The following is a 72089-nucleotide window of genomic DNA, read 5'->3' as shown; positions in this document are numbered from 1 at the left end:
TCTGTGAAATCATCTCTGTGGCTGGAGTCACCGAGCCCGCTGAGCTGAGCTGAGCTGAGCTGTGCGCGCCTGGATCAACAGTGAGGGCTTTGACTGAAGGTTTGCACGGCGACGACTCGACTGTCATTTAACCTGCCTCTGCCGGCTCTTCCTGTTTTCTGCAGTTTTTAAACTCGCTTTTACGCGTAAAAAATGACGGTTGCTTAACTCTAAAATTTCACCCAGCGAGCCAACAGCTGTAATAACAAAATAAGGTACGAGACGGAGGGCCCCACAGGCCCGAGGGCCCCTGAATACTAAAGTAGCCAATAACTACTCGTTTTTGATTTCACGTTTTTAATTTGAGTCACAAACTGGCTCCGTTTGATTTTGGTATAATTTTTAGATTTCCTATAATCTCTCATTCACACGCACTAAATGCTTAATTTCACAGAGGCACAGCAGGATAAATAGAATAATTATTTACACCACATCTCCTTCCTTTCACTCGCTCACTCGCTCACATTTCTCTGCTTTTATTCGCCTGAACAACATTTTACTGAGACAGGCCAAAAAAAATGATACTGCAGGATAATCCCAACTCCCCGGAGGATTAAGCCAAAGTATAATACAGCTCTGTCAACCCGTGGCTAGATTTGTTTATGTTATGATTTATTGGATTCAGCTTTTTTTTCTTCTTCTTCTTTTTTTTTTTTCCCACTGACAAATTTATTGAGTTCTTGACAGATGGCCTGACAGAGCCCGGTGTGACAGCCAGCTGACATACAAGTCTGAAATGTGAGCCTGAAAATTGTTTAGCTGCGTTTGTGTAGTTCTTTAAAATATGAAGAAAAGCTGATCTGAAATTTAATTTAAAATCTAATCTAATAATTTGGTCATAATCCCAAACTGCTATGCATGATATACTGCTTAAACATACAGATGCAATGATGCAAATAGTTCTACCTGCAGTTAGAATCATTACTGATATAATCTAAAGAAAGCAAGGCCATATATACTTTTTATTGAAAACCATAATGCATGTAATTTGGTAGATTTAATAATAGAAAAGTTGCCTAAAAGCAAGAAATTAGAACACAGACGGTTTTGGAAATCTAAGAATCATATAATCATTTTAAAGGTGTATTAACAGTTTGCTTGTGCTGTCTTTTGTGTAAATAATTCATCAAACTGCTTTAATTAACATGCAGTCGAGGTAGGGATGGGCAATATGGCCTTAAAATAATATCCAGATATTTTTGTGTTTTTGGCTGTATCGAGAGACACAATATATATCTCAGTTAGGGGGGTCTCGATATTCATGATAACCGCGATATTAAAAAAAGAAAAATTGATTGTGTTAATGATGCACGCGTGATATGATCCTGTGAGTAATCCAGGAAAACATGCTAGGCTTCATGCATCTTTTGTTCGTGAGGTCATGTGGTTGCTTATTCACGAGTAATTGAGTGTAATTTTTCTTTTCGTTGACTTTTTTACACTTTCTCTCCACCTCCCTACTCATATTTCATGGGTAATTAATTTGTCAAAAAAGAGACAAAACAAGTAAAAAATGTAGAGATAGATTTGATTGCAGGCATGTTTTCCCGTTATTTATATAGATATATTGATAATACTGTGTCATGAATTTCTAAATGATAATTGTGTGGTGAAAAACTGATATGGCGAGAACTCAAATCTCGATATTTTTAGAATCTCGTCAAAAACACTTAATAAATTCTAGGACTGGGCGACAAAATGAAATATCACATTATTTTTGATCAAATCCTTTGATATCAATATTGTGACGATATTGTAGGAAAGACTATTGGTTGTTCCACAAAATATTAAAGGGGCACTATGTAACAATTTGCTGCAAGTTGCATGTACCAATCATTGATTTATTGGCCGCATGTGAGGAGATTTTAACGTGACGTGAAAAATGAGACCTTCCCCGTCTCTCTCCGTTGCCTGTAAGTCTGTGGACGACTTGCCGAATGCTGCTGGACTGTGGATTTCTTTGTAAAGGACTCGGCTCGGATTTTCCATGACAGTCCAGAGGATGTGACTTTATGCATGTTCTCAAGTGCCTCGTCTCAGTGCCTCTCTCAAGAGAGCAGGAGCAGCTAACATTAGTTTAGAAATGGAGCCGGCTAACATAAAGTAACGACCGGCTTCCAGCACAACACAGTAGATCCACAGAGCTCCTTTAACACCGTGAGATCCTCTGATAAGTAATCATCGGTAACGTGGGCAGAGTGACTGAGCGGGTAAAGGCAAGTATCAGAACAAGTAGAACAGTGTGGTGGGTTCAGAAAATGACATCACTTAACTGTTATGCAACCTTTACAAAACCAGGAAAAGAAAACACTTATGTCATATCACGATATAATGATATCCAAAAATCTAAGACAATATGCAGTCTCAATTCATCGATCGTGATGTTATATCATTATACTGCCCCGCCCTGAGCTGTAGTATTAACTTACAAAAACTACTGTTTAAAGTACGCCACCCCCTGTTTGCTAACTTTATTTACATTATTTAGTGTAATAATTAAGACTCTTACTAAGTAATATGACACTTTAATTATAACAAAAAAGAAAACAGAATAATATCCATAACAAGTGAATTCAAATCTCTGAAAAGTCAAACAAGCTAGAAGACATTTTTGTTGAATTCATTCAGATTTCTGTCCATTCCGTCCCTCCGTATCATCATTCGTCACTCTGTCCTCAGAAACAGCGCGGTGTGGTTTTAGTGACGCAGCAGCTCCTCTGATGACACTGATCCAGGATGAAGTCAGATTTATGCACCTGGTCCTCTGACTCAGTCTAAACACACATATCACCTAACAGTTACATCCAATGCCGATATTACCTGAAGCCCCTCAAAGCAGCTATCTGAATTACAACACCGCCCCCTGCTGGACAAAACTAACCAGTACAACTTACTCTGCTCCTCCTAACTATTCTAATTTACAGACACGCTGATCTAAACTATTGTAAACAGGTGGAGAAAGGAGAATTACATGCGACTCACATAAACAACGTGTTATTGTTTGTCAAACATTCAATGTAGTACAAAATACTGGGTTTGTGTTCTTACTGTTGTATTTCATGTCTCTGTGGTCAGACAACTTCATGTTAGTTTTAGGTCAGTTTCATCATTCATATCAGACTTAATTTAGTTTAATCCCTCTGAGGAAAAATATTGTTATTTTAAATAGTGTTATTTTATGACAAATATTTACATTCAGAATTTCAGCTCATCTGTATTTCATATATTAATTTTCCAGTTTAATTCCTCTGTAATTGTGTTTTTTAGATGAGAATAATACAGAACATTAATATAAACACTATGTCTGATATTTCTACCCCTGGTTTATGATTTTAAAAAAAGAATGATATATAGAAACTCATCCAATGTTGTCTCATTAAAAGAAAGTATAAGTAAGAAGTCTATATGAAAAGCGAGGATTTTCTCTCAAACCTATTAATCGAAGCACTTTTACTTTAAAATGCCAAATGATGTTACTTTACCATAAAGTGAATATATTAAATATAACTTGAAAACATGTTCCTTAACAATTATTTGTATTTTGACTTTTTGTGAGTTTTGTCCGCTCTTCTTTTATACTGTTGATGTGACATATTAATGTTTATCGTCTAATGTTTATCTTGTGATGTGCTGCACTTAACCTTTTTGTTCTGTGATAAAAGTATTATATTATATATCACAAAAACAGAATAATATAAACCTAGATTTTTGTTTCAAGTTTGTAGATGAAAATATGTCAGTATGAACATTCAGTATCATTTTTGCAGCAATAACTTACAATGGTTCAATGTTCTGCATCTGCGATGAGAAACATTTATAAAGAATAACGTATCAAAGTTACAATAAAAATATACATTATTGTCTTGTAAACAAACATGAACAATATGTTTTTAATTCATTTTTCATTTCATTAATTCATTTAACCTGCCAAAGTAATACAAACATTTTTTTAAATATAATTGTATTTTTTGCAGTGTTGTATGAAGTACCTAAAAGTCATACTTGAGTAAAAGTAACAACATGGTAAAAGTGAAAGTTACCCATATGAATAGTACTAAAGTTAAAGTCTTAAAGTATCTGATTTTAAATGTACTTAAGTATCAATAGTACAAGTAGAAGTAAATTATACATATATTTACATGTATGTATATACTTTATACTATGGGTTGACCGATTATTGGATTCATAATCCTAATTTTTGTGATTATCAGAATAAGCGTGTTTTTTACCTGATTGTTTATAAAATAAAGTCATTTAAAAATGGGCAACTTTGACTCTGTTGCAGCATGTAATCTACAAAGTAATCAGTAACTAAAGCTATTAAGTAAATGTAGTGGGAGAAAAGTACAACAGAACAATACAAAGAAAATAGAAATACTCAAGTTAAGTACAAGTACCCCAAAATTGTTTTGGATACATATCTAGTATACATAGTTACATCCATCACTGATTTCTTGTTATAGTTTTGTAATAATGGGTCATGTTTTAAATGTTCCCAGTTCAACAGACAAAAGAATGAAATAGAAAGAAAGAAATAACATATTTTTCATGTTATCATAATTAATTTGATATGATTTGCAGTGTGTTGTATTAATCCAAGTTTTTTTTTCTCCACAGTTTTTTATTGTAAAGTCATGAAAACTAAAATGTAAAGTGAATGAGATCTGCATTGTGTCATATAATAATAATAAAAAAAAACAAATGAGTATGTCTCTTTTTTCCGAGGGATTATTTTCAAAACATTTTTTAAAAAGTTTTTTCAAAGTTGGGTCCCAGATGGCAACAGATGATACGTTATGAAAGCCAGCAATAACAAAATCTTTTTCTCTGTGATGTGGGGATCTCCCCTTCCCTTCTGTTTTCCTTCACACACAGGCGATGACCAAACAAGTCTTCATGTGAGCTTAAGCTGTTCAGACACATGAGGAACAACTTACTGCACGGTCATTTTAAACTAAATTACACCGTGGTCTCTGAATGTCTGCAGGAGACACACGCCCACATGTATCTGTGACTCTCTGACTATTGATGAGCGCCAAAAGAATCCTAAATCTTTCTCCAATGAGGACCATTTAATATCCATCACAGAGGTGCTGAGTGGAGCAAAGACACAGAAACAAAACAAAAGACTTTCGCAAAACTTTGGCTCATGTGCATCTGAGGAACTAATATTATACCGTCATGTCACGGCGGAATACATGGCATTTGACTGTTTTCATCATTAGCAAAAAAAAAAGGGTCTCAGCCCAGGCAAGATTTGCAGCGCCTTTCGTCAGACGATCATGTTATTCAGTGGATTTGTCTCTGCAAAAATAATGTTTCCTCTGACACAAGAAGACGGAGGCTGCAGGAGGCCAGGAGCATGATTTTAGGATGTGTGCCATTAACAATAAGCGGAGGCCTTTGCTACCCGCTCCTCATGTGGAATGCATAAATTCTGTGCCTGCTGAATAAATTGCATGTGCTCGCAGACTTTGTGGCTGAAGTAGTGAAAGATATTCTAAATACAACTACATATATACTGGCTGTGATGCAGAGCTGGAATTGAATGGCTCAAACACATATCTGTAGAGGTCGGTTCCAATCCATGAACATTGATAGAGACAAAACAAAAAAAGACAAATAAGAAATTAATCATCGCCGTTGAAACAAAGTATGCAGAACATTTGGCTTCCTAGGCCAGCAGCAATAAACCATCCTTATAATCAGACATCTGTGTATGTGTGATTCTTTTTTCTCTGTCTCAATAAAACATGCTGGATGTGTTTTGTGTGCGCCGAATGTGCGCATGTATGATTGTGGGTGTGTCATTAATAGGCTGCACATCAGAGAGAAAGGTAGAAAATCCACCAGATGTTTTGCAGCTGGGTGGATCTGGTAGTGAAGATCTAGACAGCATCTGTCACAGGCGAACATTTCTAATCTGTCCTGAACATTAGGCAGAGAGCACTAAAAACCCATCACTGGCCGCGTGTGCTGCTCAGTTCACGGTGTGCAAACCACGGGCTCCGAGAAAGTTCAAAATTAAACAAGAAAAAAGTCATATTTATCAAGCGGGGCAGTAAAAGGGCCATTTTAACCACGCTATTCCTGTATGATTTCTTCTCAGCTCGTCTCCTTCAAGTAGAACGTGGCTGCTAAACTTTTAGAAATCATAACAAGGGCTAACGGGCTAACTGAAGTTATTAGGGCAGAGTGCCTGAGGCTAAAGACCAGCGCTTTGAACTAGAGGTCCAGCAGAGCTTAGTGAGGTCAAGATCTGTCAAGCAGCGAGCAGAACTAACATCACAATGTTCTGGACAGACTTTTGCTTCAAAGAACTTCAGCTGTGCATTAAAAAGAAAGAAACAACTATGCACTACAGCTACAGTACCCACTTCCATTTAAATTTAAGCCCCATTCAATAAATCTTTGGTGTTAGATGTTAGATTGTTACTGTTGCTGCTTCTACAAGATGTTTCGATAGAAATTCAGACAATTAAATTTCTGAACCGCATTTCTGAGCTAATTAGAACGTGTTTAGCTAACATTCTCAGTCTGGAAACTGTGGGAATTGCTCCAAGCTGACCTAGATGGTCTCGAGATATTCCCCTTCCTGGGTTCATGTGCCTAGTTACCAGTTGGTCAACCTCGTGCCCTGTGAACTGACCCTGTCCTCCCTCCGAGGTTTGAAAGGAAAAGAAACCCAATCCTCCAGGGAGCGCTCCGACTAACAAGAAAACTGCTGGCCTGAATCTCTCAGAAGTACTGTGTTTTCCCACTGGACCACTTTCAGCTTAATAAACATCTTAACTAGCCAGAGGTCCCACGGGAGCTGCTGGGAAATCCTCTGGGCAGCCAGAGCTCAGGAGCTGGCCCTTTATTGCATCCAGGTGGCTGTTAAAAAATGCTGGCCGGCCCTAAATGTCCAATAAAATGCAAGTGGCACCTTCAGGGGTGGACAGGGTCAGTGCACCTGTCTGTGGACGAAAGCTGCACTCGCTCCCCCTTGTCCAATCAGTTTGATGTCACACTCCTATGTTGTGCCACCGCTGTGCCCAGGGAAGCATTACTGAATAGGCCTAACGGACACAGGCACCATGACCCCTAGGGCTTGGGTCAGAACCAAACAGATCACATAGAGATGGGAAGGAGCACAAAAAATCTCAAAACAACTATAAAGACACTCAGAACGACTATACAGAGACGCAGAATGACTACAGAGAGATGTAAAACCACCACAAAGAGTTACAAAATGACCATATAGAGTCACAACAAGTCTATAAAGACACTCTATATTACTAAAAACAGACTCAAATTGACCACAAAGACATGCAAACAGACTACGAAGTTCAGCTGCAACTATTGATTATTACCATTATCAAATAATCTGTCAATGAGGTATTGGATCGATGTTTGCCAAAGACCAGGATGACTTCCTCAAATCCTCCCTTTTTTGCCCACAACCCAAAGATATTCAGTTTACTCCTATAGAAGAGTGAGGAAACCAGAAAATATTCACATTAAGCTGGAATCAGACATTTTTTGTCTTAAAAAGTACTCAAACCAATTAATCAATTATCGAAATGTTGGTAATTAATAGTTGGCAACTAATTGTTAGTTTAATTCATTGGGACTTTACAAAAAAAATTAAAAGAATCCCCAAAAGACACACTATGACTACATAGAGACACAAAACAACTACCAAGGGAGAGAAAATAATTGCAGAGAGATGAAAACATAACTGTAGAGAAGCAAAAGCAACACAAAAATATGAAAAAGAGCATTAAGATACAAATCCAAACAGCAAAGACAGAAAAAAGGCTCAAAAGAGACACAAAAGGATGCATAATGACTGCAAAGAGCCACAAAGCAACTTCAAAGAGAGAAAAAACGACCTATAAGAGACACAAAATAACCACAAAGAGACATAAACAAAACTACAGAGAAGCAAAGACCAGAAAGATGCAAAAAACATCAAAGAAGGACAAAATGACACTAAAGAGGCACAAAACAATGCAAAACAACATCAAAGAGTCACACAACAACTTCAAAGTGAGAAAAAAGGACTTGAAAGAGACACAAAATGACCACAAAGAGATACAAACAAAACCCCAGCAAAGAAAAGACCACAAAAATGCAAAACAACAGCAAAGAAAAACAAAATGACTCTGATGAGACACAAAACGTTGCAAAATAGCGGCAAAGATGCGCACAAAATGATAGAAAGAGTCACAACGCAACTTCAAAGTGAGAAAAAAGGACTTGAAAGAGACACAAAATGACCACAAAGAGACAAACAAAACTACAGTGAAGCTAAAAGACCAAGAAGATACAAAACAACAGCAAAGAAAGACAACACGACTCTGATGAGACACAAAACGTTGCGAAATAGCGGCAAAGATGCACAAAACAACTTCAAAGACAGATAAAATGACCACAAAGAGACACAAACAATAAGTAAGTAAAGCCAAATGATCACAAAGATGCAAAACAACAGCTTACAGACACATGACAACTACAAATGATGCAGCCATGGCGTTGGTAGTCTTTTTGTGTCTCTTTCAGTCTCAGTGTCTTGCTTCTACGTGGGGAGGGGGACATGTCTTGGCCCAGGGGCCCATTGTCTCATAATTCGACGGTTAGCCCAATGGCGGCTTATATCCCAAAAACATCCTCTAAAATATCTGTCGAGGCCCTTTTCTTTTTACCAAGTTGTCATCCTGTTGTTTTAACGCACGACTAAGTGGTAAATTAGGGCGATGCTGGTTGAAATCATGTCCAATCACCTCCTGTTTGTTTACGACTACTTCACACATATGTGAACGGTGGCAGCAGCCTCCCTTCATCTGTCCAGCCTGGTCGCTGTCCACAGGAAGACTTAATTGTCCCACAGGTTTGGACGGTGTATCGGGCCTTTGATCTGACTTGAAAGGAGTTAATTGATTTCTGTGTTACGGGCAGTGTTAGAGGGACGGAAAAAAAAAAAGATGCATGCTGGTCATTTCACAACATGTGCAGGAATATCTGAGAGAGAGAACGAGAGGGAGAAAGAGGAGGGAGGGAGGGGATGAAGAGAGAGATCACCTCACACCCGACTCCATCCCTGCTCAATTACAATAATTTGACTCACATGGGCTGGCCGCCGTGGCAGCGAGAGAGGGGAGGAGAGCCGCTGTGTGGGGGAGGAGAGGGGATCCCTGCTCTGGGAGATCACTCATCTTACCTCTAGCTGAGGTACGAAAAGACAGATTTGATGAGCGACTCCCCTCGGAGTGCAGCCTGGGGGCTTGTTAAGGTGGTGGTACGGAGAAGACCACACGTCCAACCTCCCACTTTACATCTCCAACGTTCGATGACATCAACATGGAATGAAGAGACAAGAGACTGGTGGAGGTCACTGGTAAATGTTAGTGTTTCACTGCCTACAACTTGTGTGTCTCTGTACAAGCTTATTCATAAATTGTACTTTCAAAGCCTTTCCTGCTTTAAGGTCATGGAAGGTTTAAGCTGTCCCAGCATGCACCAGGCTGAAGGAATCACATTAGAGAGCAAGATTTCTGTTTCCTGCTTTTTCTTGTTATAAAAAATTAGACATGGTTTTACATCTTCTGACAATGTGATTTGCTGCATCACCTGCCTGTGAGTCTGTTCACCATGGGTCCAGGTCTGGTCTGGACCTGCTTTGACAGGCTTCCTGCCTTCACTCCTTCACCTCTCTCTGTCTCTGGTCACCCCAGCTCAGGGGGAAACAGGGCTGTCAGAGGGAGAGTGGCAGGCTAAGCCTGTCTTAACACAGCACCTCAAACCACCTCATAAATACAGGCTTCCTTTTCCAATTTCCAAGCAGCCCATCCACCTCTGTCTACATGCTTACACACTGCTCCATGTCATGTGCCGGGGTGTGAGTTTAAAAATGACCACGGGACATCTGGCGGACCCACAGAGGGTGGGGCTTTGATGTGCTACTCTGCAGTTCAGCTCAACCTCGGCAGAGCCAAATCCTCCGAGCAACGCTGCAGAGAGACTGAGGAGCGTAAAGTGGGCCCGGTAGGTTAGAGATAGCAAGGGAGTTAAAAAGATTCTCCATATGTGAAATGCTTAGACACACAACAGCCCTCGGTTACTACTCTTGCCTTTAAACTGCTGTGCAGCTTACAGACAAAAAAGCTTGTTCCCATTTTAATTTTAAATTGTGGTCTCTGAAAATCATCATTATTTTCCCTATCATAAAGCGCAGTGAAAGGAAAAGTGAAACCATGTGAGGCAGCTGTTTGATGGGCGATGCTGGGCAGGGCTCATGAGGGAGCTGTGGTTCTGAAAGCAAAGACTGCTCGCTGCCCATCTGGAGGGTTTGGCCGCACTGCTTCTCTTAGCATGAATGCAAAACCAGCGATTAGCTTCATCTAAACACTCACATCTGACCCGCAGAGCTAACGTCACGCTCTACCTGCTGTCCATATCTGATAGAAGCAACACTTTGACTGCTGGTCACACTGAACACAACACTGACGTGTTATAATGGAGGTTCTGCAGACAAAGGGCCACATTCTGAAAGGATTAAACACTTTTCATGAAAAGACCAAAAGCAACAACGCAGTTATTCGTATATTACTTCTTTTCAAGCTCAGCTGAAGTAAATCTTTTTAAAAAGACCAACAACATACACACACACTTATTTAAAAGTGATTTCCTAAAGAAGCTTGTTTTTAGCAAACAATACACAAACAGGTAGAGTTGCAGTGATTAATCAATTAGTTGTCAGCTATTAAATACATCTGCAACGATTTCTGATAACCCATTCATCAGTTTGAGCTATTTCTTTAATAAAAAATGTCACAATTCTCTGATTTCAGCTTTTTAATGTGAGTAATTTCTGATGACTGAATATCTTTTGGTTGTGGACAAAACAAGACATTTGAGGATGTAATTGGCTTTGGGAAACACGGATCTGAACATTTTTCTCTAATTTCTGACATTTTATAGAGCAAACAATTAATCGAGAGAAATGACCAACAGATGAATCAACAATGAAAATAGTCGTCAGTTGACCTACTTTTAGCTCACTGTTTCAACTTCAGTTGTGCATCTGTATAAACTATTTTCAGCTGCTGATTTGGCGCAAGTGAGAATTTACAGCAGCAGGAGTAAGTACGTGGAATGGAAAATAAGCAACCTGCTACTCTGTGTAGTGGTGCAGCACTTTGATGTGATTTTAATAGTTTTTAAGCAACAATCGAGCCTGTATGGCTGTTTTTAATGTCAGATATACAACGGTTAAGATACATTAATCGTGGTTTTGGACTCAATGGGATTTGTTGATAAATGTGCTGAAATATACATTTAAGTACAAGTACATTGAAGTAGAATGTTGAGGTACTTTACTCGAGTAATTCCATTTTCTGCTACTTCATTCTTCCACTCAGTTACATTTGGGAAGCAAATATTGTACTTTTTACTTCACTACACTTATCTGATAACTTTAGTAACTAGTTACTTTCCAGATTGCATCCTGCATTAGAGCCAGAGGAGCACATTTTTAAACTAATTTATTTTTTCTGCAATCGGATTAAAATAAAATGCTGTTTCCTTTTCGAATGCTGTACTTCTGAAACTTAAAACATTTCATATCAGAAACTTAAGGACTTTTACTCAAGTACTATTCGTATACTATTCGTGTCACTTCTACCAAAGTTATGTTTTAACATGATATCTTTACTCTTACTCAAATATGACATTTGGGTTTATTTTACAACACTTTTAATGACAAGAAAAGTATGAAAAATGTCCTTTCCTTTATGATACACTTGATATTTGTGATTCTACTTTTAGATTATTTTTAATCTATATTGTTTTCGATGTAAAGCACTTTGTTACAAAGGTTTAGAAAAGTTGCCATTTCAGTAAAGTTGTACTTACCTACTTTCTTGTGCACCACTTAAATAAATATTGTTTTAATTTCACACATCACTCAGAATGACATCATACACTCTCTGCTGGGTATTACATCCAGTCTAAACACTTGAAGCTGTGAAAACATTTGAAACTTATTAGTGATATTATTAGTAGTCACAGTTTTTCAAAAGAGCAATGGTGCAAAATGAAGAGCCAGCACAGCGCCACCTTCTTCTTGTACGGTCTCTGCGTGTGAATCTGGATACATATGGAATACTGTATATATGCACTTTCTGCACAGCGGGGAGGAGGGCTGTCGGAGCCTGTCGCTGTGCTCTAGGGCATCACTGACATGAGTGTCACCTTCATGAAGGAGCGTGAAAGCTGTTCCCTCTGCACAGGATGCTTCAGACCGTCGCTCTGATTCCAGCGGCAGAACAGAGGAGTTAACGCAAGCGCTTGCAGAGGGTTGTCATCTGCTGTACGCTTCATTTAACACCTGTGAATGCCGAGAGCCATTAGGAACTTTGGTCAGGAAAAAAAAAAAATACCTGCACTGTTAGCTGAATCTGTAAGTTCACAAACTTAGCAGGAGGAGAGTCTAATTAACAATGAGGACATTAATCCGTTAATGAGTTTCTGATACTAATTACACCTGCAAAAATGTGCAAATGGATTCTGACAATTTAATTAGTTGCAAATGACACATGTGAGCAGGAGTGAGAACACAGTGATGTTTTGGTATCCAAGTGTAAATTCTGCTCCTGGATGTGGCAGCAAAGTGGCAGCGGGGTGTTGTTTGTTTGTTTGTTTGTTGGCTAAAGACAAAAATATTCATTTTAATAAATAAAGATTTATTATATTTTAGATTATCAGAAATTTGGGGTTTGTGGATATTAAAAAACAAACAAGAACTTCAGGAAATAGCCACATGTTCTGCATTTTTTCTCCAAAATCATTTACCATACAGCCACAGTATATATAGGAATAACATTAAAACTGAAATGTAATGGTGTGTGTTTTTTCTTAAAGACCAGACTCACTGGAGGAGTCACTGCTGACATGGGTGGGCGTCTGGGGTAAAAGGCTCCTGTGTCTCAAGGCTCTGCTCGTTCTTGCTGCACGCTGCTCATGATGAACTCTGTGATGGAAAGATGCTTCTTCCTGGAAAATGAACGTCAGAGGGGCCCGTGTGCGTGTGATGAGGCTGCTCCTCTGTTCACTTTTGTCCTCCCTGACTGCTACTCACTGTCAGCATGGCCCTGATGAGCAAAGTGTGAGTCACAGCGAGGGATGTGAGTCCAATTACTTTAATTTATTCTGAGCACAACTTGAGCAACACAAAAACACAAATTTAACACATTATATCTAAAATTTAATGTCCTTCATTAATTACATAATATACAGCTGCAGTGTATCTGGAGTTTTTTCTTCATTTCGTTAGTTCACTATTTTACATATTATCCCTTTAGTTCATCCGTAGTGTTCCAGTCGTTGTGGTTCTCTCTTCCAGGTTGTGAAGGCTGGGTGGAAAGTTACACAGCAATGCTTCGCTCCGTGGTGAAGTTGTATTGAAACTGCAGGAGATGAAGGAGAAGAAAAAGTACACAGTGATGAATATAAAACATTTTGTGAAAACAGAACAAAAACATCACCAACCTGCACAATTTTAATAATCAACACCGAAGCAATAAGCATAAAATGCAACAATGAAAATGTACATTTCATTGTAGATTACCATAAAGCACCAAAATAACAAATACAATAGAAAATAATATCATTTTATTTTTTTCCCCCGCTGTGAAATTAGCAGCCAACATGTAATATTACAGCAGAGTGATTAGATGGTCGTCCAAAATGAAGTTTGAGAAAATACAAACAAACACTCCCCCCTTCTGGCACACCATGGACATGACTCTTTAGCAAAAGGGTTTCCAACATTCTTGACTTCTGTGGCAAAGCCTGTATTTTTTGTTCTGCTACACTGACTCTATAAATCATTATTTTATATAGTCCAACTGCTGGTAACCTGCTGGGGAGAAATTCCAAATGTTGATTTCAGACGTAGAGCTGCAACAGTTAGTGGATCAAAAAGGAAATTAGTTCCCATCTATTTTGCCAATTGATTTATCGTTGTAGTCAAAAACATTTGCTGGTTCCAGCTTCTTAAATATAAAGATCTGCTGCTTGTCTTTGTCATTTATGATAGTGAATGCGTGATGTTGGCTGGACAAAAGAAGCAATTTGAAGACGTCACTAGGCGTCATAAGGCTCTGGGAAAACTGTTATGAGCATTTGTTTTGACATTTTGATGGCACGAACTCAAACATGAAAAATAGGGGTTAAATCACTTTGAGCCCAGATAAAGACCTACAGACCAAAACATGATCCAAATTAATAGTGATTTCTTTTAATGAAATAGTCCCTCGCAGTAACATATCCAGATGTTACATTTGGGAGAAGACTGGTATCAGATTGGTATTTGCTATCAGCACATACCCTGACTAAGAGTATTGGAATGTTCGAAGAGAGGAAGTTGGATCGGTGCATCCTGAAAGCATCATCAGTTATCAGACTACTACTGAAAAAGGAAAGCTAACATAAAAGAAATCAACATTGCATTTGAATCTTAACAGCAAACGACTTTATACTTGTGAATGTATCCGTCCATGCAGCAAGATGGTTTAACTTGACAGGACATCTTGACATAACTTGGTTCAGTCTAGAAATAAGTAGGCTGTAATGAATGTTGAAAGATGTGAAACAAGTGGACAGTGGTGTGTTTAAGATCAGTTACTTCAAATCAGGCTTGTTATAGTACATTAATTATTACTAATATTAATTATTACTTAGTATATGATTTTATTTTTTGCATGACTATGGGACAAGACAATAATTAAGCTCATACATACTTGACACTAGTGGAATGTAATTATGATTTTACATGTAACAAGCTTTTTGTGAAAGAAAATGGCTTCATTTTATCTAATGTAACAGAATTTACCAGCAAATTACTCAGATTTCCTGACTTATTGAGGCACAAAAGATATATTCACGACCAATTGAAGAATATATTATACATTTGACTTTTACAGCAAGATGATTATTTAGATTTTTCCAGATCTAAGATTTCAAATCTTGGCAGGCACAGAACTTTTTGCAGTGTTTGACTTAATACAAAGAATTATTCAAATTTGAGTGTTTAAATCCAAATTAAAATAATTGATTCAAAGAAAGACAAAGAAAAGTGTCTAAAGCAATGAAATAATCTAGAGTAATAACCAGTAAAAGTGATTAGTTGACTATCAAACTAGGATTTTGTTGTGGGTGCTGTTCATGGTTTACTGCTCACTTCAGCAGTTAGACACTTGTATTACTGCCACACAGCACTAGGTGATGCTGTATGATCACTAAAATAAGTTTCCAAATCTCCCACAGAAGCCACGGAGCCACAATGGCTCAAACCGGGTTCTCTCAAAATACCACCTTCCCCGATTTTCATCTAGTTGAGGGGAAGCTGCAAGTTACCCAAAACCTGTCACATCTCACAAGCCTGTTAGTTGTGAAGAAATTCAGGCCCCCCACCACACAAAAATCCAGTCTCAACATCTGGCACAGTAAATAAATAATCCTGTGTGTACGTGTGTGCGTGTGTGTGTGTGTGCGTGTGTGTGTGTGTGGATGATGGATGGGGGAATGGGGTGTTATCAGGGAGAGCATGTATCAATGTCTGCCAGTTTTACACACAGGCTGACAGGACAGTGACACACTAGAACATGGGCGGCAGTCACCCAGACGAGCCGAGCTTCATTTCCTGTCCCTGCTCCACTGCCAAAAATATGTGACATGTTGTCTTCATTAATTCCACCTCTATTTGGAGCTCTCCCTCTCACACCTTTCACATACCCCTGTACACTACTGTCCCTCCATACATTCAACACACACACACACGGGCACAGAAGCACACACACACAGATAACTTCTTACAAACACTGAAAGCCCATCATACATAGGTGCTAATGAAAATCTTGTCATGTGTGCACACACACACTTCTCTCCACCCTAGCATACTCCCTCTGAAAATCATTAGCCAGCCGCCAACAACATTTTTCAGCAGAGCAAACTACATAAAGATGTCACTTTAAATCGCTTACTAATTAACACTTAAAAAGACACAAATTAGATATGCGTGGCTAAAAGCAATTATAATATCCGCAAGTTTTGTGAGTCATTTGGGAAATGAAAAGAATGCCTAATTGCTGGAACCAACATCATCCGAGACACGGCTTAAGTGATGCCTGTTAGGAAATGGGTCTTATCTACAACTGTGGCTGTGATTACAACAGTTTTCCTCAATTACATGTGCATATGTATAATTCTAGAAAGTACATCTCTTTCATGAATCTATATTTTTTAATGGGTTTAGAAACGAGGCAATTAGATTCTGAGCAGAAAGCGCCTCTAGTTTCTGAAGAGGGAAAGAAAAAAAAAAAAAAAAGTCCCACAGTCACGCACAGACAGTGACCTCTTCTGGACAACAGAGGGAGAAAATGCTTAACAACATTTAGAAAGCTGAGGTCCAGTCTCAAACTAAAAACTGCTTTTTCTGAATTTTAATCTGGTCGCTCTTTTGTTTTATATTACAAAGAATGAACTGCCACTTCTGCAGAAGTCTTGAGTTCAGAAAACATGGTGGGTATTATATTTATAGTGTACAAATGAAACCAGACAAAGAAAAGAAAAAGACAATACTACAGACATGCATCACTTTCTAAAAGAAACACCTCCGCTGTCCAACGTCCGACGTGTTTGCAAGAACATCACCGACTGTATTTCCTCCCTTGTTCTGCAGATATCATCGGGGTATAATAATAAGAGGAGAGAAGTAAAAATAACACAATGGTGAGGGATGTTTCCACTTGGAAACTAATTATCAAGCTAAGCTGTGACTTCATCCTCATCAGCCTGGCCCCACCATTAATCTTGTGCTGTCGTCCACTTCACTAAATCCTGTGTGTTACACTATCTCACATTTACTTCATCAGCTCCAGCGCGGCTGTAATTAATGATTTCTCATGCCCCTTCCCTTCCCTTCCCCAGCTCAGCTCACCATGTGTCCTCCTGCTAATCACACTCTCGGAGAAGAAAGGAAGGAGGAGAGGAGAGGAGAGGAGAGCAGAGGAGAGGAGAGGAAGGAGGAAAAAAAAAAGACAAGAGCATATAGGATGAGCAGCCAGCCTGTCTCCACCCTGGAAAAACACACACATACACGCCATTAATACCTTCGCTGACAATGAGCTTCATTCAGATGACCATATGACAAGATGGCGACTCTGTGTGATTTGGATAGTATGTGACAGAAGACAGAGGCAGAGTGCAGAACAGACACCCGGTTTGATGAGGGAGTGTTTGCTCTGTAACACATCTCAAACCCAACAGCACCTGTTCTTTTACAGTGGTCTGTCACTTCCTGGCAGTTCTGATACCAAGATACCGTGCTAATGAGAGAGAAGGGGGGTTGTCACTCTCTTTAAAGCGCACGCACACACACACGCACACACATGTGCACACACACACTGACTCCCTTTCTTTCTCTTCCTCTCACAAACACATGGGCTCTGAAGAAGGAGCTGCACACAGATGATTTTCTTCCTACGAATGCCTGCAGGCTACAGTGTTTCATCAGAAATGGGGAGGACTTTGTAGTGCTTTTATTTGCTCTAAATGATCTCTAACTTTTTCAGCACTGAAGATGAAGCTGATTGGAAAAAAGTTAAACATGCAGAGAAGCTCCTCGAGATCTACAGCACTGTGCGAGATGCTAGATTGAGCTGTTTGAGAGGAGAATTGGGGGAATAAAAGTCAAGTGTTTTGGAACAGGAGACGAAGCTTTTAAGAGAGAATGGCTGCCTAGCCTGGCCATGCTTTTATTCAATTGGGGCTTAGTGGAGCCAACAGGGCCTCGCTGTCTCAGACACTTAATTACAACCCCAAGACCGTTTGCTTTGCATTCTGGGCCAGCGGCGTCAGCGGCAGCCGAGCGTTGCAGCCTCTACTCACTTCCTCCTCGATCTCTGCCAGGGATTTGATCGTAATGCCCATTAAATTGACTTGCTGCATCTGAAATCAAAAGCAGGGAGAGGAGGGGGAGGGGGGGAGAGGAAGAAGAAGAAGAAGAAGAAAAAAACACACAAGAAACATGGCGGTTAGGCTCATGGCTAAGTAAGCATGCTTAAAATCTTTAATCCTCTCCCTCTTGGTGTCAATACAAACGGGGCTATAGTGACAACCGCCGCCAGCCAGCCAAATGGACTGCATTGAGCCAGCTCTGCCTGACTGCACGCATTCATCACTCAGTCTGAAGGGAAGGAAAGGAGAGGAGAGGAGAGGAGAGGAGAGGAGTGGAAAGGAAAGGAAAGGAAAGGAAAGGAAAGGAAAGGAGGAAAGGAAATTAAAGAAAGGGAAGGAGAATAAATTAAAAGAAATGAGGAATCAGAAACAAAGACAGGACAGGCAGGGAAAGGAAAAGAAGGGAGAGGAAAGGAAAGGAAAGAAGACGAAAGGAAAGAGAAGACAAAGATAGCAAGGGAGAGACAAGGAATGGAAAGTGAGAAAAGGAGAGAAAAGAACAAAAAAGATAGGGAAGGGCAGAGAGAAAAGGAGAGGAAATGAAAGGAAAGAGGAGGAAAAGGGACTCATGGCCACATACTGTAAAAAAGGACCAACTATTGTGACCATAACAAGCAATAATTTACACTTTGTCACAACTTTTACCTCTTGGGGGTTTTGAAAGAACTTCTCAGGGACCACAAAGGGCACATCATCCAGAGCTGCAAAAGTAAGTGAAAACAAAGTTTTAGGTTTACTTTCATACAAAAAAAAAGAAATATTACCCCCTATTCTTGATCCTGTGTACTTCCACAAGACTAAACGTGGGTTTATAAAACAGCAAAGCTATCAACATCCCCAGCCACCCTGACACCTCCCCTCCTTCCGTCTATGGAGAGAAGATGAAAGGCTTTTTTATTCTCCGCTGTATCTGAGCACCTCCACTCTCTCCTCCAACCCAGCCCTTTCCCAACCCTCTTCCAGTTTAATTACTCTTGATTATTCCCGATTCCGTCTTGTCTGAGAGATGTTCACCTCCGAAACAAAGACACACTCACACTAGGCACAGAAAAGCGGAAAGAAGAGAGACAAAACATTCACCAGATATCAAATTTGCATGAAAATAAGCCACACTGTTCAGCCGGCAAAAAGTGGATTGAAATGAGGACTTGCCAAGAGCGTGGTGGTATAATTAGCATTTGACCAAACAAACGAGCTTCAACAGAGCTATAATTAAGCAGGCCTGTAATTAAGTGTATGCCCTTTATCATAATGATCGTGGTTAAAATGGTGTGATGGCTGCCAGTTGATTATTAATGGTGTAACCCCGTACTGCATGCATCCTGCACTGGAATCAAGGTGTCACGACTGTCAGGCTAGAGAGCAGCCCTTTGTTTATAAAATACATTAGGGCCCAAATTAACACAGGGTGACAAGGGACACAAAGCCTCCCGTTTCCAGACTGAAGGGAAAACTGCAGCTGCTCGGCTTCATTAAAAAACTCCCAAATCTGGAGGCACAAAACTTGCTGCCGTTGGCTTCGACAGGAGCCCCAAATATCAAGAGGCCAAGCTTCCAACTGGTGTTCTTTTACCCACAGTCCATCAGGCCGCTGGCACAGGAAAAGGAACTCATAAATGTAAGCCGAAGCTGTTCATGAGTCATCGTTTTGGAGCTGACACTCCTTTTGGTCTTTCCTGTTCACAGCAATATTTAAAAGTATGAAATTCTAAAGTATCCCTCACTTTGACACTTATGTGACTTGCTTTCCTTTCTTGGTTATGGCACGGATCTACAGTTTGGCACTTTCCGCACAAGTACAGTACAATGTGATCTTTGTAATCAAGCCATGACCCTCGTGACCACAGGAAAAGCTTATTTAGTTCCTTGGCTCGCTAGTTGCTGTATGAGTCTATACTTTGAATTTAGTTCAAATAACTGCTAATTTCAGCATGCTAACATGCTCGCTGTAACACTGCTTACAAGCTGATGTTGAAAGAAAAGTTCACCCAAAAAAATCTAAATTCAGTCATTATCTACACATTCATTATCATTTATCTATTTATGTTTTATTCATCGTCATTCATTTTAAGCCATTATCTATTCACCCTCATGTCAAGGAGAGAAATTGATTGATCTAAACTGATTTGAAAAGACATTATTTACATCCTTGACAATGGTCAAACCCACTTCAAATGGGCTGTGTGCTAAAACTTTTTGCTTAGCAGCGGTATTGCAGCCCCAAAAAAGGTGTAAATAACATCTTTTCAAATCAATTTGGGACTCTGAGCTACTGGAGTCTTAGATTACGCCATTTAAGCTGTATGGAGCCATTTTTTGTTTTGTGTATTTTTTTTCCGAATGTACTTTACTCAAGTTACGCCAGCTACTTTAGTTGTTTAGGGAAAGCTGCAACACTGTTTTGCTGTGAAGCTCCAGAAATGTTTGATGGACTAACAAACTTCGCCTGATTTCCCATCTACATGGGAGTGAAACGGCTACAAAATCATTTTCATGGTAAGCTGACTTGTAATAGGGAGAATGGCCCCACCTAAGCAGCAAGATCTCCCCCAAGAGGTGCGTAACTCTTTGCAGCACTACATCACACACCACCAACTATGGGTCTTCAGCTAGCAATGGAAGAAAGCTAGCTTGGCATTCAGAGAATGGACATTATTGCAAAAGTAAACAAAGGACGTTGACAAGAAGCAAGAGGACGGCAAGAGTACATTTCAGACTGGCTCTTAGTCATTGGCCAGAGCTTTGCGAATTAAAAGGCTGCGAGACAGACTAGCTTGCTAGTTTTTGATCATAAGCCCTTTCAGTTGACATGGTTCTTTGGTTTTTGACACCATCTTTGCCGGTCAACAAATGCACATGTAGAGACAACCATTTAAAGCTGTGGTGTAAAAGTGAATTACACTACAAAACTTTAGAGGTGCTAAGTTGCAAAAATATTGATTCTTGTATGATGTTGCTTTAACTTTGCAAGTATTTGGCTAAAGCATTGAGGAAATTGAAAGTTTGGCTTGACGGATGAAAAATGAAGATATCACTAATGTTACAACAATTTATTCTGAGGGGGACATGAGGCAATGCCACATTCAATGAGAATCCATCCAATATTGAGATAATTCACTCAAAAGGACAAATATCAACATCGTGGCACTTGAGGAAAAGTCATTAGGATTCATCGTCTGGGAACCATGAATCTGTGAATGTCCAAGTTTTCTATCAATTCCTCAAATAGCTGTTGAGATATTTCAGTCTGGGTCAATGAGGTGGATCAACCAACAGACGGACCTGAAGACCAACACTGCCATGGCTACAGGGGAGTGCAAGGAGTGAAAGCTTTAATCCTGGCTCCTTTGGCACTCACCAAAGGCCTGTTCGTTGCCTTGGAGCAGCAAGCAAACCAAGGCAACTGGGTGGTCAGAATGACTTGTTCAAGCTCATAAAAACAAGTGAATAAACACGCACCACTGTGTCGCTGAGAGCACCAACACCAGCCACAGATAGGCCGGGAGAATACATTTGAATCAATAGCCAGCAATGGGAAGCCAAGATTGTAGCTGCTGATGGATCTGCGTGGCCAGGACAGATGAATGCACACAGCTGAAGGCCAGAGAGTTTCTTTATTGCTCAAGGATTACATTTAAAACCAGATCTCACTTTGTATTCCTCCACCATCTATACTGGAGAGGCTATCTTACAACCAGACAAATGGAGAGGCACGGCAGATGACTTGGTGGTAAGAAATGGATACCATGGAGAAACACAAAGGTGCAAAGGGCAAAAATAATGTAAATCCAATCTTCTGACCAAGAATCCCACTATGAAGCATGTTCTAGCCGCTCAAATGGCCAGGCTACAGTCCATTAACTCATGAGTGTATTGCGGTGTAGGGAATTGGGTACTTATTTGGCATAGTATGTGAGCGCAGCCAATATGAAAACATCTGGCAGGAATTTTGGTACAATGACTATGATTATGATGATGATGATGATGATGATGATGATGGCGGTGAGCGCAGAGGTGGCGTTAAGTAAGGAGGACCCTGTGGCTTGAGTGATTGTAGTGTAAAGAACGGAGTCAGCACAGGGCCCGTGTGGATCATTGCCTTATTAATGGCTCCGTCAGGTGCGATGAGCAATGGCTGCATTGTCATCTCCAGCCCCTGGGCACAGATGAATGGCTGTTTCAGGGCGGGAAGGGCTCCCTCGTACGCTGGGCTGAGCACTAATCCCTCACTCTTCCATTGTTGGATGCACTGTCACCCAGGACTTCAGCAGCGCCATACATTGCATTTCCAGGGATCCAGCAGACATGGCCATGCACACAGGCATACATACACACACATAAACCACACCGAGTTGTGCTCCGACACTGACTGATGGAAAAATATGCGTGGGTGATCGAGCATACCCCATATTACCTGAACCACAACTCAAGAGTAACACTTTAGGAATGTTGATGAACTTTTATTTTACACTTCACTAATTCAGCAGAATTGCATTGATCTCTGTCTAGTATGATTACTTGGGTGAATCTGTTTCGCACCTGAATTAAGTGAGAATGTCGCAGTCAGGGCAATAACCTCTAAGTGCGACCGAGAATCTACTCCAACTTTTTACTCACTGATAGAGCTGATTTCTATTGTTTAATACCACAAAACAATAAGAAATAATAAGTAAAGCTGCTTTCAAACTTAGAGCTTGTTCTGGAACCTGCTGTATTTCATACTCCAAACAATTGGATGTTGCTTTTTCTTTTTGTGTAGCCAGGCTAGACATTGCAATACCTTTCCTGTCGGTGTGACTCTCAATTTGAGGCGGATTCTTTATGCAGACCATGGAGATGCTATTCTAGTTGCAGACCCCGCTCTCTGTCACCTCTGCAGATAATGGTGAGTAGATGAACAGAGAGCTGGAGGAGGACCCCCTATGCCCACTCACAGCCCTTAGCCCCGCTCTGACATGAGAAATAGTGCCCAGGCCTGACAGCATCTCGGAGACATATTGTAGTTTATTTTGTCGCCCGGGCATGCCATCTGTGCCATTCCAATAGAGGGTGTGTGTTCAGGCTGCTGCAAGAGAGAGGGCGCGAGGCTCCGGGTCCCTCAGTAGCTCTGCAGCCACGGCAGGTCATTAGTCAAATTGCCTAATGAGAGAGAATACAAATGGCCCCCTACCCTGACAGGAGGAATTTTGGAGGTGTCAGAGCTCCTGACCCGTGCTATGAGAACAGATGATAGCGAGTTGCTATTTTCAGATTCTTTTAATGACTATGGCTCTATGAAACCCATTCTTTTTCTTTTATCTTTTCACTGCTTTTTCAAGCCCTCTAGACAGACGACTGAAAAGGAAAAAAAACTTTTGAATGCATTAAAAATCTCACTTGCAAAAGTGGAAGTGTAACTTTTGAATTATTTAAATGTTTACTGGGGAGTCAATTAACATCCTAAAAAGCGTATAGCATTGATACTAAAATAGATCACGCAGCAAAATGATGTTGAGGGGTTCTGATCATCTATTTTTATTTGTTTCTGCCAGCTGTGTGCAGCTCGTTTCCCCAGTCTCACTGTAGTGTGTGCAAGCTTCCGTTGCAATTCTCCTGACAGCAACTCGCTTAGTTTATACTAAAATATTAATTTCATCTCACCCAAATTTAAATAAAAAATGTAAACAAATTCAAATGTTTCTTAATGCTTAGAGTGGTATGCAAGACATCCAGTAGATGAATGTGCTAAACACACTACAGGCTGGTTTATAGAGAGAAACTGTGGAAAAACAGAAGAGAACACCAGGGGAGTGGAGAGAAGCTGAATCATTTTACACAGGCTTGCTGTTTGTCCTCTTTGATGAACCTTTTCAAAAGACGTTTTCGTCATTTTAGCTTGAAAAGGTTGTACGTCATCTCACGATAGATAAACTCATTTTGAAAGATTTAAAATACATTAAATGCAACATCAAACAAAAGCAATAACTGTATAGAACAACCGTTATAGTCTGCTTTCAATTAATGTTGAACAGTCTCACATGAAAATCGACAAAATGAGTACCCACCCTCTCAAAAAAATCGAAAATATACAAACAAAAACAATACACTCCGGACGCCATCTGCAGCAAACGGTTCATTTGCAAAGATAACATTCAAATTCAAGTTTTTTTGGTTACCAGAGGGATGCAAAATAGCAAGCTTATGTAGAATGACCCACTTACTTTTCCATCTGTGACAAGCAGTCCTTGAAATCTGGTTGTGGGTAGGGAGCCAGGAGGCAGTCCCAGTCGGGCGCTGGTCCATCAGTCTTCCAGAAAGTGGGCAGAGCCAGCAACACCTACGGTGAGTTGGCCACAAACACCGCTGCATAACAGCGACTGCTCTGAGGAGGTGTGTATGTGTTTGACAAGTTCTCCAATACGAGCACTGTATATATTTTATACATATAAGTGCAATTTAATGTAAAGTAGATACCAGAGGGCTTCAATGATTTGGTATTATTACAAACCTGTATTCTAAAAAGCAGTGGAAAAGTACTGAGGGAGCCCTTTCTCGCTGGCTAGCTATTGAGGGCTCTCATGAAATTAAATGGACAATCAGACTTTAATCAGCAGCACAGTGTCTTTTAAGACACTGCCATGGCACTGGCATTGATCCCCAGCTGTGGCTGCTGGTAAATGTGCAGCAGAATGTGTGTATAAATGGGGTACGCCTCTCTGGACAAGTGTAAAAGCTGGCAGAGGGCTGACAGTAAATTGCATGTGCCGGATGGGACACAGCAGAAGGCACAATTACACAAATCCCCTCTTAATTAGCGGTTCTGTGGGCAAACTAACCCGTAATGATGCGAGGGATGTGGCGAGCCCCAGAAATCCTAACAAGAAACACTCACCAGCACTGGAGACTGGGTCATATGGCCCCGGCTCCCCTCAAGTAGTGACTGACGCGTGATCTGTTTTGATCAGTGCAGCTGCAGGACGTGATTCCCATGCTGCCCTGCTCCCCACAACCCCTAGCCCTCGCTGAGCTACTTGCCCTCTGGACTGTGGGTAAAGCAGCAGGCCCTGTGTGGTTATGGGTGGCATTATTAAGTTCTCCATGCTCACAGTACCAGGCAATGTAAAGTGGCATCTCACACGGTGAGTAATGAACTGTGCCAGGGTGGAAGCAGGAGGGATGACAGCCAAAGAGGCCTCCTTGGCAGCCACTAACCTGGGCATCCACCAATTTATCATCCCCTAGAACCAATCCACCAATGCTGCGCTGCCATTTGTCATTAATTATGCTAATAAGGACACCATTACTCTCCTGATGAAACAGGCGACTGTTATTAGTATAATGCATTTACAGTTTGATACATATGCATTTGCTTATTAGTTTCACTGTGTGTGGATTAGCGGACTTTGAAGAGAGGTGCCTTCCATTACTTAAATAAAGCTGTTGGACTGTGCACTTTCAAAATGTGGCGCCCAGGACTTTTCTGTACACACTAATTGACTATTACGAAATGACAAAGCAACTGTTTCATAATCACGCACCCGAACATAAGAATGGCCTCATCTATGGAAGGAGCCTGATGTGTTTGAACTTTTTCACAGCAGACTTCATGGCTCTAAGCAAACCAGCCTGAGCAGAACTATTTAATATAGCTTCTGGGAGCCCCAGATGCCCTTTTCCAAAACGACTTCATTCCCAGAATCTCATTGTGCTTTCTAAATCACACCACAGTATGTATTAGACCATCATTAATTACAAACTTAACAAGTCAGCAGAGCCATTAAAAGATCTTTAAGGCATATTTGACCATAAATCTCCTTAAACTATATTTAATGACTGGATTTTTGCGAAATATTTTTTATCAAGTTCTAATTAGATGTGTGATAACAAACCCTGCTGTACATGGGGCAAATGAGGGAGCCGTGACAGGCCCATCCATTGAGGCTGTCCACGTCTGGACACTGAAACTAATGGAGCACTGCTTCTATCTCAGGGATGGATAGAAAGCAATGAGGGATGAGACTCCAGAGTCCAGTCTGGCCTGCAAATGCAAAGCCATTTAAAGTCTCTTATTTGACTGTAATAAAGGTCCAAAAATGCCCGAGGGCCTCAAGGCACCAGTCAAAAATTCCATTACGAGTCATTCAGGATTGATCCCCAAATATCTAATGGCACCATTGCACAGGAATCGATCATGTTTTGAAAATAACCTGGATGGTCCGATAGGATTTTGACATATTAGCAGGCTGAGCATCAACAGGGATTTATTGAAAGAGTGTTTTACCTGTTAAAATCCTAAAGTGGTTTTTGACTAAGGAGATATATAGTCCACAGGAGATAAAAGCCTTTGATTTTTTTATGGTGTTTGGTGAGAGTTTGAAGGTTTTTTGGTGAGATGATAAAGGACAGTGTTTCTGAAGTTTTTCTCATGTTTTACTTTCAGATAAAGAGTTCTGTATCAGACCAGAGACCACATGGGCTAAGCTGATTTTTGTGACCGTTTGCTTATAAAAAAAAATCAAACACATGCAAAAAACTAGAAACAGAATCGCAAAAAAACTGTCTGGACAAATGTTTCCAATTTAACAATAACTGTCCAAACTACTTTCTCCACAAGGAAACAAAGCTTGTGTTGGGACCAGAGAATTACTTTGAGTAAATTTTGTTGTTGTTGACCCGGACTTAATTAAAAATAAAGAGAATTACAAACATTCTCTCAGCAATTTCTGAATGATTTTTTCTTCATGACAACGGCAATTGCTCAATGCATCTTTTCTGCACGTGCAAGCAAAGACAGATGTGAAAGGAGTAATGCACGAGATGGTGAAAAAAGTAATACTGTGATTATTTGACAGATGTTGCCAGATGATTCAAGATTGTTGATAATGAAAATTTTTTCGGTTTTCATTTTCACTCAAAAATGTAAAATTTGAATTTACAGCCCGACATATACTAGATTGGGGCTGATACCTATATGGGGAGTAAAAAAATGTGGACATGGATATATCAGCTGATATTCTTATTTACACATACAAAGGCTGTATACATACATCTTTATCTGCGTTTTGTTCTGTACAACGGTTTTCATATCTGACAGCATACATGCCGAAACCGATATTAGTCAATATCTGCTGATTGTATTGGCCAACGGATACATCGGTCGGATCCGATTACAATCATGATGATGTGAAAAACTGTTGCAGACTGAACCAAACACACATTTTCTCACATCTGGAGCACAAGATTTGCAGGCCAGTGCGTCTCTGCAGCACTACAGTAGTACATTATAATGCTGTTTCGTCACACATTTTACCTTTACCAAAAAAAAATCAATTTCATGCAATTAATAGTGCTGCCCGACAATAAAGTATTTTCTCTATTCTATTCTAATAACTCTCCTCACATCTCTCCTGTCTTCTTGTTTTTGTCTTTGTAGCATAGATTTCTGTTCATAGCACGCAGGTGTTGATTACTGGCCAGTTGTTTCATTCACTTGTGCAGTATTCATCCCCAAACCAAACGTTGAAACTATACTGCTGTTTCAATATGGAAAATGCTAACTATGGAACAGCTCAAACTTAAATATGAATTAAGGCAGATTTAAACAATGTGTAATTTACAAGCCATCAAATTATTAACAAGAAATCCAACACTCCTTTAGACCATTAGCTGCTGGGAGTAGTAAACACATTGAGGACATGTATGTGTGTGTGTGTGTGTGTGTGAGTATACATTAGGTGTAAATACTGCTCTCCCTGCTGAACCCCCCTCTCTCCCTCTTCTGTTTCGCCTTTTGCTGACCAGGAGAATTAAGAAGCAAAACGTGGGTTTTAAGAGCGTTCCTTTCATGTCTTGATGTAAGCTTTGGCATTACTTCAGACATCAGGATCGGTTTCATAGAAATCCCATTCCATCTAAAGTAAAAGCTCGGCAGTAAATCTGCCCTCTACTCCCCCATAACACTTCCATAAATGATTCATTCAGCTCAGTTTAGCTGATGCAAAACAGAATGTTAGTGAGTTGTGGACTGAGCCCGAGCTGCAAGTGGAGGACCAACCCCGCTGCTTAGTAATTTCATCAATCTCTGGGAGAGAAAGAGAGGAGAAAGGAGAAAGAAGAGAACGGCGTACACTAATAATAACTTTTGTGTCACTATCCAGAGGTCATGTTTTTTAATCCCTCAGCCTAAAGAATTGTGTTATTCTAAAATATAACCCCAGCGGTGCAGAAGCAGTTGAGATCCATCACGGTTTGAGATAAGAGGCGGCAGATCTCCTCCCTCTGCACAGCCTCGCCCAGAACTACACAGGGAGATAAGATGGAACTTTTGTTTGAAACCTGATGAGAACCCTCTTAATGAAAGTGCTGCGCCAAAAATAATCTTTTTTCTCCATGTTAGTCAATCAAGAAATGGTGTAGTTGGGGGAAAAAAGAGGAGAAAGAAAGTAATTTTGCATAATCAGTGAGCACCATCTGGAACAATTAACCAAATTCCACAGAACTCAGAGGATCAGTCATATTGGCTTATTAAAGATCCAGAATTATACAAGTAATAAATCCTTGGAAAAACGAAGCGTACCCCTGCCTGTCACGACTATTTTAACTTCAAATACAGTGGAATACTTGATAAGGCTGAAAAGAGGAGATTAATATATGCAAATTATGTCGAGCATTTAAAAGCCCCCCAACAACTGTCTCGTTTTTTTTTTTTTTTTTTTTCTGTCTCTTATTACAGGGCTTTATGTTTTATTCATACACCAACTCACCTGTCATTTTATAAGCTATAATATTATGAGGGTATTATTAAACAGCATAAAGTGGAGCTTTAATTGGAAAGCTCCATTGCATTTTCCAATTATTTGCAGCAAATTAAAAGCAGATGCACATAGTTTAATAAGAATTCTAATATTGTTTCCTGAAAATCAAAAATCACTGTCATCCTGCCAAGATATTTTGCAAACCCAAGTTAATTTTGAGCCTCCTATTTTTTTCCCCCTCCTCCTCTGAAGGATGAACTGTCTCGTGTCTGTTAATTGAAGTTCCTCTAATGGATAGGGAAATAATTGCTCTCCATATTACGTTAGATCAGGGCCAATGTCGGGATTTATTTTTGATTAATGCAATAGATATGTAAATGTATTACTTTTTATTACGTTTACCTTTTTATCAGGTGGATGTCTGTTGAATACTATATGTTGTTCTGTAGGTAATGGGGAAAGACTGAACGTCACATAAGGTTTATTTTAGAGTTTTTTTTTCCCTCTCCAACATCTTTACATTTATTTTTATCAAACATATGGTTTTTAGACACATTTCATCAATGCAGGTCTAATTACCTTTAAAAATATCCTGCTTTTCTGTCAACGTATGAATAACAGACCTAATTGGCAAAGGGATTTGGCGTGGATCAAAGCAACGTGGTGAAGAAAAGCAAAAAGGTTCGGAGCTGCGATGAAAACTTGATAACTTTTCAAATGAGCTTGAACTGTCAAGTGAAAGAGGGCTGCAAAATAAATGTGAATTAGTTTTTAATATTCTGGTAATAAATGTCAAAGCGCCGGCACATCACATCTGTACATGATGTGACTGCAGATGACAGATTTCCCAGACATGTTACCTCTCCTCCCCTCAACTCGCTCTTTTTTTTGTGTTGGGCTTTTTGTTTTGTTGGGAAGTGACGGAGGGTTTAATCAAGAAAGCAGGCAATTCATCAATCCTAAAGAAGGCGCCTGTACAACCCTGACAGAGCGCACATGGTTTTAGACCAACTCGAACCTGGCCAGCTGTCAGCCCACACACACACGTGCACACACAGGCACCCACGCACCCACACACACACACACACCCCAGCTACCACGGCTAACAATTAACACAAATAGGCTGTCGGCTACGACCTCACACTTGGTCTGCAGGCTATCACATTGTTAATGAAGGGAAGTTGCGTTCTCTCACATTCACAGTGTGGTGCTGTGAGGCTGACAAGTACACAGTCTCAAGAAATAAAGCCAAGAACCATCTCAGGCTAACTCCATTATCCTCCTTTCTTTAAAATCTCACCAGCTCATGAAGGGACACGTAACGGCAGAAGAAAGAGCGAGTCTGTACAGCTGCAAAGGACAGCTTCCCGGAGATAAATGATGACTGCTGGCAGCGTACTGTACAGTATGTGCATGTTCTTCACTGTCACTCAAACCCCGTCCCAGTGGAGGAATCGCACACCCAAACGCCACAACCCACTCAGCTGTGTGTTAATGTCTGCTCCTTCAGGGCTGCACTTTGCACAGTTGTCTTGACTAACTTATAATATGACTGTCATACCAACACAATGATGTATTAATCATTTTTAGTCAATTACTCACTGAAGAAGACAAACAAAAGGAAAAAAAAAGCTTTTCATTTTGAGATACTTTCAAGTTAAAATGTTTTTTTTATTATTATTTAAACATTTCCTTATGCAATTCTGTAATGTGCATGTCTGAATTTGTTTAAAAGCCGGATTAGTATTAAAAATCGGGGTGTAACATGGCCACAGCCTGGCTGTGCCTCTGCCTGAGAAGCAGGAGGAATCCTCACCACATGGTGTCTCTCTCCAGCTGGATAAAAACCTGCCTGCCTCATTCACCTCCTCGGGTGGATCACACGCTCTTTAAGGCTGGAGCGTCTCAGCCGCCTCTGACTCTGTGGCTCTGAGGCTGTCATTGCTAAGCTCTGCTTCCTAACGAATTAGCCTTTCTTCTGTTTTAGTCCCGGAGCATTGTACTATAGTTGAGTTTCTCCCTGACAAAAGAGAGGGGAATTCGTCCAGTGCATGCACGGTACAGATGTAAGTATGGCATGTGATGGATCATCTTTGACAGCTGTTAAATGTTCTCTTGAGTGTAATGCGCAGCTCCTCTGGGAAGTCACGTTCACTCAGATAAGCAAAGCTCTGTACAGTATCCATCAGTGAGGAGATCTAGACGTAGAGTGTTTGTAGATCAAGTACCAGAGAAGCTGCCTTTATTGTACAGGAGGAGACGAGGCGAGACTTACAGTGCACTTAGAAAGCACAACTATTGAACCTTTTCCTCTAAAACAAAGAGCATTTTTGAGTTTGTTGGAGTAAAATGACTAAAAGTAAGTGTGGTTTAACAACCCAATGTATCTTGGGCAAACTATGAAATTCCTCTAATTGTATATAGTGACTGTCATATATGGTACTGACTTGCAGACAGGTCACTCAGCTGACCTAGGCCCTCTGAAGTCATGGATTTTATTGACAAAAATTCATGTTGAAGCTTCTACTAAATACTTCTATAGTTATGAATGTTTGAAGTTTGGCACTTAGAGCTAAATTTAATCATATTTGCAATTTCCGTACGTTCCTTTCACTGTATTTTAAATTCATCGGTTTTATATCATCCGTAGATATTTGCTCTTTGTTGACTTCAAGGTTTTCTATCTTTTTGTGATACCTATTGTGGCCCTTTTTCATTAGGTAATTGGGAAATTTGCAAGTAACAGCTTGTAATGGCTTGGTTAATTGCATACTAGATGATTTAATCTTGTTCCCTGCGTCTGGACCAAATATTCAAGCTGATAATTGCAAATTTTCTGAATCAAATGAAAAACAGGCTCATTACAGTGGGTATCACATAAAGACCATGAAGTCAACACAGTACAACTATCTACCTATGAAACAAAACCACTGAATGTAAATTACAGCAAGTGGAAAGTGCGAAAATCACAAAAATGATGACATTTTGCTCTGAGGGCCAAACTTAAAAACATCTAGCTAAAAAAGTATTTGGCTTTCACAAGGTCTCATGAGTTTAACACAAGTTTTAGCATGATTTTTTCTTTTAAGAAAATGCACGACTTGAGCTGGAGAAAGTTCTGGATTCTGTGTGAGTTGGCGTGGAATGACCCATACACTGAGGAGTAGGAGCATTTACCTGTCATGGTGTAGTTCCCACTGTTTTGGTGCTCAACTTCTGGCCTGCTCATGGTCCTCCTGTTGGCAGATACAAAGCTAAAATGTCCCAATTGCTCAGTTGATCAATGCTATTTTAATGACCATCATGTTAAGAAACATAGAAAATGCATGTACACTTTGTATTTGACAATGACAGTTACGTTCCAAGACACACTGCTCAGACATTAAAATATAATGCAAGTTTATTGAGCATGGAAGCGTGGAAAGTCCTCCCTTGCAGAAAGAGTTTTTCATCTGTCTGAAGGAAAAACAGAGCTCTGAAATTAAAAGAGGATGAATCTGAAGAGGAGAAATATGGTAAAAGTTAAACCGTGCCTCAGCTGCCCAGGGGCTCGAACAGACCTTTAACGGGGGTTTGGAGCAGGATCTTGTTAATTCTGGAGGAACTGAGAGATTCCATTATTCAAGGGAAGTCTGTTTTTTTTTTTCCGTTTCATGGCCTTGTATTACAGAAAACAGCACAGAATGCACTTTGTGGGCAGTTGAAGTTAACAAACCATATAAGATTGAAATCCTCATCAATCAAGCTATCATGAATCACACCCTGTGACTCACCCCTACGGATCGATAAATCCACAGCAAGCAGGAAAAAAAAAATACACAGCTTCAAGAGAGCTGCATAACATGACATGCTCTGGAGGTAAAATGAGCTCCAGGATGGCATTATAAAACAAATGATCTTATAATGATAATGCAAAGTAGTCCGCGATATCATTAAAAAGGGAATTGCTTTGATTAGAGGACACGCAGGCGTACGAGTTTGTTGTTCGAGCTCAGCAAGAAGAATAAGACGGTGCTGAATTATAAGAGGACAAGACAGATTTTGGGGGTGAGCAGGTGTGAAGTTGTGTGTCTTGTGTATCATGTCCTGTATTAGGTCTGTTTATGAATAACATAATCATTCTTCACTCGCGCGGGGGGTGTAAAATCAAAATTCCTAAAATTTAAGACTAAAGGCAGATCTGCATATTCCAGGGATGCTATGCATGAGTTGTGGCTTCCAAAGCCTTATCTCTTCGGATGAGATAAATAAATGCAATAATTTCCATCAAGAGCAATAAAACAAGACTTCTGACAGGCTGTGGTATTTATGAGCTGAAGCCTGCAACTCAGATTTATTTGCAATGAAAGGGTCGACTTTTCTCCTCCTCATTTACATCAGCATTTGGCCATGTTAAATCCAGGCCAATGGTGAATTTTTAAAAGGTTGGCATCAATCTTGTGGGAACGATTGCCATATTCGACGCAGACTTCTTTTACCTTTCAAAGGTTGATTCCACTGCTGAGGAAGAAAGGTACACATCTTTCAAAGCACAGAGACACCCAATGGAGTGATAAAGTGGGGGGAAATGGTTTAAATGTCTTTTTAGGGCGTCTGTGTTTGCGCTGTTAAATTAGCACTAAGAGGAAACAAAGAGAACGGAGAAAGTATCAAGATGGGCTATTTATCCACGCATGTATGTGGAAAAGAGAAAGAGGTACTTAAATCCCAAAGACTCGGCATGAAACCAAGTAAATATGCTCATGAAATGCTTTTCTACAGGCAACCTCCAGGGCTGCCTTTCCCATCTGTTTGAAACACAAAACTGTCTCAATCCAAATTGGTGATTTCTAAATACAATTTTAGGTGCATTGGAGAGGGTAACATATGGCAAATCAATTAGACAACTAATTTTTAAAACAAAAACATGGCAAGTGCATTCGCTAATCAACAGCAGTGTTGGGGCTCGTATTATGTCGGCCACTGGAGTTTTGACAACAATTAATCCTCATTTCAGGCAAGGAGAGCCATATTGACACATATTCCTAATTTGAATATTCAATTATAGTGTAGTTCCTCATCAAATTATAGTAAAACTGGGAACACGGCCTGAAAGATTTTACACAATTACAACGCAGATCAAGAGTCTTGCGTTCCCATGGAATCTGCCGGAGATAAAATCATATTAGTGCGGCGAAGCAAACCACCACACCGTGGATTACTTGACAACCTGAATTACAGTTCAACAGATTTTTTTTTTTGTGTGGTGATCTTTAAGTTGTTCCATGTGGAATAAGGAAAAGAGCTGTCTGTGTTAAAAATAAAGAGAAGGAGAAGAGAAAGTGGGAGAGACAGTGGGGACAGACAAGCGGTAGTCAGAGGAGAGGTAAGACGAGGATGAGAGTAATATCACTGAAGAGCCAGAGCTGCGATACAGAGAGCTGGAAGCTCTTGTTTTGACACACATCCAGCCTTCCCCGTGACAACATCTCCACACCTTCCTCTGTGCGCCGACAGTGCTGCTTTGTGGGAGCTGCTTCCTCACCCATCATTATCCTCCTTTAAGCTCGGTGTCAGGTATCGGAAAGAGGATCTCTCTGAATTTGGCGGCAAATCACCGAACAGTCTGAGCCCATCAGATCTCGGCTGATCATTCGATCATTCCTGGCACCGCTCCGCATCCCTCCGCTTGATCTCCACTACTTTTTGCAACTTTTCTTAACACAACAAAGTAATGAGTGAGATTGAGCTGGGAATGATTGTTCTCCAGCACTTCAGATGGGAGATGTGTCAGGCGACACACTGACAGTCATGGTGTCTCTCTTTCTCTCAAGAGTCGCATGCAGTGGGAAGTCTTGGTTAACCAGCGAGCAATGAAAGCTGATACAATACTCCTGCAGAGCTGCAGCAATGCGTGGAGTGTCACAGGTAGATGACAGAGCAATCCAAAACGTATTGATATGCATGCCAATTCTGACACTGATGACTCTCTAGGCTTCACGTGTTAAAGCCAACTACAGTACGCGATGGAAAGAAAAGATACTCGGCCTTGACATTTTTATCGCTGTACAGGTTGATTTAAAAAGTGTCCGTGTGTACAATAGCCTATTATTCTAAGAGAAATGTCAAAAACCTTGATTCTGAGTGAAGCGAAAGAAATTGCAATATTAGGACAAGGCTAATTTATGCTAGCAGTCAGTGTAGAGGTCAGATATCAGCCTCAGCAATGACAGTTTTATCAGGAGAACAAATGGCAGCGTTGGCCAGGAGAAGGAAGGAGGGGGATACTTTACTGGACATATTAAAAGGCTGACCGGATGGTGCAGGTTTTTCGCATTATAAAGTCAGGGAGCGGCCGATACGGTCTGTCTTGACAGAGAACAAGCCAAAGTGGCTGACATAAAGCTGCAGCTATGAATCAAAGCAGAAGACTGTTGGAGCTCTTTAGACGAACTTGATAAAGAGACATTTAACACACAAGGTTCAAATGCATTTGCATGGCAGACTGGTTAAGAGGCCTGTGCCCTAACAGTTTTAGTGGCTCAATATGGTGCGACAGCCTGAGCCATTAAGAAATAACTATTTCCTGTTTAGTGTTGATTCTGCCTGAACTGATAAAACTGAGAAAATAATTATTCCTTTACAGTTCCTAAGATTCCCTTTCACAGGTTTTGCTGGGTTCACCAGGTTAAATCAGACTTTGTTAATACCCCATGGAATTCAATTCAATAACTGTTTTACAATCATGCCAAGAATGACTGAAAAGCAGACAATGTCGCCCAGAAGGACGTGGATAAGTGGCAGAAAATGGATGGATGGATTAACCAATTACATTTTGGTCATTATTTTAAGAGCTGCTAATCAATTAGTTGATTAAAAGAAAATTAACTGTCAACTATCTTGATATCTGATCAGTCATTTTTCTCTACAGCGCTGTCAGCAATGGAGAAAGGTTTGGCTGCACCTATTCCAACACATCCTCATACCTACACCTACACAACTACATATGTAAATTGTTAGAGTCTCCCATAAATCATTGTTGCATTGTTGTAAAATAACATTAGTGTTTGGGTTAAAATTACTACGTTACTTCTGTAACTTCTGGAACGTAACTCATATTACCTTATGTATGTGGTGTTACTATGTATGTGAACTCACTGATGACTTCTGGTTTCACACTGGACACCATCAGTGGTCCCATGGATGAAAGTCCTGCGCTTGTTTAACCTGACCGTCCATCCCCGACATCCTCCCTATACAAACCTTTTACTCCTCCTCACTTCCTCCTTTGCAGCTGCAATATTTACTACGGCCACTAGAAGAAGCCGCTTAACAACAACAACAAAGTTAGTATGAGTTCTAATAAGCTGCTTTCATTTTTTTCCCTATATGGTTGCTTCAAAATAGCTAAAGCCCGCAAAATAAAAGGTAAGAGCTTCAAACCTGTTTAGGTTGGTATCATTAGCGACCAGGTTAGGGTTAGGGTAACTTGCCACATTCGGCATGTAGGTTGTAAGCTTGGACATTGTTGTTGTTTCCCATTGGCCAATGGCAGGCTTCTACCAGCATTGTATATCCAATGAGTAAAAAAGCCAAACGTGTTGGTTTTATATTCTCAATTGAAAGGATTTACAGATTTTTTTGTCATATATGATAGGAAATTATAAAAGAAGATATCCCTTTGGGCTGTGGGAAGATTTCATTTTCTTTTTATTTATTTATGTATTTATTTATTTATTTTTTACAATTTTCAAGAAAAAGCAAGAAACTTATCAATAATGAAAATAATCACTGAGTTGTAGCCATATATGATAAAATGATGAGTCTCCTGGCTACTGTGGCTACTAGTAGTGACAGTGCTGATGGGTATAGGTCTGATGATGCGGACTGAAGCTTTAACTTCGACACTAACAGCCTCCTGTGTTCACAATTCACTGTTGCAATCTCGCTTTTAGTTATGAGTGTGTAACGTCTCCTGACAGCCCACGATCCGATGCAGAAACATTCTATTACTAACATTGCCGCCTACAGCAAACACCATAATGTTTCAAGTCTGAAATATAATGACAATATTTCAGACTTGAATAAAAAAAGCCTTATTTTGAGGAAACTGATTCAAAGCTTTTAGAAACTTTAAGACCCTGGATACCCAACGATTAGCTGACAAAATGACACAAAAACAATTCAAATACTACACCTCAACCTTGATGCAATAACTGTGTGCATCCCATAATGATGCAACACCCTGCAGTTACTGTGTACTGCAGCTTTGTGCGGCTGGAAAAAAAAAACCTGATTTGCAGTTTACGTTTGTACACAACTCTAACAAGCTCCCACTGCCTGAGGCAACTTAACATTTGAGAGGGATCACTGCAGCTTTCAAAATTATAAGGGTCATTAAAAATTTACACATTATTGACTGTATTTAAAACATCTTTTCCACTGACTGTAAAGAGCACTTAAATTTAAGAGGTGCTATTCTCCAAAGGCCATAAAGTTGTTATAGATAGCCCGAAGGAGGCATGGAGGAGAGAATTTTCTCTTGCTGAATATGAATAAAGTATAGTGGGGTGATACTACACAGACAGTTACACTGTAGTACTGTGCTTACTTAAGCAATCAGTAGGTGTTGAAGTGCTGTTTATAAATCACTGTGTCAAACTATCTAATCTGCGACTTTAAAGAAACTACAGAAATATTCATAGATGCACGTATGGTTGTCTAAAGTGCATGTAACTACACAGAAAGGATGCCAGATAAATAGTCAAAGGACTGCCGCTGTCTAAATTGCCCACAGTGCCGTCCTTATGTGTCAGTGCATTATGGATGGAAATACTCTCAAAAGAAGACTCTCTGACTGTGGAATGAATTTTAATGTTAATACAAAAACAGCAGCCTGTGATCTCAGCAGGCATCAGGAGGGGGTGTGAGTCGCTTCGAGGTGCAATTTATTCCAACCTCTGAGCCTCACTAACTTGAAAGTGGGCTTCAAAAGAACGGAGGATTACCGGTAAGAGTTGCGAAGGCGTACACACGAGCCCGAGCGCCCACCATCGCTTCAACACATCAAAGATTATTGACCATCCACTTCCAAAATATGGACGATTCACAAAACTCTGCCCAGTTTGAACTTGGGTTTTGAATTTCAGGGTTGTCCATTTTATTGTTCCCATCCCACTGAGTGGCCATGTGAACAGAAGCTCTGTTTTGAATACGCCTGCTGGCATCCGCCGCTCTTGCCTGTTGTGGCTTTTAAGTGGCTTTTACTCAGCCCAGCACAGGATGGCAAAGTATAGCACTTCAAGCTGGCAACCCCATCAGCGCTCCCTGCCAAGCTTCCCTCTCCACAGCACCGCCACGCCGAAGGAGTCTCAATTGTTTATTTACAATTTGCTGTGGAAATCCCCAGTTCTTCATTGCGATAAATAATTGAGCTGTTTGATCTGGACACAGTACAAAGGGTTGCTCCATTCACTCTGAGGCCTGAGGCGGAGGAAGCCCGAGCAGCATGAGCAGAGGAGGGGACACACACACTCCAGCATGGCGGAGATCTTGGATCTCTCCTCCCTTCCTCTGCAGCTGTCGCTCGCTCTCGGGGCTACATCTCCTCCTCTTTGTCTGCACAGTACAACACTCCTGTCACCACAGTCAGAGGAGCGACCTGCCTCTGCCTCCTGGGACACACCACAAATAGCAGGAGTTTAGCCCTCATTGAACTCATGTTCTTGTTCAGGGGATCCTGTCTAGTTAGCCTGTCTCTCCGGTTCACCCTCGCTACCTCGTTGTCCAGCCACAACCTTTACGGCAGATTGCCCGGGAGTGATCAATTGCTTGTGTCTTCATTGTCGTACATACGGCGCGGGAGCGTGACAACAGCTAAATAGTAGACTGAGCATGAAATACAAAAGAGAGGAAGCAGCAAAGTTAAACTTCATGAGGCCTTGCAGAATATTGTGACCTGATGTTACCTTCCTGTGTTGGATGGCGCCTCGCTGTTAGCCGTACTGGCCGTTTCCTGGGACGACTGAAGCTTAGGCACATCTCCCATTCGATACCACACCCCCATGCTGTTTATCTCACTGTGTGAAGATGAAAAAGTGACATAAAGAAACAGCTAGGTTAGTCACCCTTCATGCAAATTAGAAGATATGGTGATTGACACAAGATACAAAACTTCGGAAGGAATGGTGGTGAAGTCACAGGCGAGAAAGCTGCCAAGCCAGCAACTGCAGGTCGAGATTACGTTCCAACGTTTGAAATCTCCGCTGACCTCCCATAAAGAAGCTGAATAGTCAATTGATTGCTAGGGATTTATCATAATTTTTGACCGTATAACAATTATCAAGTCTCGCAAAAAGGTCTTGAATACAAGAGAATTATCTATTTAAGAACTAATGTAGACAGGACCAACTTGAGGGTAAGTACAAAAAAACCCCTGATTGGCCCTGAGAGGCTGATTTGATTGGACTAAAACCCCTGCAATCTTGTCTGAGTTGGAAATACTATTTGGCTTCTTGGTAGTCGACTAGTGTATTATTATGTGAAAACCCCTTGTTGCAACATCAAAAAATGTAAAGTTTCAACATATCTGTGGTTTGCAGAGACATCCATTGTCAACTTCTATTCCCAAGTTTGGGTTGCATGGATTGATTTATTTCCGGTGCCAAACAACTCACCCTATACAGACGTAGTTAACAAGATGGTACTTGGTCTTGGCGATGATCTGGATGTCATATACAGCCGTCTCGGCAGCCGCACGAGGGCTGATTTTCACACAGAGCCTCCTCTTCCTCATGGCAGTTTCCTCTGATGAGTCGGGTACACATGAGGGTGTCAGATGGGAATTCACAGTTGCATATTCATGTCTGCCATCTCTGACTTTCAAGCTAAAAAAAATACCTATGGATATTTTTGAACCTCTAGAAGAAATATATATTCACAAATCCCACTTATACTTCACTATTTGGTCATTACCAGCCTGAGAATAAGAGATGAGCTAATATCAGTTTCTGGGTGACTTTCTGTGCTCAAAGGGAAATGACTGGACAGAGCGAAGCAACAAAATCCACATGCGTTATTATCATTTTTATCATTTTAGTCGGTGAAATGACAGAAGCAAGTGAATCCTCCATCAGCTTTAGTGCACAGCGGGGATTTAAACTGGATGTTCTGGATAGAAACGCACACATAATGTCACATGTATACATTAAACATGGATTCACATAAAGTAATAAAACATTAAATTACAACGTAGCCAAACAAACATAATCTCTTTTCTTCATTCTGGGAACAAAAAAAAAAAAAAAGCCTTTGCCATGCTCCCCTATATTGCATCTGTGCCTCGCTCATTTATTTCCCCTGCAACACTAGAAAGTGCAGTGTAAATGCAATGATAATAAAAATAATAAACAAGCTGTCCTCACTCCCCACACCAAAATATTATTACATTTCCAAGGCATGGATAGTGAGGGGGGAAATACATAGCACTCAAAAGGCACTAAAGCATTGGGGAATGCATTTCATTAATATTAGATAACCCCCATCCACTCGTCCTATCCCCAAATAAATACATAAATAAATAAGCCCCTCATAAAGAAAAGCACAGCTCCAGCTGAGATAAACAATGACTCATGATTCTCTTCTCTTGTACCTCCAGGGCAAAATGTTTATTTTATTCCCACAGTCTGCCATAAATTAAGCTAACCTGCACCCATAAAACATTCACTATCTCAAGCAAAGCTGCCCCTGAGGACCTCCGTGTAAGCTGGTCGGAGAGCGAAAAAAAAAAACAAGAAGAGGAGGGGAGCGAGCCTGTGGTCGGTATTGACTGTTTACTTACTTGTGTCCATTGTTTCTTCCACAGGTGTGTAGCCCTCTGGCAAGGCATCCTTAATGTCAATCACCTTTATGTCCACAACAACTTCAGGTCCCTAAGAGACAGAGCAGGAAATTTAAAGTATGCAAATTCAACTTTTAAAAGGACAGAGAGCAAGAGAAAGAAAAGGTTAGTCATTTTTGGAGGAAAGAAAATGTAGAGATAATAAGAGTCGATGATTTACTAAAAGCTCAGGAAGTCTCTAAAGAGAAGGGTTGACAAAATAGCTGAAGTAATTACTCTCTAATAGCTTTTTTTTTTTTTACAATGAGAGAATGCATCTGTGAACTCGTAATCATTCGCAACCTTTCGGCGAGAAGCTGTGGGATGATGGGAGACAGAGTAGGCAGCCTAATCAACAGAATGGGACTGGTTAAAAACAATCAGGCACTGTGTAGTTGACATTTTCAAGCATGACTCTTCCCTGCCTCCCATTACATTTTCATTTTTTGCCATAATAAATTGCAATAATACACAGCGGCGGTAGAGAGTGGGGCGAGCCAGGCGTGACTTGATGCGTCCGAAAAGGCTGGATTTCACTGCTACTGTTGCCCGACAGTCATTACCATTAGAGACATTTTTTATTCATAGTTTTTATACTGACTTAAGGAGGAATATGGATGAATGTTATTACTATGCATGGAACCTTTTTTTTTGTGTTTTCCCCTTTTTGCTGGAGAGATTTCTGCCATCAGGGTCTGACAAAAGGGGCTTTCTACCTCCAGCATAGAGTATGATAAATCACAAACTATTTACTTCCCCCCACGTAATTCAGGGGCTAATTTTACAGAATCTGTTTTTGTCATAGACAATTACAGTGTGAGCACCATTGACTGGCAGACAAAATAGCCTTTGTTGATGGCTCTGTCATGTTTTATTTGCGTCAAAATCTTTAAAACAATGTGGACACACATTTTAAGATAATATACAGGAACTAGGAGGAGGCTATTTGTATGCTATATACTAAACCGAGGAGCAGATTGAGCTCAGGCACCAGGCAGCCGGTGCCAAGTTGCCTGGCTTTTAGAGGACATACTGTAAAAAAAAAAAAAAAGAAAAAAGAAAAAAGAAAAAAAGAGAGGGAGAGGCTTGATTAAGTCCTGAAATTGAGCTGATGCAAAATAATAACAAAAATGCAGGTTTTTGTTTACAATACTATCTGCATTATCCACCTGCAGCCCATGGAAACAAATTAATAGACAGACAATAGTGAGCTGTATGAGCTGAGGTGAGACAGGTTGATAATCCCCGAGATGTAAACAGGTGTATTTATGGCCACAGAGCAGCTGACAGCCATGCGACGACACGTCAGCTATAGGCTGCGGGCCGTAGATCCAGTCCAAAAATGACCCAACAGCATTATGAGAACCATTCAAAGACCATTTCAGCCCCAGAGGAGTCAATGCTGTGCAAATTGGGAGCGCTATATATAGCACCACCATACTTTTTGTAGAGTAATTTCTTGCATAAAAAGAGTGCTTTCATATTCACAATTATATGTGCTTCGGCTTTCAAGAATCACTGGTTGGTAACCACTTTCTCTACAGGGACGCTGTTGATTGAATAAATTGGAATAGTTAAAATACAGCTCATTGTTATTTCATGAATAAACATAAATAATATCCTCAGGAGGACGCACAACATGAAAAATATCTCACCAAGGTATTATTCATCTGGAATATGCATGCAAATTCATTATATATAAAAGTTCAAAACTGCACAGCCAACGCTGGACGTTTTTTCAAATGGGACTTTCACCGATCAAAGCGCACAAAGATATTCTGGCGGCAACCTCTGGCAAACAAAAAAGGTGCTGCAGATGAGGTGTTAGAGCCAAACGCACAGGAGAAGGGAGAAGTTTACATTCACACTTACAGGTTTTCTGGTGAAACAGAGGTAACGGGTGACCTTGGATTTGAATAAACCGTCCTTCCACAGGTCGGCGTCAGAGCCATCTGTTGTTTGTGCAACCTACGTGAAAAAAAAAAAGAGAGGAAAAAAAACAAGGAGAGGAAAGAAAAACATGCAGGAGGTGGGATAAAGTTAATGTATGTATGCCATGAGCGTGTTGCTTTTGCCTCTTCCCTTGCATACTAGCCTTAATTAACGCTTGCCAACACTAGCGCTCCATCTCATTAGTGCTCTGCGTGGGTAAAGGAGTCTTAGCCTCCAAAAAGGTGGCTAAAAATATCATCCCTCGGGACGGGGCTGATTAAAGATGCCCTGACAAGGATCTGCTCTAATAAGGAAACCAAACTTCAGTGTGCTTCTGTGGGAAAGCAGGCATTATATTTGGGGTAAATGTGGACTGTATCTTTTTTTAAAAACCTACTGTAGTATCCCTTGAGCAAGACACAGGTGAGCTGAGAACACCTTAAATACTTCTGCCAATTTATCTCCTGTGTGGATCATTCTATTATTTAATGAGACAAGTCTTCTAAGAATAAATTAGATGAGGAGGATTTAAAGCAATTTCATGTGCATGTCTAAATAAGTCTAAATCCAAAAACCTACGCAGCTTGCCCTTGTACAATAAGCTCATCCCTGGTTGTAAATGATCAGTGGAGTCAGTAAAAATAATAGATTGCAGCATATTGACAGCATGTAGGCACCACAAGTCAAGCTCAAGGTCCAACACTACATTGCTATGTAAATGTAGGTATGCAGGGCTGAATGATAAAGCAAAATATAACCTGCAGACTGCATCACAGAGACTCTTCCATCCTTCCTGCAAATATGCTTGGCTGACGCGTCATGTTCCATTGGCCATCATGTGAGAATCACCTAAATAACTGCCAGAGCTATTTTCTAAAGGGATCCTTTACAAAGAAGAGTCAATCTAATGAGGTTCATTCAAATGAAGAAGTCATAGATCTCTGCACCCACCCACACACATTACCCCCCTGACAATAATGATGAATGACCCCGGTGACTGGGTGGGGGAAACATGGCATGGGGAGATTCATGAAAAACCACCACTGACTAGATGGGATGAGAGCGGCGACTAGACTGGGGAACAGAGATAGATAGTGGGATGAGAGAGAGAGAAAGAGCAGAGGATGAGCGGAGAGAGGGATTGCGGGGCGTCTCCAACAGCAGTTCCATGAAAGGTCCCAGAAGGAGCCTATACATCACCAGCCTCCCTCTTCTTTACAAGACAACCCGTCTTGGCCACTTTTTCCAGGTCAGTAGCCAGCGCATCCTGTCAGCGTAAACAAAGGGCTCGCTTTGTGAAACCCAAAGTCAAGTTGAGGAGTAACGAGGGCACGGTCCTCCTCGGAGGCACCTCAGGCATCATCCTGCCACAGCCGCCGGCAGCAAGGATGCGACGCAGCTTGAATGTGAAACGCCGACTGCTGAGCTACGGCAGAGGAGGCATGTGTAAAGTTGCGATGGCTCTTCTCTGATACTTTCAAGTCTGCCACTGTACGGCTCCATCATTACACAGACTTCAATGACAAGAATGCCACACGTCTGATAAGACACGTCATGGCTCTGATATTGAAATATGGTTGTATCATTTGATTTAAAATGCAATGACAGATTCAACTGCCACTTCCTAAAATCTAGAGCTCGCAGTGATCTAAAAGCCCACCTGTGAAAAAGTCTTTAGGGGGTGCTGAATGCTCCTATGAAGGATCTCTGGAGACAGACACCACCAGCAAGTTACTATGAAGCACTGAGAGAGAGGCACAGCTGTGATTCAAAAGATATAAAGGCATACAATCAAAAATCTCTGGGGAGTGAAACCAGGTGGAGAAGACATAAGAGAGGTACAGAGAATAAACCAGTCGCTTCAAAGAAGAACAGAAAAACTGAAGAGGCTGAAAAAGGTAATAAAATAGATAAACTGTGGACTGACTATACAGTATATTAAATAACTACAGCAGATGTTAGTGTTGAAAAAGCTCTTTCAGGAACGGTTTGAAATTCTGTGAAGCTCATTTGCTCGGATTGGAAAATTGGAAGACTGTAATGTTGTCTGATGTGAATTCTGTGTGCGTAGTGTGGAGCTTACATTTGAGCTGGGGGAGACTAGCATAGCTAAGCTAAAGACTGGAAGAAGGGGAAACAGCTAGCTTGGCTCTCTCCAAAATAATTTTAAAAAATGTCTACCAGCATCTCATTTATTTACCAATTGTATCTAATTGTTTAATCCCTAAAAACAGAACATGCAAAAGATGTTGGCGAGTGAGCTTTGGAGGTGCTGGTAGGCATATGTTTCAGTTTTAGACAGAGTTAGGCTAGCTGCTTCCCCACTCCTCCCAATCTAATTCAATCCATGCTAAACTAAGCGCCTCCGGCCAAACTAAATGCTCACAGAGAAAGCAGTTTTGGCAGTGAGAGGCATTGTTTTCCAGTTAGTTTCTATAGGCCATACGTTTTCTGCACACTGCTTACGCGCCATGGGTGCCTTGCATTTTTGCACGGGTACCCTGGACTCCTCGAGTTGAGAAAACCTGTGCTTGAAGTCATTGTCTAACTGTCCCTGTCTCATCCTAATATAAGAATAATAATAATCCTTAAACTGTCCGTCACTCAGGCAGAGCTCCTGGTCAAGTTGGTGGTGCTCCCTGGGATTCCTCCTTTCCTGTGTCTATCATACTAAATATTTGGGAACAGCCTCTCACCCTCAATCCGAGCCAGAGCAAGTGCCCTCCACCTGTGCATTCTTTTATGCCTGTGTTGTTAATTACGAGGTGGCTGACTATCTACTAACTAAGACATTAACTACTTTTAGTTAACCGAAATAAAATTGTACGGATCTGCAACTTTACAGCAAAGTTACGGTTGGACTGAAGGCATTTGGTGGTCGCCTCACACATTAAAAAACAAACCGCTCTTGTTTTAGGCCTTACCGCAGGGACATAAGAGTGTTATCTATCTTTTCTTCCAACTCCTGGCGAGACAGTGAATATAAGCGCATTTCTCAAAATGTCAAACTATACCTTTATAGTACAGATGCTCACTCAAAAACACATGCAGCTATTGGGTTTGTAAACCCAGGCATCCTAGCTAATCATAAGCTAGTACTTGGCATCTTCAAATAAATGCACATTACATTAATGAGTTTATGAGCGTAACATGTCAAATGCTCAGGTGAATCTGAAACACACGCGTATCCCCTTTGCAACCCCTGCACAGTGTGCGTGAGTCTAGCCCCGGCGTTTGATGTTGGGTGGCTGCTGGTGCTTCAGCAAAGCTCCTGATCCCAGTGGAGCGGTGTTTGATCTGGGCCTGTGCTCTCTTGTGTTGGAACAACCTGCTCAAGTTCAGAGATGTGAGCGCATCGTATCAGAGAGCAAAAGAGTTAATCAGCCCTTTGATCTGCCGTATAAAAGTATGGTAAGTATGGTAAGCAGTCAGTATTAAGGAGGAATTCTAATAGAAGTCTGGTATGAAAGGAGAGAAAAAAATCAATACAGTGTAATATCTTGAGACTTACCCTTTCTTAGAGATGCATTAGCACACTGATGCCGAGCTCGCGCTGGTATTTTTGTTTGTTTTTCAAGTGTGCAGATGAAAGACCACATAGTGATGTTCAAAAGATGTTCTTGAAGATGGGACAAGTGCATTTGAAATAGTGCTTCAGAGTCTGGAAGGCCTTGAATGTTATGTTGGAGGCTAACTCCTACTTGACTTTTTCTTCATAGGTAGGATTTTGATATTTTATTACCTTGAAGGATGTGTTTCATATTCTATTTTATTTACACGGAAGGAAAACTAACACAGACTGAAATATATCACTGAAAATGATATTAGATAGTGATATTAGTATTAAAGATAGGCTTTAATCTATCTTGAGTGAAACCTTGTTTTCTTCTCAAACATGCACCCTATCAGGAACAGACATGTCATGCAGACCGGATGCAACGCCACATTCACATCTTAAAAGCACAAGACTACAAGTCTATAGCCATGCTAATTGCTATGTGAGGCTGTGCTGAGCGCTCTGAGCTAAATGCTAATGACATAAATTGTTGATGTTTAGCATGTATCATTTATACCATGCTTACTCACTTTCTGTTTGGATTCATTCAATAGGATCTGAGCACAATGGAGATCTGCACACAATGTCATTGCATCCCAGCCAATCGTTTTTGAGACACTTCACTAAAAACAAAAAATGTAGCGCTAAAGGAGAAGTAAGGTACGGAAGCCCTAAAGGGCCATGCATTCATACATTCTATTTCCTCCGTTTTCCCATGCTAACAAGTTAATTTCATTTGTTTTCTCGAGATCTCGAGTTATTATCTCGAAATAACAACTGCTGTTTTCCGGAGATAACAAGATAATTTTCTCGAGATCTCGAGATAACGAAACTTTGTTTTCCCGAGATAACGATATAATTAATTTGAGATCTCGAGGTAATGACTGTGATATGATAGGCCTGAGATTATGGAGATGCCCGGGAAATAAAATGTATGAATGCATGGCCCTTTAGGGCTTCCGTACCTTACTTCGCTTTAGAGTACTAACACAATATGACACAAAAGGTTTCATTGTTTGCTTTTGATTGCAGTTTCTTGATTTTCATTATTATGTCTACACTTTTATTATCTTAAGTCGTCGCTATTTCCAAATTTCAAACTGCTGGTGTAATACTAGGATTGGCAATTCTCCCAGAATATCCATTTCTCTCTTCCTTCGCCTACTTTTGCATCCAACACTTCAAAAAGACGCAGTGAGCTTACCACTACCTTGCAGTTGCACTTCCAGACACTTATCCTGATCCACAGATACCAGGGGGAACTCAGAGACTCTCAGAGATGATGGGTTTATTTTCTTTTTTTATTTAGAGATCCTTTATTGATTTGTATAGTTAGAGGGCTTACTCAGATTTGAGAAACCCGACTAAATCGTAGTTTGTTCATTGTTGAATTCCTGAAAGGTGGTGTTTTTGTCGAATCTTTATTTTTGAGTAATATTGAACGAGCTAAACCTTACTTTCAAAAAGCCGGCGAGATAAAGTCAAACTGTTGCTTTAAATATCCTTGTCTTTTTAAAGAAGAATTTGAAAAGGGACAGGGAATAAAATCAGTGAGTTGTTGATCTTTACAAATTCAGATACAATAGTCTGCAAATGGCAAAGCTGTTAGTTCTGGAAAAAAAAAGTTTAAATAGAAATTTAAATCAAATCATAAGACCCCTATCTATTACAAAGATAAACCATTGTCATTAACAGCCAGTCTCAAGCTTTTAGCCCCACAGAACACGCTCAGTATTTGCACATCAACTGAAAAATACTGGCGCACCGGAGCAGCAGAGGAGGAAGTCTGACGGGGCTCTCTCTGTTTGTCACTACCGTGTGGTGTGTATACAGTTTCCCTGCCAGTGGCTCCGTTCTGATGCCAACCCACCATCATCTGCCAGAGATTAAAACAAGCTGGGTGTGCAGGGTGGAGCAGGAAGAGATAGAAACTGGGGAACAGGGAGGGTTTGGGGGCGTAGGGTGAAAGCAAGAACAAGAAGTCTGAATAGGAAGAGAGTCGGAGGAAGAGAGCTCTGCCCTTGAGCTTGTTTTGTACTGAATTCAACTCACACAGTCACTTCTCTTTTTTACCCACTCCAACTCTTTCACAACTAAGAAAGGTTCACATAAACCAACTGATCCTGCACTGCGCCCTCACACATTCCTATTATTGTTGAGGTTGTTGTGGTAGTTGAATATAAGGGAAACATGGGGGTAAACTTAAATGACTCTGGTGGGCACCAACCAAACATCATTAAACCTTTGCCTCCGGTGTGTCTGCAGTACTGGTGGTATCCAACAACAATGTCAGGAAGGGAATCTTCCTAATCATCAAAGTAAACTTTATGAATAAGTCATCTAACAGATCTGACAAAAAACATCTTGGAAGGCTGCCAACATCCTGGCAGAAAGTTATGCTATACAATTAGATACAACAGTTACATGTACTGTACAACTGGCAGCAGACAGCATGAACACAAAACTAATGATTATTTTCATTATCAATTATTCTGCTGATTTTCACGATTAATCTATTAGTTGTTTGGTCTATAAAAGGTCAGAAAATGTGAGAAATGGTCCTCATAATTTCTTCATTTAATTTCATAAATGACAAAGAAAATCCTCACATTTAAGAAGCTGGCACCAGCAAACTGAAACAATTAACTGTAACTGTACCAATAGCAATTTATTTTCTTTCAATTGAATAATCCGTTAATTGACTAATTCAGAGCTACAACAATCAAAACTATTCAATCAACTGCTATTCATTATAAAACCATTTTATAGGTTTGAGTAATCTTTTAAGAAACAAAAGTAAAAATCCTGATTCCAACTTCTTTAATGTGTGGACCAAATATTTTTTGTTTCTAGACAAAAGACATTTGAGGACGTCTCGTTGGGCTTTGGAAACACTGATTGACATTTTTCACCATTTTCAGACATTTTACAGACCAAACAACTAATCGATTAATGGAGAAAAATAATCAACAGATTGAATGACAATGAAAATAACCGTTAGTTGCAGCCCTATATCATATAGTCTCACAAGGGTAAATAAACAATCATTTCTCTTATTTTTGTATTTCATTTTTACACTAAAGGAGATAACTTTTTAGGCTTAATCCTAGTTTATTAAATTGTGTGTTTCAAGACCAATAGTCTGCTGCAGTTCAAAATGAATACTCACAACAGTGTAGTCGTCTGGGGCCTTGCTGAATGAAGTGATTACACCAACTGCAGAGATGGGGTCTGAAGGCAGCTTGTTGCTCAGTTCAGACATGTCGAACCTGCGTTAGATAAACAGAAGAGCCTCATCACATCTTTGGTATTTCACCTGAGAAAAAATACTGGAATGATCTACAGGTTCATCATACAATTCAAAGCAACATTTGCTTATACAATGCATTTAAACATTCCTGCACTTTGGGACAACAGTGCATTTACCTAAAGGGTGAATTTTGAATCTGGAAACTTTGAATAAATACACAAAATGCAGATAGTGAAAGAAAATTAGCACTGCACCCTTCAGGGTCATTACATGGAGAACAGACAGGGTTTGTCTTGGCTAAAATGGCCACATTATTGACTTCTTGATGAGGCTTATTAGGATCTAGAAGAAAAAGTGGCCTCCTAATCCAGGATTAAATGACAAGTGAGACCAACGACAAAACAGCATTTGGAGACCACCCAATGACTTCACCAAATCACAAATTAGAGGGAGTGATCACATATTTTCAAGGAAGTCGCAATCAATTGCTATCTATTCCTGTCTAAGGGAATTTTTGCCTAATGGGTATGCAAGCCTTTTACAGTCTAAGTGGCTTTGCAATGGTTCCCTTACGCAATTTTATTAGATTAGGTTTAAAGCATTCTTGTACTAACTGACAAAGTTGCTGCATTCAATCTTGATGTTTACGAAATCTATCGCAATTAAGCTGATCAAATTAGGGGATTTAGTCCAGAAACAGCTGTCTCTTTAACAAATGTTAGATAGCTGTACTTATTCAAATGAAACAGGATAGCAAATTAGCTAATAGAATGAAGGATCTTTGTGTAACATTAATTTGTTCAAAATGAGCTTTGTTTTCCAGCACAACATTAAGGCTCAGAGACCCGTCCAGGCAGACCAAAGAAAAATCCATCCAAACTTATTTCCAGCTCCGGAGAAGGAAAATATCACTGTGTGCTTCTACACAAACTTAAATAGAGTGTCTGTGATGTTCAATGTTGGGTTTATGATGACTACACTGCACATGTTTTATTTAAGGCAGTACAGGCATTAGTCTACTCTATATTACAGAATGTGTGGATGATAATATTGTTACATGTGTGAAGGATTTTAATTTGGCTGTCGCTCTGATAGTTGTCTAAAATGTGACTGTGATCAGCAGCTATCACAGCAGTGGTGAAAAGCTGGAATAAATACAAGTTGTTGAAAACAAGTTAACACAACATGCGTGAGTATGGATCTACACCTTGTCAAGATATATATAGAGCTGCAACAATTACTCAATTTAATGATTAGTCGCTTGAAAGAAAATTAATTGCAAACTATTCTGGTGAACTCAATTCATTTTAAGAACTCATTTTTAGCTAAATGTAATTGTTTAGTTGGTTCCAGCTTCTTCAATGTAAGGATTTGCTGCTTGTCTTTGTCCTTTATGATGGTAGGTGAAGACTCTTTTCATTTTTAACACTTTGTTTGACAAAAGAAGTGATCTGAAGACAAATTTACTAGATGTACTGTACTTGCTAGCAAACACCTATTATGGCCATGTAATAGAGAGGCAAAATCCTGCCCCTTCCGGTGGTAAAAAAAAAAAAAAAAAAGTACAGTAGTCAATGGCAAGAGACTAATACATTTTTGATTCCTTTTGAATTGCGTCATGAATCAAACATATGTTTTTCAATTAAAATAAATAGTTTTATAAGTCACAAAAGTTGTTTCGCACAATATACGTCACCTTCACCAACAGGCCGTCATGTTATCACCAAAATTATTTTTAAAAAGATGTAAGCCAACTAAAATACAGGCCTAGCTATGGGTTTTGTGGAGCGTTTAATGAGACAACATCACATATGCAACGATGTTGGGTGTTGAGTCTTTCTATTTATGTATTTTCAGTCTTATACTTACTTATACTCTCAACTGTTACATGACAAACTGTGACTTTCCCAAGTTGAAAAAATACATTTTGAATTGACAAACAGCATGTGTGTAATTCATGGCACAATTCAAACAGTATCAAAAAATTATTTGTTTCTCACTATTATCTGCTGTACAATTTTTTCCTGAAATAAGGTCCTGTGGTGGTCCACCAGAAGGGGACAGACTTCACCTGTCTATATACAGAACATATGGCTGTGAATGTTATTGTAAGTTTGCTGGAATTACACTTTTTTTGAATTCCTGTGTCATTCACGAACTAATGACTAATTAATCAATAGCCATTTAATCATAAAATAAAATGTACAATTAAAGTTGCCATATAAATAGTTGCTAATAGTTTATTATAATTTAGTGCTAAACATGAGCACCTGTGGTTTATGTTTAGAATCTATACTGATTTATTGGAACACTATCTTTCTCTTTATTCAGCTATTTAGGAACTGAGCTTACGTTTTTCACTCATGAGCAGTAAGTGCCTCAGTCCTTCCTTGGTAACTACATAGGATTGTGGTTATGTAGCCTACATGAACTGAACATCCTTCACACTTTCATTATTTCTAATTTAAATGTTAGCAAAGCTTTATCAAACTGATCAGAACACTTCCTCACTACATGACATTTTGATGGTACATGCTTCATAGAGATCCCTATGGGGAGAGGAGGGAGCTAACTTAGCTACAACACCTGCTCATTTGGCTTAAAAATGTAGCCTATATTTGTGTAACCTACTGACCAGCGGATATATAAATGAATATTAGTTACTAGAAACCCACCAGAAACGGTCTGAGACCTTAGGAGGTGAAACTGATATCCACAATAGTTGTTGTTTGGTCTTTATTTACCTGTCTTAAACGCCTCCGTGTGCTGAGTGCTGCTATCACCTTTTAAACTTTGGACCTCACCCTGCGTGAGCCTGTAGGAAGAAAGCGCTTCCGGGTGCGACTGATAATAAATTATTAACAGCCATGTCAACACCCTCCCCACTAGGCAGAATCTCCCTCATTGTCTTTTTCATGCCATTATTTTCTGGAAAATAAGTACATATATCACTAAATAAAAAAATAAGAGGCATTTTAAATTATTTTTGCTGATTTCAGCATTTTTTAATTACACATTATTCTAACTTATGCCCACCGATTAAATGGTTTTATAATAAATAGCAATTGATTGAATAGTTTTGATTTTTGTAGCTCTGAAGTTCAATCTGGAACCAAATCCTATTTTTTTGGTTAGAGCTGCAAGATGGCATTGCACAGATACAGGATAAGGTCAGATACAAACCTTTAAGGCACATTTTCAATCATCCAAAATGTATCTGGTGTTGAGACAGTATGAAATACAGACAAAATAAACAAATAAACAAAAACACAATGAAATAAAGCAAGAGGGTAACAAGTTTCAGTGCATTTCTGTCCATAATACATTGAAGAGACTTTGCAAATAGCTTGAGGTCATTCTTCTCTCCATTGATATGGGTTTTTACCTTTAAATATTTGCATCCATGTCTGCCCACTTCATTGTTTGTTAGTCTGTTTGTATTGTCTGTTTTGTTATAAACTGTGGTAAAGTAATTTAATATTTTTCATTCATCCTTATAGCTATCAAGTTGGTGATAAAAATCCTCAGATGCTGTGTTGAGTCAATGAGTGCAGCACTGGATTCTTGACATTTAATCCGAAAGATGAGAACATCTTATGAAAACACCATCAGAAAGCTATATGAATGCTAAATGTGCCAATTTACTTTGTCAGTATGATATGTGTACTCATAGAATATAAAGGTCTGGGCCAACAATACCACGCTGACTCGTGGGTGTATTTCTTTGCAATAACTTTTGAGATCCAATTTGGCTTTGGTAACTAAATTAAGGTTGTGCTTCACTAAACGACTATCATTACATGGATGTATCTACGGGTCACGCCTTCTGACAGTTGGTTGTCTCTCTAATCATCACATGTCATTACTGTAATCAGATAAAAGTAAGATAAAGAGCAATGTATTAGCTTAGTGGTAACATTAGGATGTACATCTCCCAGAGCACAAAACTTGAAAGCCTCTTTGTAGACTGTCCAAAACACCAAGGGGCGACAGATGCTTCCCCATCAACCAGTTTATTATTTCTACCCCCATCATGGCAATCAAATAAATTATTTCATTGTGCAACTATTATCCTAATTTATTCAAATCAAAGACTTGTTGCTCTGTTTTCTGACATGGCGCCATATGCCAGCATGGTGTCTTCATTGGGGCCACACACTGTGAAATGTATTTATCGGCTTACATGGCTGCACATGATGTGATCAGTTTTCTCTTTTTTCATATTTTTTATAGCGGTTCTACAATTAGAGGAGAGACGTTCAGTGGAAAACTGCCACCTTATATGGCCAGCAACTATCACCACCTCCACACTTACAGTTGACGTTGTTGATGAGGTAAAATCTTGTCCGTGTTTGCTGAAGTGTTTGGGTTAGTTTCTAAATTTAATTTTGGAAATTCTAAATAGCAATCATGGCACTGCCTGCTTTCCCAGCTCCCATCTATTCTGATTTTCTCACCAGTATGGGTGGGTTCATAAATAGTTAGGCTATACTCCAGGTGCCAGAGCGCTCCTTGCCGCACACTGGACTGTTTGCAAACTTTGATTGCTGTTGGAATATACTACTTGGTCTTTCAGAGCACTGCAGTCTTGGAGCGGCAGAGCGCATTCTGGGCATCTCTGAGGAGACGGAGTAGCAAAGCGCCAAGAGCAGTCAGTATTTCATGAAGTACAACTGAAGTGGAACTCCTAACTGAAATCATTCAACACATATAGACTATGAATCAAAGAGGTAATTTTGTTTTTCTGAAGTTGGTACTGGCCATTGTATGGATGCATGCATTTAGCTAATTTGTTTGAGTTGAGTTGTAGATTAACACAATTGATAAAACAGTAAAACTTGTTAAAGGTATAGTTGGTAATGTTGGAGAGCTAGCAAGATTTGAAAGTGGCACCTCGTCTAAGCTCCACCCCCTTCTCCCCCTCCCGTCAGTGCTCCGTCCAAAGCCCCGCCCCCACAAACTTGAACGCGCATCAGACAGTCCGTCAGTAGGGCAGAGGAGAGCCGTTAGCACTGGGCTAATACAAGCTACAAAAGTAGCTAAGTTGGCTAACGTTACATATTTCATGAAAATAACAAATCCCCCCGAAGCAAAACAAATAATTACCTGTCCAACAGAAAGACAGCAACCTCTGCATCACTTCTGGAAGTGCTACCTTTGGCTGCATTTCCTCTGCCATTGTTGTCTCTTGCTAACTGTGCTAACTCTTCTTCTTCTGTTGTTTTATGGCTGTTGGCAAACAACTGTTAGGTGTGCATTACCGCCACCTTCTGACCTGGAGTGTGTATCTCCTGCTAACTCCATATGCAGTGTGCTGAATATATCCGGCAACGGTGACACGTGATGAGTGCGCGCAGCGAGGAGGGGGGGACAGAGGGGGGTGCAGGCAGGACGAGACATGAAGGCATCTGATTGGTTCTTTCAACTAGGACAGAGAGGGAGGGATTGGTCAGTTTTTACAGGCCTGCAGCTGCCACAGAGGTCTGATTTATTTCATTCCTTTTTCTGAACACATTATGTATGGACTACTCTCAGGATGGGAAGACCATTTCACCCAGTATAACAAATAGTGTTTTAGAACAGGATTACCAACTATACCTTTAATGATCATTAATTTTGTGGCTAACGTTGATAATGTTGATTGTTAAACATTAACATAAGCCTCAAAGTCAGACAAAAACAGTGGCTACTGACCCATTTCATAATTCATACAGAAAGAGCACCCTCTACTTTTTGAACAGCCATGCTCTCGTTTTAGTGGTGAGGGTGATTGAATTTAGGAACATAACCTGCATGAAACCAGCTAGCTTGCCTTCTAGCTGTGTATGTTCCTGCTGTTATGTTATGATTGGCCACTTGGCAAAAACACCTATTGGCTTTCTTGCAGAGATTTAGATCAGAAGATGGCCACCACTCTCATGTCTGTACCTAAATATAAAGTTAGCGTAGCACGAAGCTAGCCTAGCTAGCCTGGCTCTGTCCGAAGCTAATGATACTGCTACCAGCATGCCTAAAGCCTACTAACGAACTGGTTGTTTGTTAAATCTGTACACGTGTAAAAATTACAATTTGTGGGGCAAGGGTTTTGCAATTGTTACAAATTTTGGTTTTGATGTCATTAATTAAAAAAAATCTTGTATTTATGTACATTCTTTCAGTAGGTAACTGTAGGTGCACCTGTGTTTTACTTGTAACAGTCATTACATGCTTTTACAAGCAATGTTAGAGCCCCAGTATTGACTGAAACACTAGAAGTCTAAAAGGTTGTTGGTAATGGTAGTTGTTGTCAACACCATGCGTAACACCTTCATATAAATACCAAGGACCACAATAAACTTCCGACTATATACTGTGTACTGTATATACAGTACTTAGTTAAAATGATTTATTTGTAGCTCTCTCTGTGTTTATATCAGGGACAAATAATTGTGGCAGAGAAATTTGCACGGTGGATGATCATTCCTTTAAAAAAAATAATCGTACTCCATCAGCTACTGTAACACCCCCCATCATCACCATCACCCACCTCACACATGCACAATCCTACACATGCTTCCACATCAAGGTGATGACAACCCACGGAAACAGGCTCGCTCATTTTATGTAGAATTTGTGGAAGTGCTGAAGTTGATAAGATAAAATCTCAGGTGTCAGTGAAAAAAAAAATACACAACACATGCTCCGGCTGAGAAGAGGTACACCTGCTAAAGTAATGGTCTAATTATGGAATATGTGATGAAACACTCGTCGAGAGTCTGGAGATATCAGCAACACATGCTAACTGTGAAAGCCATCAGCTATTACAGTGTTTTAATGTGCGGCACATCGCATGCTGAGGATTGTGGGGTAAGATGAATGATGGCTGTGGCAGATTTCTGTGGGGGAGCAGCCAGTGTAGGATGCATAGCATTACAGCTGGCATTTTGAAAAGGTTCATTAAAACTGTGATTTCTTTGTTCATGCTTTGTTTCCTGTATACTTTATGACACATCTCAGTTAAAAGTCGAGCCCATTAACACTGGATCATCCTTTCGCGTGCAAAATATCATACACAGTCTGGTAAGTCTTAACAATGTTGTTAGTGGTAATCAGTGGGTGACTGAAGAGCCCCTGGACCAAAATTATACCTCAGTGAACGACTTTGCACCCAAATGATAAAAAACAGCAAAGGTTTTCTTTTCATGTGTAAAGGTCATTCACTGTGTTTTGTAATTTGCTGACACTAGTCTGGGGACTGAAGATGGAGATTTCTGTGTTGCCACCCTGAGAGTAATAATATCCCTATCTCAACTTGGGAAATCTACTGCGCCCCAATGTCCCCGTCACCCTCGTGAACCCATTATGGGCTGTGTAGAAATCTGCAGGTCTCATTTCATAAATGACCCTCACCCCCCCCTCTTCTGTGTTCTGTCTACACATAAAAAAAAAATCCCTGTGTCTCCTGAATAGCTTATAATAACAAGCTTTAAGAAGCCTACCCTTAGTGGCCCCAAAGGATACAGCCTTGCAAGGCTCTATAATATCATGCTTTTTTTTCTAATTAAAGGTCAGTTTGGTCCAGTCTCATTGTTGCCTTGGCTGAAAAATCTCCTGAAACATGATGGCTTTGCCAAATCTGATTTAATTTTCCATTTATGCCATCTGTTTTCTTGGCCCAAGCACTGAATTGCACAAGTTGAAAATGTAAGAACTGTCAGATTCATTTTGTAATTCTTCACATTTGTGGCTAAAGATGAATCACATCTAAAAAAGAGGATATTTCTTAAAATCTCTAACTTATTGGACATATATGGTGCATGTGCCCGTGTCACGCATCTAAAAACGGTCAGTCTAGCTTAAGTAATTTCCCTCGGTTTTACATAGACTCATCTCTTACCAGCTCACACTTTATCACTCAACTTATCATTAAACACACACCCATACACACACACGCATGCATGCATACACACATATACTTTCCTCCGTCTGGTGGGGAGTCTGGACTGCTCCGACTGACTGCGCCTCACTGCCCTTGTGCAGTGGTGTGCCAGTTGTGCCTTCCCCCATCGCTGTGAATGCCACCATCTGGTGTGCCACGTGGACATCATAATCTCCCCTTAATTACATTAGCAGTGCAATCAGTTACTGCATTACAAGGCCGGGCGAAGAGCTTTTAAATCTTGGAGGAAATCATAAATAATTGCACTAAGTACCCAGCGCCAGATGTGCGTGCCAACTTGGCTGGCATGAGATAAATAGTAACCTCAACAACGGTGTTCAATATCGACTCTGCAAACATTTTTGGGCAGTATGATCCCCTTGTCTTCTGCTCTCGTCCCCGTCCTCGTCCTTCCCCCTTTGGATTCCTCGCACTTTGTGTGTGAAAGCACACAGAGAGGTTTGGGTCCAGTGACTGTACCGTCAGCTACCTGTTGCTGCGGTATTTCCCGGCTGCGGTGTGACTGATGGCATCCAGGAAACAGTTAGTAACAAGGTGTTTCACAGCGTCACCATTCAGTCCATTACTACACCCTTCAGTCATTCTTCAGTCATGTAATTAGATGTTTCTCGGGTATCTCGTGTTGGAGATTGAAATTCTTTATGGATTCTGAGTAGTCGGGTCAGGTGTGCGAGTGTGTGAGCAGGGTAACAAGACATTACACATTATGAGCCGCCATCGCATCTTTCTCCTTGGAGGGGATGTTGCGTTGTGTTGCATAGTGCTTTTCACTCATCTTCCTGTCATGTTCTCAGTTCCCAGGGCTGCTCATACTGACACACATCTCACTCAGTTCACTGCCAGCTTGGAGCACTTCCTGGCTACTGGCTGGACGGGGCCACTATCCATTGTCAATAAACCTCTGGTGACCAAAGTTTTGAACGACACAAATTTAATTTTCGAGGCTTTAATGGATGTTTTTTAAGTAAAACATCCCAAACCATCATAGCTGGAGAAGCACATGTGTAACTAATGACACTAGTGAGTGGGCCAGCAGGAATGAATCAGGCTTGAGAGATTGTCAGGTTTTGCTCTACAACATACGTCACTAAATACCTCACACATGAATTGATAAGCATTTATGTGTCTTAAAAATCATAAGACGAGCCTACAGAGGTTGTCGAGGACATTAAACACCATCTACTAACTAGTCTGTCTTTCAACGACTTTAGTTGCAAACTGTTCTAACTCTAACTTGCCAACTTATATATTGATCAGTTTAAAATAAAGTGTGTATAGTAGGAGTGTATGAAGATGCTAGGTGGTGGTGACATTGAAGTCATGCGACTGCAATGAACTGTAGTTCCTTTATAGCGTTGTAAGGTTGTCAGCTTTTAACTTCTGGCGATTGCATTCACCCTTCAAAAAGTGTTGTCCAGTTGTGAAATATCATAAACTTGTGTTTACAACAGAGCATCTTTTAGCATAATCTGAAATCCAGTTGAAAATCCTCTGGGCTTTTTGCTGTGTGAACCAGGGTGTTGCTAACTTTCGGGTTAGCCAACAGAAATACATCATCCATGCCTCTTTATTTACCACAGCTCTGGAAAAGGCTAAATTAAATTGTATGCAGCCATTGTTATTAAATACACTTGCACTTCTTGCCCTGCTTTAATAAGTCAGAGTGTCTTTCTAAAATGACACAGGTCCAAGGCTGCAATAAACTCAGTTTTGGGATCCCTGCTAAGAGTCTTTAGAAACTTGACTCTATTCAGAACAGTGCTGCTAGGATCCTTCTGAGAGTGAAGAAACATCACCGTATTAGCCCTATCCTTTACAAACATCACTGGCAGCACAGCAGCGCCATTTCAGCATCTTTCATCTAGGGCTCCAGATTTAACTTCACTTTATATACCTCAGCTGTGCAATTCCTATTATGTTTACATATTTGTCATGGAGGTGGTCCTGAAAAAGAGATGATTGCTCTCAGTGAAACTGTTCTGGTAAATAGAACTGACCTAGAATCTCAAAGTGAATTGATTTTAAACTTCTGAGGGAGTGAACAGTATTTTGCAAAGTATAATCTCTATCTTCAGTCTGCCATTAGTGGTGCAGGCAACAGAATTCATGAGCTTCATAATGGGATGTTTCTCACTGCCACGATCCTTGAGCGATGTCTCGGAGGTGTATTTAATTGCTTGTTTATAAGGCGAGTGTATACACTGTTGTACCCTTGACCCTTGCCTTTTTTTAAAGAAACTGATTTTTCAATCTTTCTCAAGGTTCTCAATTTTTTTCAGATGATTAAAGTCAGAAAGTTTTAAGCCCACCCAAGTTTCGGAAGTGCTACAAAGGATACAGTCTCTTACTTCTGTCTGAAGCCTCTCAATAAAGTACTCAGCTGTGAAAATACAGGAAAAATACTAGCTGACAAATGTGCCCGAAATTATTGTGAATTATATGTCACAGATGCAGACATCTTATGATCAGTTAGTCAGTACTGAAACTTAAAATTTTCCATTTTAAAATCCACTTAATACTTTGGGTATGCTGACACACAATGCAGGTGGTCCACATTTGTGTTCTCTTCAAAGCTGGGTTCAAAGAAACACCTACAGCATGTAGCATCAAGATATACTCCCCTCACTGTGTAAATAAGATATGAATTCACAAGAAGGCGCCTTGACAATCTATCTCCCGGATGGAGATATTGATATTAACATGTACGATGCCCATTTCAATTTGATCACAATCTGGCCTTCAAAGTGCTATTTAAATGAACCGGTGTCTTTTCAACTAAACAATGTGAGGATAAAAACACCGCAGAGTGAAGAAAAGAGAATTACAGATATTGACTAAATACGTCTTATCATTTATCATAATTTCTCCATCCACTTTGTCACGGCTTCAGCGTTTAAGGAAGATAGATGATACAAGATGTTGTCCTCTCTTTCATACTTTCCGTGCTCTGGGAAGTGTGTCCAATATGGACTTACTTTACCTCTTTGCAATTCAGTTGGCATGCGTTTGTCACTATCTCGACGTACTGTGCATTTCCTGCATGTTTTTTCTACTTGCTGTGCTGTGGGACATCTGGCATTTGGACCTCTAACGTGTATGATAAAGGATGCGTTTCATGAGCAGCGATATATCTCACTAATAACAAATATTTAGAGGGCAGCATGTCAAATTACTACATGGGTGTTTTAGTTGAGTAAGCGGTTGATATATGTTATTCAGGGAGTTTTTGAAGGCGCCACAATGTCAGTGTAGTGTCATTAAGAGGCAAAGCTTTTGAAAGGTGTGGCATTTGCTATTCTGCGTCCCAGTGGGCTTTATGCTGAGGTGGTCGGCTCGGCAAGGGCGACCATTAATATCTGAGAGGGAATATTCCCTCGGTGGGGTGACTGGTAGGAGAAGGTCCTGCTCCAGCGCAGACACCTACAACATGAAAGTTCACAAAAGTGCTGAGCGCGAGCTCGGCGAGGAGCAGCCATCTGCTCCCCTGCTAACTAATGCAAAACATCCAGTGTGGACAAAATCTCCAGGAGGGATGTGATCTACTGTCCAATTTTACTTACAAGACGGCGCTTCACTGCAACAACTCAAATTCTGACCAAGTAAATTTGTCTAATTTCTAGTCAAAAATATCTTATTACACTTTAAGCAAAATTCCAGTATTTTTAAACCCAGTCCCTATATTTACATGTTTTGGTGTTTAAATGATTCATACGAAAGTTTTGTAATCAGTCCAGCAGATCGCCTCAGCTAGCAGCCACGACGTAACGTAATCGTTAGGGGCAACCCCGACAGTCAAAGTTCCATAAGGTCCTTTTGTAACTAGAAACACAAGTCTCCCCCAAGAAGTCTCGCTCTGAAATCTCACAGATTTCGTCCTTGATTGTCCTCCTCAGGAAAATGAACATATAGGTTAAAAATTCAAGCAGTTCACTACGAACCACAGTTATGTTTGTTGTTAGGCAGCGCTTTCTACTGGCTGTAGCGGTTAACACAGCTGTAGAGGAGGACATAAAGACATAGCCTATAGGAAAGGGGTCGGGGATGGTGGACTGATTAAACAAGCTTTAATTCAGGAGACGGCTGTTCCTGCCCAATGTGAAGTCAATGGTGAGCGTACAAGGAAGGCCCTGTACGAGTTTTGCTGTTACGTTGCAAAGGTCATGTGGCCATGTTGTTTTGGGAGATGCTGACAATCAGTCTAATCAGTTGTTTAGGTATGAGGTGTGAGGTGTGTTGGAGTTTACCTGGAGGAACAGCCAGCAAGAATGTATTTCCAAAGTCATGGCTGAATATTGAGCTGATTTTGACAATGTAGATGAGGCTACAGCTGTCACAACTTACATCTCACACTTCTCCTTGAACGAGACTTGTGTTTCTGGTTACTAAACGGATCTTATTATATAACAAAGACGTCTTTCTCCGGAATAGTTTCCGTAATGACACTTAGAATAACAACCTCAGCCTGTCAGTGGCAAAAACAAACACTTTTAATGGCTATAACTTGATGGTTGCAGTTGCACCAAAGGATTACGTAGCAGCCATTGGAGCCGTGTCGCAGCTGCCAGCTGAAGCGGACCAATTCCAAAACTTTTAACAAGAATGAGTCATTTACATACCAACACATGTAAATATAAGGCCAAGATTTCAAATTACTGATTCTCCCCTTTGATATAAGACACAATCAGCTAGACAGTAACATTTTTTTTGGGATAAACAGGGTTGTATTTAGACAATTTCCTTTAAGTTTTTCTTTTTTTTTCTTATACAGCCAGAAACACCTTGTATTCATAGGTTGTTTTTTAAAATGTATTTTTATAGTGGCATTTTTTCCAGTGTTCCTTCGTGCAAAATTAATCAAACCACACATACACATAAAAAACAGGCAGCACAAAGAGTTATTAGTTTAATAAGATGTAGCGATGGGCCTTAGCTATCACAACAGTTTCTTTATTTCTTCTTCTTGATACAGTGATCTTCACATCTATTATACACGCAGGACTTTGTCACTCAGCTCTCTCATGTATTTGAATGTGTTGTTTGCCCTGGTGTGGTGATTTAGAGGGAACATTTTATCAGAGCTAGCCAAGCAAGCCCGGTCCACCAGGGAGCCAGGCATTTTATAAGGGTATAAATAATCAATGACACTGCATCTGTAATGGCCTGTAATGCAGTTTGTTAACTCCTCCACTTCACCCCGCCCCCACCCAGAATGCCGTGTTTGTTGCTCAAACAATAGAAACGGATTGCCACGGCTAATTGACAAGGCAGGGGAATCTCTCTTTAGCCGTCTCTCTGTCTCTCTGTGTTACTCCTCCTTATGTCAGGCAACAAGATGCCTTTTCGTTTGGTTTTCCATCATTTTAAGCTTTGAGCCACGAGTGAATGTTTGCTGCTTGTGCAATATACCGATAATTTCGCAATGGAAGTGTATATGGAGTGGACACATGGCAAATAAAGGTAATTAAATTCATATTAAAGAATAAGTTATGCATAAATCAAAGTCAGATTGAGTTAATTTGATTTCTCTTGTGTCATTTCAGCTGTTGCTTATTATGAGCATCAATCTGGAAGGAACTTTTATTGATCGATAAGATGCCAAACCCACAAGGGGCTTAAACTTGTGCCAAAAAGTTCAGTTTTGTGACTTGAAACATCATTAAACAACACATATAAACCTTTTAACGATTGTGGTAAGTGAATGGTTTCTAATAAGTACAAAAATAAATAAAAATAAATAAATAGAAAACAGCACAACACAGCTGCCAATGCTGCTCATGTAAGATTACTTTTTTGCATTCATGTCTGATTTCCATAGGAAAAAAACAACAACAAAATTGCAAGTATACTCCCCTCCACCCCCCTACCCACATGCACACACCCTCAGCCGAGCACGATACATATTTTGAGTTTCACCCCTCCCCCCGATCTCACCCATGAGCCTCTGATTTCCATTATTATTAATATCTGCCTGTTTAATTTTCAGCTCTGTCATAATGTGTCGACCTAAACTACAAGAGACAATCCCTTATTGATTACTTTCCCAGCAGCCCCGGCGCATGCCCCAGCTGATCACGCCTCTCATGCACAGACATCTCATGCATTTCAGATAATAAGCTGCTGCTCCGGAGTTGAAACAAATTGGATGTGCAGTCAGTCACTGTCCAAGTGAATCATGTTGCAGTCTGTCAGTGAACTAGGCTTGGATTATCATCTTACCCAAGCGAGGCAAAAAAAAAGAAAAGGGAGAGAAAAAAAAATGCTGTGAGCACCTGCCATGATGGCACGGTGGTATATGTGAGCATGACTCCCACATTGCTGCAGGGATGTATATTGGGTCTATTGATCACACTGCATGCTGTTATATATCATATATATTCATATTCACAAAGTTATGCACAAACATGAAGGCACAGTTAACATTTTCTCTTAAGATGAAGGAAGACACACTATGACTCAGATAAAAGAGTCGAATTGGGCATATTTGACATCTGTATCATTTGTGTAGTTACTCAACTTAGCTAGAAACATGATGCAAACTTGACTCACAATTTGTTTTCATTTTTACTCTTTTTACTCTGCATTTTAACTCTGCAATGCACTTTTGAGTACATTTCCTGCTTGTATAGTGGACCTTAGACTAAGACCCATGGGCTAGGTTTATGTCAGGGGGTAACACTAATGACCATCATTCATAAATGATAAATTTATAGTTAAGTAAACTTCAGTTCATAGTTATTTCACTGTTAACAGAGAATGAAATGCTTTAGAAACAATTTACTAAGCAATGGTTTAATACATGGTTTACAGAGCATTTCATGAGATAAGATAAGATAAGATAAGATAAGATAAGATAAGATAAGATAAGATTGTACTTTATTAATCTGGAAGGAAATTTGTGTGATAGAGAATGCTCAAACTACAGATACATAAACATAAAAAAAAATTAAAAAGCACAATAGAGTATAGTGTGTAGAAGGAGTAATTTCTTACATAAGTGCCAAATAGAAAAAAACAAACAAAATTAGATACATTAAGTAAAATAGGTAAACTACAATAAAGCTAAAATAGAAGAAGGTACTATTATACAAAGATATCCACAAGTAATATAAGGTGATATTGCACATGATTTCGAAAATATTGCACCTGTTATTGTAAAAGCAGTATTGTAAATTAAATGAACAGTGGAAAAGTAATATTGCATATGTTGTTTAAAATAATATTTCTCATACATATATATTAAATCAACAAAATGGCTAAAGCTAGTTGATTGTAGAGTCTCTTCCCCAGCTCATCAAATACTGATGATTTGGATTGGTGTCCGACCCGAACTGCCTGAAGATCAATAGAACCTAAAGCATCAATATTTGACAATCTGAGAATGAGACTCCACAAGGAAGTTACATTTTGTTTTCAGTGTCTGTTTGAACTATCCTTCCTGTAGAAGCAGGGGAGCACACAGTTTGGTTGGAAAGACCTCCTGTGGCGGTCTGTGGAGCACCTCGGTGGTCTCAGTCTACATCTACATGGCTCTGATACGACTTCATGTGGTATGCAGGGGATGAGAGGCATTGTCCATAGTACTGAGCAGTTTCCTCAGATCCTCCTCTCTGACACCTCCACCAAAGACTCCAGTGCCACTCACAGTCACTGTGGAGCCTTTGTTTCTTTGTCTTTGTTGAGTCTTATGGTTCGTTAACATTGAAATAACTATTAACTCAAGTTTAATTAACGATATATGTAACATTTTTTAATGATGGCTAATATTAAGTGATACTGGTCAGGGTTAAGCAGTGATCAAAGATGCAGATGTATGCTTTATGTTACTTTTCAGTACCTGTCACTGTCTTTGTCATAATGGTACTGCTGTATTACACTTGTATTACACAAAAACATATGTATTTAGTTTTTATTCTCTGTTTTGTTTATTTACCTGTGGATTATGCTAAGGTATTGACAGAGGTAACTTGCTGATGTATTCATACAAACTGAATGTAGAAAATAAAGACAAATTATACTTCATCAAATGTCGCTGAGAGACTGTTTTATAAAAATCTGTTTTTGAGTGATGCATTTCAAATGTAATTGCTCTTTTTCTTTATTTTGACAAAGCTTCAAGGCTTCAAACAAACATGATTTCCTTCATCCTTTGTAGTAGATATGTGCTTTAGGGTATTATAACAGCAAAGTACTGGCTTTTAGCATCATAGCTGATGGCATTCGAAAATATCCCGTAAGAAAAATTGTCAACATATGAATGAAACAAGTCATTATCCCCCTGAATGGATGAGGGGTAAAGGCGTTATTAGAAGCAAACTTTGTTTACATGACACTTTAATACAATACTAGAAAGTCTTGACACAACCAGAGGCATCAGCTGTGAAACCTGTTGTTTATGCACCGTATTTTCTGACCTGTCAACAGCTATCTCTATAGCATGACAGCGCCTGTGAACTTACAACCCCAGATGCTAGAAAACACCATGCTCCGTGCACTTGTTGTACTGCACATGGACATACAAGACATACTGTTCACTGTGCCAAAAAAAAACTATTTCCAACAGCAAACAATGACAGCATTGTATTCACTTTCTTCGGATTCTGTTACAGGAAGACAATAAAGCATCCTGTCACCCTGGCCCTGGCTCCTTTTCAAATTTAGTGCACTTTCACGTTAAAAAAAAATCAAAAAAGGGAAGTTTTTTGGAGTTGCACGGGAAGACATGATTAATAATACATCAGGATTATAGAGCACAGACTGTGCTGCACTGACTTTAATAAGTCCATGGAGGGAAAACAAACCCAGACTATGAAAACAACCACACTCGCTGCCTGAAAAACATCTGCATTTAAACAGCAATAAATCTGCATTTTCCCCTTCAGCGTTAAGCATTAGTTAGAGCTTCATGATTAAAATATGCCTGAATGTAAATGATAGCTATCATATTGGGTGTCTTGTCTCAGGGAATGATCACAAACTCTATGAAATAATGGTTTTATTTGGAAAGTACACCTGAGCTGGAGTGGTTTGCTGCGAAAACCCTGAGAAGTAGAATAATTGGCACCCTAGTGTAAGGCTCCCTCTGTTTGGTGCCAGCTGTTTAAAATATGGATGGTATTGTTTTCATTGCTGGGCTTTTATTGAGTTCTACTCGGGCCGTGCAGGATAATCCTCTGACTCTGACCTTTTCTGGCATGTGGGAAAAGTAAATAAACAAGGCACTGATGTATTCCCTCCGTTACCAGAGAAGCTGAGCAGCAGCTTTTCAGTTGATCATATTCAGGTGTCTGGATTCAGAAAGCTGTCTGTGGGTGCCTAAGCAAGAGTGGCGAGATGCCTTTTTTGTGGAACAGGCAGAGAATAATGGATGATGGGAAGGAAGAGAAAAATGTATTGACAAGTGTGATCGGTGTGCAGCATCTGCTCTCTATTGGCATTTTCCTCCTCCGAGCAAAACTGGAAGCTGTTGACCATGAGATGTTTTAGTCTGAGCATCCTTTAAAAATGTAGCTCCCCGTGGAGGTGAAATAAAATACAGAAAACCTGAGAAGAAGACCGGTTAAGGCATCATTTAAAAACACATCTTTGATACACTGAAGTGAATTATACACATATATTTGGGAGGTGCAAAATATGACCAGAACAAGACGTTTCCTGAAAAAGGGTCCAGATCTGGCACAAGTTGTCTGAGGCAGTAAATTCTCCTCCAGTCTCAGATTTGACGCACACAGCAGCTATACACTACGTGGATATCACACTAATCCCAGTCTCATTGCATTATTCCTCTCATGGCCATCCATTGTTAACTCTTGCATAAATACATAGATAAGAAAATGATTAAATTTAAGTCAAGTCTTTCTCGTTCTACACTGTCGCCTTAAATCATGCATAAATGTGATAATTACCCACACTAGGCCAAAAGGGCCCATCACTGCCACTTTAAATCCAATAAACGCCATGACCTGATCACTATAATTGACCATCTATCAGGGTCATTGAGGAGTCCAATGTTGTTAACCGCCGCTTATAATTCCTCTTGATCATTGCTAATTACAGAAAGTGGGAGAAACCAATATTCTGGATATCCAGAGAGCAGCTGCCAACCATTTCGGAGACGTAGGGGATGGAACGATTTAAATAGCAGTTGCATGCATTGTGATTTAAATCACGCCAATTTACATCATTAAAGGAACAGGACACATTTTTTTTCTGATGATTACTATCCAGGATCTTTAGCCACAGCCACAATTTTGGTTTGAAGGTGGTTTGAAGTGGGTGGGGCTTCATTATAAAAGGTGACTGTCAATTATATCTGATCAAACCACACACACATGGAAGTTACTGTAGCTGAGCTTCTGACTTTGTTAAACTAATTAATAAACTTTGATTGTTGCTTCTTTCAACATAATTATTGAATGCTATAGTGTGTATACACTGAAGATGTGAAACCCAGTAATCTGGAGCTCTAAAGGTGTCATTTTTTAAATATTGCCTGAATTTGAAGTTAGCTCCAAAACTCCAAAAAAAAGCACAGCGTATCGCCAGAGTAACCGACAACTGCTGGCCTTTGCTTGCAATCCTTGGCTCTAGCTAGCAACCATTTTATAAAGCTCAGTTAACTGTGGTGCTGAGTGGGCCCATTTGGCTGGAGTCTGCCTGGACTGCGACATCGGATCACGGGGGAGTGACTGTTGTCAACAGGGCTCAGTCGAACAGGCTCAGCCTCCCAGTGAACACAGCTGGACACGAGACTGGGACTGAACACAGCTTCTAAGACCGACTGGTGACAGTTTATAGTACAGAGGTGATTTACAGCAGCTCTGACCAGGACTATGACTCCTGGGACGAGAAGATACATCAGACAGTGACATGAAAGGCATGAAGCAGCAGATTACTAGTGGCTGGAAAAGGCTTGTAGAGCCAGAAATGTTCACATCTTACTCTGTGAATTGAGGATTTATTTTGACCAAAACCAAAGTTCTGAAGACAAACCAAAACTGTTTTGGCGAGTTTTATCCCATTTATATCAAGCTTGAATGAGTAAAGTCATATGACAAAGAGAAAAACTTGAATTTAGAGGATGTAAATCTACAATTTTAATTAAATAAGGAAAATAGAAAATACAAGTATTTTCTTTCTTGACATTTTATGACTTTATTTTGTTTGTTTATTTTGCTTAAAGCCAGCTTGTAAAACAGCTCACGTATATCTCTATGGTAGAAACCAGGGCTAACATCCAGTACTATCAGAATATCAATTCAAAGTAGCATTAAGAGACAGGACGGGATGGGGCTAGCTGGTTAGCATGCTAACTTCAGTAAACATCTCTGCAACACAGTACATGGACGTCTTCAACATGTCAGCAATGTTGTTTCTTCACATTTTGTTCATAATGTTATTTCATCCTTGGATGTTTTAAACTAAAATTCTGGCCATATTTTACAAATTGCCCCGTTAAGGAGCGCTGATAGAGCTCAGCTGTGTCAGCACCAGGCTGCTTGAAAAATATTTGATTGAATTTGCTTTAGTTTAGTTTTCTGCAGAAACTGAGATAATGTAAGACACAATGTTATATTATATTGTAACATAGTTAACTTGGTGTTATACTTAAAGGCGAGTTAAATAAGAAAGGCTTTTGATTTACTCAGGGGAGATTGGCCGTCTGGTCATGAATTTAATCTAGCCCTGTGAGGTTCTTTGAATATGAGGCGCACTTAGCAGTTAATTTTTACACAGATGTCACGTATGTAGACGACCTCTAATGACATTTTAAATAAGCCTAATATGCACATACAATAAAAGCATATTGCTACCTTTTTAACAGTTCACATTTCAAAATGGCATTGCCTCAGCCAGCATTTGCACCCCATTTCTTCCAGTCTGGTGTTCTTACTGTGCTGTTCACTGGGGCAACAAGTCATTGAGAAAATGCACAATTTATTGAAATTTTATGGAAAGACCCTTACCCCCTTTCACCACCGCACAATTACGTAAAAGCCATCCAGCCCTTGAGTAACCCTTTTTATAGTAATTCATTTATGACTCTGGTCACAGAGGGGATGCCTCTGCTGCCACAAACACCCTAAAACATGTGTGGATGGCATGAGGATGAAATCCACAGTGCACTGAAGGGCACAGCTTTCATCAAGACATTCCTTTTTTTCTTCATAAGCACATCATAAAATATTTCATTCCGCTTTTACAATCGACTTGTTTCATTACACAGTTGTACATTTTATTTCCACGACTTCAATGACATAACCGAGGCTCATTTGGGTATTTCAAAATGCCTCCCCTTGATAGAAAACATGCCGTTCAGACGGCTCGTTGCAGTGAGGGAGGGCATTAGTAGATGGACAAACTTAAAGAAGCAACAAAACGATGCCGCAGACAGAGAAATAAAAGGAAAATGAAACAAAGAGATTGAGTGAGTGGTCGAGAGGCTGCTAGTCTCTCCTGAGATGAGTATGATGATTGCACCCACATTCCACTGTAGAGTTAAAACCCTTGGAGGCTTTTGGAATGTGAAAACCTACTTCTTCTCTCTTTATAGTACAACACTTAGGCAGCGTACCACTTTTTTTTTTTCTACCCTGAACATTGCTCACATCGCTGTTCCCTGAAGCTTGAAAGCACAACATTTCTCAGCCAGCAACTCCCACTGGGACTAAAGCCCAGAGATGGAAATGCAAAGGATATGTTTTATTGGACAGTTGCAGACAAATAAATCTAAATATGTATTTTGGTCATGTTTGTGTGCCGACTGCATCCTGAGGGAGTTGAAATGATTACATGACATAAATAACAGCGCTGTAGCATGATATTAGGTCACATGTTTACATACATGGACCTAAGGTCACGGGAGAAAATAATTCAAACACTATTTCTCTTCTTTTGAAGTGAACATTGTTTTGGTAGCACACATACATGGTGCTGCGAGCCATGCTTCCCATTGTGCATGGACTATTAATGAGAGATGGAACCATACAGTCAGGTAAAATATACATACTTAAGTGGATAAAAGTCATAGCTGTGTTGAAGCCTGCCAGCGAGGCACAAATCAACCTGTCCAGCGTGTGTGTGTGTGTGTGTGTGTGTGTGGGTGGGGTGGTGGCGGCGGGTCACCCTGAATGAAATGGTTTAGGCTCACTGATCTGCGTGAAGGAAAGTCAATGGGAGGTGTCAATGAGAGGGCAGGCGGGGACTCCTGCAATCACATGTCCTGTGATTGACATGGCCTAACCTAGGGGGCTGTGTGAGATGTCAGCGTAGTGCAGCCCCCTAATATGGCCTCAGCTGACGTCTCCTCATAGGAGCACAGTGAATTATGGACGAAGACTGCAGGTTATGTGACCCAACATGCATCTCTTTTACTGTGTAGCTCTCACAGGCTTTCATTTAAATTGTGTTGGTTTGTTTTTTGTGATTTTCACTTCATACCGGGAAACATTAAACATATCTAAAGCATGGTAACGCAAAGGATGAAAATGTATTTTTTTAAAAGTTGTTGGCCATTTTTTCTGGCTTGCTTTTAGATCACTAATCCCTCAGGGGTAACACTTTATATTAAGGGTCCTGTAGTAGGCTGGAGCAAATACGCCCCTAATAAGTCTTTATAGGATGCTTATTAACATTAATAATGTTATATATGTTTTTTAAAAAATGCATAATTAACACGTCTGCAGTGGCTTGGGATCCAAGATTTTGCGATTGTACTCAAAGCAAATGCCAAAAACAATATTCTTTTAAAAAATGTAAACAAGTGCATGATAAAGGATTTATTAAGCTTAATAAGGTGTCGTTTCAGGAGCATTCTGATTGATGATCTACTTCCTACCACTTTTTGGTGAAGTTGATGGAAAATGTCATCTCAATTTCCATTACAGACAATCTGAAAAAGAGGTCAATTAGGATCTTATCATGCAATAGAAAATTGCTCTAATTATCATTAACATGATTATTTTACATTTAGATATACTGGTGCAGTATTGGTTGGTGTTGTTATGCCCTTAAAAATATCCTATGTTGACCTAAAGGGACAGATTTGGCTTTTACTGTTCATATATTCAATATTGTTAGCTAACTGCTAAACAATAGGCTATTCATATTGGCATATCCATTCTGATTGAGGATCTACTTCCTCCCACTTTTTGTTGAAGTTGATGGAAAATGTCATCTTAATTTCCATCACAGAGATTCTAAACAAAATGCTCAACTAGGATCTTATTGTGTCATAGAAAAATGCTCTAATTATCATTAACATGATTATTAGACTTTAATAACATGTTAGCGCAGTACTGGTTGGTGCTGTTTTGGCTTTGAAATATCCCATATTGATCACAAGGAACAGATTTAGGTTATTATTGAGTAAAACTTTACAATAAGACACACAAAACTGTGAGTGGTTACCAAAGAGCGAGTGAGGAATGACTCGATAATTAATGAATCGTTAATGACTAATTCCTGAATAAGTAGACTACAGTAGGACTATATAGTAGATAATGATGAGTTATTAGAGAACAGACTGGGAGATACTATATTAATGAATCATTAACTAACGACTAGTTCATGAATATATGTGAATCCCCTCTTTCATTGAACAATCTATGTCATACAAACTAGTGGCGACTCATAAATTATTAATTACTCTTTTTGTGCCCCTCATAATACTAAGTAGTTACTGAGTAGTTACTAAGTAGCCCCTCATTATTTCATGATTATGACAATTAGCTACAAAAAGAGACACTTATTGATTAATTAGTAATCAATGAGTAGTCAGTAGT

The 72089-nt window shown here is 39.9% G+C and overlaps 2 protein-coding genes across 4 annotated transcripts; both read right to left on the bottom strand.

The window, feature by feature from the left end:
- Window positions 1-13207: 13207 nt before the first annotated feature.
- LOC311261916 (multivesicular body subunit 12B-like) lies at window positions 13208-24324 on the bottom strand (the record flags this gene model as incomplete). The annotated part of the gene is made up of 4 exons (XM_084360930.1): window positions 13208-13490; window positions 17974-18033; window positions 18688-18743; window positions 24243-24324. The coding sequence occupies 4 exons, from the start codon at window positions 24322-24324 to the stop codon at window positions 13449-13451; spliced, it is 240 nt and encodes a 79-aa protein (XP_084217056.1). The 3' UTR covers window positions 13208-13448.
- Window positions 24325-38593: 14269 nt separating this feature from the next.
- Window positions 38594-54681, bottom strand: LOC311261971 (multivesicular body subunit 12B-like). Of its 3 annotated transcripts, none has more exons than XM_084361032.1 (6): window positions 54477-54681; window positions 49290-49389; window positions 42505-42600; window positions 40594-40684; window positions 39431-39560; window positions 38594-38833 (listed from the first exon to the last, which is right to left on the bottom strand). In XM_084361032.1, exons 2-6 carry the CDS (start codon window positions 49380-49382, stop codon window positions 38719-38721), a joined length of 525 nt encoding a protein of 174 aa, XP_084217158.1. In that variant the 5' UTR covers window positions 49383-49389; window positions 54477-54681; the 3' UTR covers window positions 38594-38718. The 3 variants fall into 3 exon arrangements, with proteins under 3 accessions (XP_084217158.1, XP_084217159.1, XP_084217160.1); XM_084361033.1 differs by lacking the exon at window positions 54477-54681 and adding an exon at window positions 52115-52146; XM_084361034.1 differs by lacking the exon at window positions 42505-42600.
- Between the last annotated feature and the right edge of the window lie 17408 nt (window positions 54682-72089).

This window comes from Pagrus pagrus, assembly GCF_965226575.1.
Source record: "Pagrus pagrus genome assembly, chromosome: 8".
NCBI classification, from domain to species: domain Eukaryota; kingdom Metazoa; phylum Chordata; class Actinopteri; order Spariformes; family Sparidae; genus Pagrus; species Pagrus pagrus.
This window is presented reverse-complemented; position numbering and strand designations above follow the sequence as displayed.

Coding starts and splice junctions, on each gene's coding strand:
- LOC311261971 (XM_084361032.1), bottom strand. CDS start 49,382: ATGTCTGAACTGAGCAACAAGCTGCCTTCAGACCCCATCTCTGCAGTT. Junction 42,601..49,289: donor CCCCAGACGACTACACTGTT/GTGAGTATTCAT, acceptor TTTTTCACGTAG/GTTGCACAAACAACAGATGG. Junction 39,561..40,593: donor GGAAGAAACAATGGACACAA/GTAAGTAAACAG, acceptor CCGACTCATCAG/AGGAAACTGCCATGAGGAAG.